This window comes from Suricata suricatta, chromosome X (genome assembly GCF_006229205.1).
Source record: "Suricata suricatta isolate VVHF042 chromosome X, meerkat_22Aug2017_6uvM2_HiC, whole genome shotgun sequence".
NCBI classification, from domain to species: domain Eukaryota; kingdom Metazoa; phylum Chordata; class Mammalia; order Carnivora; family Herpestidae; genus Suricata; species Suricata suricatta.
The window spans coordinates 77,702,483-77,774,571 of NC_043717.1; the positions used below are offsets into that span (position 1 = coordinate 77,702,483).

Here is a 72,089-nt window from a genome sequence, read left to right on the forward strand (position 1 = left end):
ATTATTATTATTATTATTATCTTGTTTTATTTTATGCTTACAGTTTCCATTTACTCAATTAAATTCCCTCTCTGTTGTCTACCTTTTCCACTAGATCCTTTCCTGTAATATTTATTTTAGAGGCACTTTTTGTTTATCTGAACACTTTGGCCATCTTTTGATCTGTTTCTCTTAATGATTGTGGCTTTGTTTCAGTCTCATGTAGATTCAGTTTACCACTGGATTTAATTGTTTTTCAGGAAGGGGTTCTGTTTTCCTCCTCGGAATTGCTTGAAATATGAGCAATATGAGCTGGAAATATGAGCACTGTGATTTTGGGGCTCTTAATGCTTTACAGCTTTGCTGACAGTTTTTGGGTCTGTGCAAAGTTCTCTTTGCTTTGCACATCCACCCCCCCCCCCAACCTTGCATTCACCACTATAGGGTGTCTCAATCTGGTTGATTTGTTGCTGGCCTTCAAAGAGCCACTGCAGCACACTCAGGAAACCAGAGTGCATCAGAAGGGTTGATCTCAGCTCTCTTGTCTTGCCTCTGTTTTTTAATGTTTTTTGATGTTTATTTATTTCTGAGAGGGAGGGAGGACAGAGAGAGGGAGACACAGAATCTGAAGCACACTGTAGGCTCTGAGCTGTCAGCACAGAGCCCAACGCAAGGCTGGAACTCATGGACTATGAGGTCATGATGTGAGCAAAAGTCGAACACATAACTGACTGAGCCACCCAGCCCCGCCCCCACTTTTAACATATTTCCTTGGTGTTATCAGTGAAAGTCCATGGCAAAGAGTTGGTGGTTGTCTAGGGTATGATTACAAATTTACTTAGCGTTTGTTATTTTTTTGCAAGGAATGATGATCTATCATGTGTGCCTATACTTTGTCATCATGGTTTTTTTATTAGGTCTGGCTGGCTTCTCTTTACCAGTCTCTGTGTCTGCTTCCTCTGGCCTACTAAAGGATAAATGTAGCTATAGGTTTCTTCCCTACTTGCGAGTTCTTGTCACTTTCTGGAGATTATTTAATTTAGTTTTATTTTTGTTCTCAGATCTTCAGTGAATTTTGAATGAGATTATTTGACAGGTTACTTGGATTGTTTACATCATTAGTGTAGGAATGATGGCTTTTTGCAATTTTCGATATGGTATGTATAAATCCATTGTATTTTAATAAAGGATTTATCAAACTTAAATTTACTTCAATTTAAAAATATACCAAATGTATTATTTATTGTGTCTCTAATTTGTGAAATCTGTGGCATCAATAAAACCACAAATGATATAAACCCAAGGATCATACTAGGTGGACCTACTCTTTCACTCAACCTTGTAATATTACAATTTGTGTCACAGATTGTGAATAAAGAGCAGTGTGCTATTTGAATTATTCATAATGTTTGCATATCTCCAAAATTATTATTAAATTCAATGAAAAGTTTGTGTTAACTTCTAACTCTCTGAGTTGATGTCAGAGCTTTGCTGTTACAATGAATTTTGAATGAGATCCCAGTCATAAATACTCTCAAGAATTAAATCACAAATGAGTGCTTGAATGGTGTCAGGGCTTGAATGAGACACCCTTTAAAAGGGGAAAACAATAAAGAGAATTACACTTTCTTTTTGACTCAAAGGCTTCTTATAGCTATTAGAAGTGTGTCTCTGAAACAAATCTGTTATCCTTTCCTTTTGAATTTAACATTTATAAATGAGTACATACCTCACTTTCATTTAAGTTCCATTTGATTATTTGCACAACATAGGAAATCAGTAGCTCAGAGATGGTAATGTCTAGTGAATGTACTTATTTCTGTCTCTCTGCTTGTCCACATCTTACCTTTCGCTCAATATCAGTTGATCCTGGCCTATATGAATTTCTTTATCACTAGTGTAGTGCACAGCTAAACAAGTATCACTCTTTTGCATGGGCATATATTCATATTCCAAAAATCTTTCTTTATTGAAAGTGCAGACCTTATGATTTCTTTGATCTGAGTCAGCTACCCCTCTTTGTACACATGTACACACACATGCCCAACTCAAGTGCTTACTTATTTTACATGCCAGAGTTTCATATTTATGGCATAAGAATTTATGGGAGTCTGTGAACATCTAATACATTCATTATGGTTATAATAATGTGAATTTTTTAATAATATGAAATTTTTAAAAATCTACCATTCACATTATCTAGACACAACAATGATAGTAAAACATCAAGCTTATGTTAGAAATTTCATCTAATTTCTTTACAAATTTATCTAAACTACAATTGTTATAGTTAAATACCATCAGATAGATTTTCAGTATACATATTTAAAATGGTTTGTCTTTTATAAACTTGAACACTTAAATGGGGTTCTGTTTTGCATATTTTAGATTTTAAACAAATATGTCAACAAATAAAATGACAAAATATGGTTATAGTTTTCTTTTAATCATTTTCAGAATTAATATTTGCTTTCTCAAGTCCTTTATACATCTTTCCTACTTATCTTAACATTATGATCTTGTGTGGCTGTGTTTTGCTTGGTTTCTATAGAAATAGAGTGTATGCAAAATCTTGTCTTTATTTTTGCATTTGGTTTGATTGGAAAGGTCAGAAAGCAGATCTCTCTGGATGTGTTAGGACAAGATGTTAGGTTTGTTCATCACCTTAACATGCTCATCCCCAGACATTGGTTGTGCCTTTATAAATGAAAAAGTGTTTATGATGGTTGCTACTAATAATGCAACTCAGACTGAATACCAAGAGACCTTTATTTTCCCTGAAGAGCGATAACTCATTTGTAGTATCTGGTTTGGAGGGTAAAGGAAAGGAGAATTGTATCAAACTGGCCAATGTGGTAATAGGTGTTTGAATTGATTCTGGTACTCAGTTAGTAGTGCGTTGTTTTCAAAATGGCCAATTGTTGTACAGAATTTCTCAAGTTATACATGAGCCCAGTTTCAAGATTCATTTGGCTCCTGATATCCACTGTGCTTCTCCAGGCATGCTTTAGGTGAATACAGTCAGATTGTGCTCACAATTTCTTGAGGGCTTCTGTGTTTTCTATAAGTTAGGGGTTATGGTGAGAAGTAGCTTGATGTTCTGTAAAGAGAGATAATTCGACAAGGCTGACCATTTCTAACACAAACATTGCTAGAAGTAATTAGAAAAGGCACCAATCTATTCTTCTCCTTGATGTTTTTATGATAAGAAAACCAATTTAAGACTAATACAATAGTGAGAGAAGGCTTTTGAAATCTTCTCTTGATGTAAAGTAGGCCAATTAAATTAGCTTTCTTTAAGATTCTTTATTTTGGTACTCCATTGGGCTCCTTTAATATGGTCTTATAAAAAGTATAGAACCATCATGGGATGCCTGGGTGACTCAGTCGGTTAAGCATCTGACTTCGGCTCAGGTCATGATCTCGCGATTTGTGAGTTCCAGCTCTGAGTGGGGCTCTGTGCTGACAGCTTAGAAGCCTGAAGCCTGCTTTGGCTTCTGTGTCTCCCTCTCTCTCTGCCCCTCCCTCACTCATGCTCATGTTCTGTCTCTGTCTCTGTTTCTCTTTCTTGACAATAAAATAAACTTTTAAAAAAATTTAAAAGTATAAATCAATCAGGTGATTTTCTAGAATTAACACATAGAGGGGTTACATTATGGGGCAATTCTGAGTTTTGATTTCTAGTCTTTTTTTTTCAGTTTAGAATCAGATAAGTGGTAACTTTTTAAGTTACCAATTTAACTTAAGGTGAATTTTAAGTTACCAATATTTGAGACTGTGGCTTTGAGAATACATATTTTCTCCTACAGGATCCTAAATTTAAGAGATTCTGCATACTTTATTAGTTTCAGGAGCTAAAACTCATAAGTTCTTGAAGTGGCCAGAAGCAGTAATTTTAGGTGCAGTGGCTCTGGCCTTCCTAAAATGGCTGCCTAATGAAAGAGAACCATCTGAAATAATTGTAAAGAACTCTGCAGAACATCAGCAATTTCTTGTGACTGCTGAAAATGACCAAGCCAGGCCAGTGAATGGAGCATCTATGTAAAAGATGTTTACCATGGAAATGAAGAGAAATAGTTTGTTTTATGAAAATAATAGTGGCGTGAGTTTTAACAGAATTAAGAAGACATAGGCCACTGCTTAGTTCTTACACCTGACTTGGTTGGCTTTGGACCTGACAAGCCTGAACCAATTCTGTGAAGACAGTGCTGCTTTGGCTCGATCATGCAATAAGAACAAGTGAAATAAAGTCCAAGAGGGGTGGAACTTCCCTGAGGAAGAAGTGCCCAGTGCATCTCAGTAAGTGTGCTACACGTCTGGGAGGGCATGCGTAGTTTAAACAAGTATGAAAAATTATTTGTTAGAGCAACTGGGTTTTTTTTCTGAATCTTGGGAAAATCTCACATATAGCCTGGAATGTACTGACAGCATTGTTTCATTTTTCTTTTGGTGGAGGAGGAGGCCAACTATTTTCATGTCTTATTTAAAATAATAAAAATAAGATAAAAGCAAAATTTTATTCTAAAGGCTCAAATGAAGTTTATAAGAGGCAAAATAAGTACAAGAATACGTTTTTTTCCAGCCGCTTAAAAATATTCCTAAAAACCCTCTAGCAAAGGCTCACTAGGCAAATTAAGAGAGCATGCTCACCAAATGCAAATCACATGTTTTGTTCTGTAGTCAAGAAAAACCTCTCAAAGGTCTGGTTTTATAGGCTGAGGCAGTCCCACAGAGATCCATAGGCAGAGAGATTTTGTTTCTTAAGCCAGAGATTGACAACCTTTATCTGTGAAAGACCAGAGAGTAAATATTTCAGTCTTTGTAGGACATACAGTCTCTATCCCAACTACTTAACCCTCCCACTGTAGCATGAAAGCAGCCATAGACCATACATAAACAAATGGATGCAGCTATGTTCCAATAAAACTTTATTTACAAAAACAGGCTGTGGTGAGGTCTGGCCCTGTCTGTAGCTAAGTGACTTCTGCCTTAAACCAAAGGCCTGGGGATAATTTACTGTAAATATGCAAGGATACATTCAGCACATAACCCAATTACACCTTTTTTTTTTTTGATGTTTATTTTTGAGAGAGACAGACAGAGCATAAGTAGGGAAGGGGCAGAGAGTGAGGAAGACATAGAATCTGAAGCAAGCTTCAGGCCCTGAACTGTCAGCACAGAACCTGACACAGGGCTCGAACGTATGAGCAGTGAGATCATGACCTGAGCCAAAGTCAGAATCTTAACCAACTGAGCCACCCAGGCAGCCCAACCCAGTTATACCTTCTTACATGAGCAAATAAGCTTTTCTTTGGCTCTCTCTTCCTCTACAGCCCCTTACTTGATTCACAGCTTAAAGGCAGTTTTAGAAAGCTGTGTGTACAGTGCTGAATTGTAATCAGAACTCTTCAGCTCTTAAAAAAGAAGGCGCCATTTTTCAGTTTTCTCTGGATGTGACAAATTACATGAATGATAAAGGGCATACTAGTTGTCTTCATGGGAAAAAAAACCTCATTCCTTTATAAGTGACTCAGAGTAGCAGTCCACTCAACATCAGTTGAACTTCAAAGGTTTCCATGAGCCTCTCCAAAAAACTTTGGATTCAGAGAGGCTTCTGAAGTCCTTTGACCTATCCTCATTTACTTGGTTTAGGCCCAGCTGACCTTGAATTGTGATGCAGTATGTGGAGCATGAGCTCAGATCTCAGCTTTAAAGCATAGTAGCTGTGTGACTTGCTTATTTAGACTTTAACCTGTCTATATTACAGTTTCCTCATCTGTGAAAAGGGAGAACGGTCATGACCATTTGACAGGATTACTATGAAGGTCAAATAATGTGAAATAAGTGAAACACAAAATTCCCAGTGTGTGTGTATATAAAATATTAAATCAGAGGCCTGCTTTATTCAATTCTTGCTAATCTCTGTGACCATGGCAACAACTGTGAGAAATAAACTCCTGGAATATTTACAAAGTTACTAGGTAATATTATCTATACTCATGAAGCAGTGGATCAAGATGAACCAGTTGTCAGCATTCTTAAATTAAACATGAATGTTCAGGATGGGTAACTGGTAGGGTCCACATCATGACTGACCACATGACAGTTATGTGTCTACATGAACAGCTCTTTTTCAGAACTTTGAATTCTACGACTCAAGTGGATTTACTTCAGTAAGGACAATTCCTACACGTCCCTGAAATTTACAGTTGGAGAGGGGGAAAATAAAGCATCGATGTAGTCCCCACGGGGAGAGAACAAGAAGCTTAGTTTTGACCCTCCTTCCACCCTTTGCCTATGGAAGTCTTTTTATGTTGTTACTGTATCCTTTGTTGTAATAAATCTTAGTCATGACTATAACTTTATTTGAGTCATGTGGGTCTAAGTGGGTAATTGTGGAACCCCTCAGATGTGAGATCTGATGGAATATTATCTATCTACCTACCTATCTACGTACACATACATATGGACTTTTCTCTTTTATGCCCTGAAAACCCAGAATGTGGTGATACGGTAACCATTTTGTTTACAGAACATCAATAGATTGAAAATCCAGAAAAAAGAGCTTAAAAGAGTATAAATCTGCTTTGCCAAGTGCATTATAATGATAATAGTAATGGACTGGAGTTTGGAAATATGTATTCTAGTACTGTGTAAGTGTTAGAAACTTGGGACAAAGAGACCAAAATAGAAAACAAAAAAAAAAAACGTAGGTAATGTTCAGACTTTGCCTCTCTATCAAAGCAATATTTAGCAAGTTTTGGAAAAATGTAAGTATGATCTCATGGCCAGAAACTGAAAACAAAAGATGGTTCAAATGGGATATTATATGCTGAAATTTATAAATTTTGTGAAGGAAAGAGAGAGATGAGGAAATCAGAATTGTTAGCTCAGAAAAAATGATATGAAAGGAACAGATATGGTGAAGTTGATGGTGGTAACACATAATCAAGGATGTGTTCAATGAGTGTGTGGATTTTTCATGGGAGTTAACATCCAGAATAGGCTCAAGATTATATAAATAAGCAATTACAAAGTCAAAAACCATGACTTCACCAATGCTTACAGATGTAAGATGGAAAGGGCTAGGTCTTCTGCTTGGGGCAGATGGTATGACTTTAGCAGATAACACAGAAGGTATCTCTTATAGTCAGCTCTCTTGTTCTCATCTTCCTCATTAAGGCAGATATTCTTCCAACTGTAAAATATATGAGAGACATCAGTGAAAAGGACTGATAATAAGTGGAGAAAATGGATACAAGAGAATTTAGAGCTAAAATTGATGGCAACATTATCTGTGCCAGGGAATATACATTAGGGAAAGGTTGTAAACAAGTTATATATTGCTGTTATAAAAAGCAATCGATAAGGTGTCCCTCTTGTCCTTGGAAGACGACCTTGGCCAATCTTCAAAAATAATAAATGTGTCAACCTCCAATTTCTAAACCTCTCTGTATCCTTACTAACTTCTGTTTCTTGTGACTCAGATGATATATTTTTCTTCCTGTTCTCCTGATATGTTCTTGGTGTTCTCAACTAACTTGTTTTACTCCCTTATTCACCTATTCACAGATTCATTCAATAGATATTTATATTTCCTAGAAGGAAATACATTAGCAAACAAGACAGGCAAGAATCTGTCTCTTGTGGAACTTATATCTAATTGAGGGAGAAAGACCATAAAGATAGCAAATAAATATGCAGTATGATTTCAGAGGTGTGGTAAGACTCATAAGGGAAATAGAAAAAGAAGATATACAAGAAAGTGATTTGAATTTGGTGGACTATTTTAGATATGCTGATCCAGAAAAGCCTGTCTGAGGAAATGACATTTGAACTGAGACCCAAGGAGCTAAATATGTGAAGAGCTGGAAGGAGTCACAAATGTACAAGTAAGGGATTGACACGAGTTTAATAGTAATGGAACAGAAAGAAGATCAAGTCTAATGAACACTTGGGAGAGTGGTAGAAGATGAGATTGAAGAGGTGAGTAGAAATCAGAATTTTGCAGAGCAAGAAATATGGGTTCTAGTATAGTGCTTTAGGAAGACATCAAAGTCACTATATTTTAAAAAGGGAATTATAGTACCCATGTGGAGAATGAATGCTAAGAGAATACAAAATCAAAAACAGCTCAATGAGGAAGGTATTACAATTTAGGTGTGAGACGAGGGTAACCTGGGCACAAGTGAGTAGCTATATAGAATGGTTGGATTCGGATTTTACCTTTTGGATGAAGTTGACAAGACTTGCCAGTGACTTGTATGTCTTCTAGATTTTTGACTTGAGAAACTTGGGAGGGGGGCACAGAATCTTATGAGATGGGAAAGATAGAAGCATCAGAGTGGTGTGGGGAAAGAGGCACCATGTGGAAGAATAAAATAAGTGTGAAGTCTTAGACATTATCAATTTCTGTCTCTCTTTTGTACTTTTAGCTTCTCTGACCTCTCCTTTATTAGCCTCTAAGCATGCTAATTCTTTCCCACCCTAACTCTCCTCATCTTTCCTTAGCTTAGCTTCTCTCTTGGAATATTGTTCTACTCTTCTTCTTTTCAACAAGTTTCTTGAAATAAGAATCAACACTTATAACTACTTTCTCTCACATAATTTCCTCATCTATCATTTGCAATCTGAAGTGTGATACAAAAGTATAAAGGATTGACTTTGTTTTCCTACTTCTTTACTGACATAAGGATGACCATGGATCTATAATATGTAGGCACAAGATCAAGATGCTGAGAAGGTCAAGCTCATAGCTGCGTTCCACTCAGTCAGCTTTTTCTTGTGCTACTTCATAGGTAACACTCCAGACTCCAGTCACAGTGGTCTCAGAGACATCTGTGACTGTCCCAGAGGAGGCTGAGGGTTAGTGTACTGGTGGCCCATCACAGACAAACTGCAGAAGAGGCATATATGCTCAAAGTATGAATAAATGATCATCTGTGGGATTTGTGGACATTTGAGCCCCTGTTACTAGTTCAGTTCTGTTCAACATTTTTGATTGATTTGCACTGCTTTTGCTCAAGAACACTCCCCCCTTTTCCTTCTTTAATGTGACAGTTCACCATCCTGCCTATGTAGCAAGGTAATTCTCAAGAATGACATTACAATTGCATGCCATTTGCAAAGTCAGAATATGTGTTTCCTCAAATGTAAGGATAAATTTAAGTAGAGATGTTCATCAAGGTGCAAGAAATTTCATCAAGGAGAATTAGGAAAGTCAGGCTTTTGAAAAGAAACTCCCGTTAACTCAGGTCATTCAGATAATACAACAAAAGTTGTGGAAGGAATAAACTGCAGTATTAAAATGTCCACTCACAAATTTCTCAGATTCAAGTGATTTTTACATCAGCTTTTTTTTACATCAAATTTTAATGTATCTTTTCTCAATGGCAGTATCACAGCTCATGAAGTTTATCTGAGACACAATTATTGCTGACTGAAACTTTTAGAGTAATAATTTTTCTCACATAATGTTAATTATTTCCATAATATAATTATGCATTTTGCTTTAGGAATTTTAATGAACACTGGAAGTAGATATGTGACTTGGAAGTTCATTAGGTATGTAGTTTTCCAGACTTGTTCAGAGGATGCAGAGAGTAAGCTTGCAGTTGAAAGGACACTGGCCTAGGTGACAGGATATGTGGGCTCTATCACCTAGGGTCTTTTTCCTAGGCTTCCTCTCCTAAATCTTTCTAGGCTTCCATTTTCTCATCTTACAAAAGGAGAAAATAGTACCCATCTTATACTTCTCATGATGTTGGATTTTTCACAGACAGTTACAATTTCAAATATTCTAACTTCTTGACAGGACATTTTTCTTAATTTCTGGCTCACAAAGCACAGTTACATCAAATATATGTTGCATAACTAAGGTTGTAGGGAACTAGAAGCTACAATTCAGACTGGCTTTTATGTCTCTAATTTAATGTGCAATTATTGTTCTCTTTGTCTTTAGGGCTTTTAGGCTCAAGATAAAAGTTCCAAAGCACAAGAGTTGAAGAAGAAGCAACCTTCATTTTGTCATTCCGTTTGCAGTTTTCCAGAGAAATATGACAGTTGTCACCTCTCACAGAGACTGACAGTATGGTAGAGAGAATCACAGACTTACAGATCTTAGAGTTGGAAAGACCACGTTGCTTTCAGGTGAGTGAAAAGAAATCCTGACACGATTCACTCACAGCTGCCCTCCCTGTGTCCTTTGCAAAGGAGGAACAATCAATAGAAGAAAATGGAGTAGGGGATTATTGGCAGAGATTTCCAAAGGACAGGAAAAGCTGAGCAGTGTTAGGATTTGCACAGAAACATTACACAGAAAAACAGAATAAATATGTCCTCTGTGTGGGTACACAGAATCTGGAAGCAGGAACCAAAGGATCTAGGGTTCCCATGAAGAATTAAGGGGAGCAATGTAAAGACCTATTTGGAAAGATAATGACGCAGCTACTACCTATTAATTTTAGAAAAAGATGGGGGCACCTGGGTGACTCAATCAGTTAAGCATCTGACATTGGCTCAAGTTGATCTTGCAGTTCATGGGTTTGAGCCTGGTGTTCAGCTCTGTGCTGACAGCTCAGAGCCTGCAGCCTGCTTCGGATTCTGTGTCTCCCTCTCTCTCACTGCCCCTGCCCTGCTCTCTTCTCTCTCCCTCTCTCTCTTTCTCTTTCTCTCTCTCTCTCTCTCTCTCTCTCTCTCTCTCTCACACACACACACACACACACACACACACAAATAAACATCAAAAAAGAAACAGAAAACCTCTTTGAAGTATCAGAGAGACTTCAATATCTAGGAATGCACCTCTGAAAAATAGCCTGACATCAAGATAATGCTTAGTCCAACAAAACTTCATCAGTTTCGGTGGCTGCAAAACTTCACAGGCTCTGATAGTTGCAGCCATGTTAGAATGACATGGAGAGGGGCACCTGGGTGGCTCAGTTGGTTAAGTGTCCGGCTTCAGCTCAGGTCATGGTCTCAAGGTTCGTGGATTCAAGCCCTGCATCCGGCTCTGTGCTGACAGCTAGCTCAGAGCCTGGAGCCTGCTTCAGATTCTGTGTCTCCCTCTCTCTCTGACCCTCCCCTGTTTGCGCTGTTTCTTTCTATCAAAAATAAATAAAAAACAGAAAAAAAAATTAAAAGAATGGCATGGAGAAGGACAATCAAAAGTAGGAGACACGTGGATACAAGTGAGGGCCGAAAGAAATATATTAAGGGTCACTCAGAGGTAATCTTAGAAACTTGAAATTAATTATGAATACAAGGAAACTACACTGGTGATGTACAGAGATAAGTAGAAGTTTCTCATCTGAACAAAGGTATTCTTCTGAGTAGGACAAGTTCTTGGCGGTGGTAACATTATCCAATAATGTTTTGCTATCCCACAGGATACCTAGAGAGGTGAGGACATGGTAGTTCATTAATAGCTGGAGAGAGGTTTTTCTTTAATTTTTTACCAGTTGACGATCATTTATTTATTCAACAGATATATTTATTGACTTGTATGTTTGATATAATATAAAAACAGAGATGAACATGACACAGTCACTTGCCCTTGTACTTTTCAGCCCATAACCACATGTAAAATTGTAATTCATTTTCAAAATTGTAAATCATTCATGTTTGGAGATAGACCAAATAACCTCAAGATGATCGAGTTAAAAATAATCAGAGGTAGTTGGGGGGATGGGTCAAAGAGACAAGAAAAATTAAGAGGCACAAACTTCCAGGTATAAAATAACTAAATAAGTCCCAGAGATGAAAAGTATAGCATAAGGAATATAGTCAGTAATATTGTAATAATGTTGTGTGGTGACAGATGGTGACTACACTCATCGTGGTGAGCATTGAGTAACATATAGAATTTTGAATCACTGTGTTATACACCTGAAACTAATACTATGTTCTATATTAATTATGTTTCAATTAAAAATAATAAGTAAATAAAATGAAAAAATCAGCAACTTGTTTTTTGATACTTTTGCCAGTTAGTTATCTTGGAAACTGTATTTTAAAACATCAAATTATTTTTCTACCTATGTGGAAGATAGAGACAGGACCTCATATGATTTTCCATAAAAATCCAAAGTTTGTCTATGTTTTATTAAATGACTCTCTTGGGTACAAGTACTTTGTTTTTTATAATAATGGTTGTTTATTTTGCTATCAGCAGATCTGCTTGAATGTTTTTTTCACTGATTTTGTTTTTCTACACACCTTCAATTTGACATGAGAAATGAATTATAGTGCTTATGCTGTACCAGAATGGACAGCAATGACAATCTGATTTATATACACCAGACTATTTCCATTGACAAAACAAATAAGACAACAGAACCAAAACACTAGAAGGAAATTTGGAATATTATCAATTCATTCTTGCTACAGTCCATACTTATTCAAAAGATGGATGAATCTTTAACCATTTTAAGGATGTTCAATGAAAAGTTTCTTACTATTTCTTTTTCTTATCTGTGCCTAACATTTGTTACCGAGTTAATAATAAAGCTAAGTAAGACATGCAAACTCAAATGTTTTTCTTTCATTTTTTAAAATATTTTTTTAACATTTATTCATTTTTGAGAGATGGAGTGAGAGAGAGAATGAGTGGAGGAGGGGCCAAGAGAGAGAAGGAGACACAAAATCAGAAGCAGGCTCCAGGCTCTGTGCTGTCAGCAGCCCCCGCAGCCCCCTGCCTCCCACCAGATGCGGGGTTTGAACTCACAGACTGTTAGATCATGACCTGAGCTGAAGTTGGATGCTCAACCGACTGAGCCACCAAGGTGCCCCTCTTTCTTTTAAAAAATTTTTTTATTTTATTTTTGAAGGAGAGAGAGACAGAGCATGAGCAGGGGAGGAGCAGAGAGAAGGGGAGACACAGAATCCAAAGTAGGCTCCAAGCTCTGAGCTGTCAGCACAGAGCCCTATGCAGGGCTTGAACTCAAAAACCATGAGATTATGACCTGAGTCAAAGTCAGACGCTTAACTGACTGAGCCACCCAGGTACCTCTGCTTTTCTTTCATAATACAACCATATGTGTTTAAGTAAATGGATAAAGTGCTAACAGGCAGCAATTCCTTATTGTTGCATATGATTTTACAGTTTGCAACCCTAAAGAGATTCAACCCTCTCCCTGAACAAGCTGGGTGAATGTACTTTTTACTTAATAACCGTCATTTAGCTTCGAGAGGTCATGCTGATAGTGTTGTATGGTGACAGTAGCTATGGTTGTGGTGAGCATACTATGATGTATGGAGTTGTGCAATCATTATGTTGTAGACCTGACACTAATGTAACACTGGGTGTCAGCTCCACTTTAATAAAAGAAAGTTTTAAAAAAATTTAGAAGAGACTATGCTGAAACAGCAGCCACTCATAGTAAGAGAGAGAACAATAGAAGCAAACTGTTAACATAAAAAATGTCTGTGGGGCACCTGGGTGACTCAGTTGGTTAAGCGTTGGACCTCAGCTCAGGTCATGATCTCACAGTCTGTGAATTCGAGTCCAGCATTGCACTCTGTGCTGACAGCTCAGAGCCAGGAGTTAGTTTCAGATTCTGTGTCTCCCTCTCTCTCTTTGCCCCTCCCCCACTCACAGTCTGCCTCTCTCTGTCTCTGAAAAATGAATAAACCTTAAAATAATTTTTTGAATGTCGGTGAAGCTGCTAGTAGTGGTGGTTTGATGGAGGCAGCGCTAAGTGATTTCCTCTGCCTTGATCTTGCCTTTCAGATTAACCTCCTATGTATACTCCAACATACGTAGACAGCCATCTTCTCTGCAGAGTGCAGGCAGCATCCAAAGTGAGAGAAACCTCTTACTTTTGATTCATCAGAGAATTGGAAAAAGTATCCAGGTGACATGTCTACATTTTCTATCAGCTAATTTGGTGAAATATAAGTCTAGTATGATTTGCATGGGCCTCTAGACATAACTAAGGTTTTTTCCAGGCTATGTCAAGCAGAAGGAGAATAATTATTTTAAATGGATTCATCTCTGAGAGGGTTCCTAATTATCCAGATACTTGGTACTCTGTAATCTAGAAAAATGAACTGTATCTTGAGGCCTACAGTCTGATAGATCAAATACAGTTTAGTCTATGGCAATGGAGACAATTGAAAATGTTTCCATCAGGAATCAGAAAGGTGATACCTAGGCCATTTCTAAATTGACATCAGAAATGTAAAAGGGAAAATTCATTTAATCAATGGATTAAAGACTCACCCAAAGGATACATGTTGGGACTTGGACCTTAAAAATACAAAATCATTTTACTAAATATTAAATTTTGTCCTAAAAAGTGATTTAGGGGTGCCTGGATGGCTCAGTCAGTTGAGCATCCAACTTTGACTCAGGTCTTGTTCTCACGATTCATGGGTTGGAGCCCATGTCTGGCCCTCTGCTGACAGCACGGAGTCTGCTTGGGCTTTTCTCTCTCCCTCTCCCTCTGCTCCTCTCCCATCCCTCTAAATAAATAAATAAATAAATAAATAAATAAATAAAAGCAATTTTAGTGGATAACTTTCCAAAGCAAGATTAAGATACTTGTGGGCTTATATTTCTAAAGACTTTAAATAAATGCGTTTTAAAATTTTTTATCATAAGGATTCCAGTATATACAGAAATAACAGTGATGTATTAACCACGGTTAATACAACCAGGGTTAAAGCAATGTTTTATTAGTATAAATTTAAGGGTTAATAGATATATATGAACCTTGTTTTGTAAAAGTTGTGGAAAATGTAGATTGGTTTTGAATGTCTTGATGTGATTGTAATCTGTCATTTTTAGACCTTAATCTTACTTATTCATCTGCAAAATGTTTTGTCTACTGAGCTAGTTTAGTATATAATAAAAGTAAAACTCTAAGTCAGATGGTCTGTATTCTGTTCCTACTTATTACCATTGTGACTCTGGATAAGTCACCTAATTGTTCAGAGCATCAGTTCACTCATTTGTAAAATGAGAATACTAAAAAGAAAAATGTGTGCCATTCGCATGTCAAATGAAGATGAGGAGGAGGAGGAGGATAATAACAATTGAAAGCTTTTTACAAATTGTCAGTGATAGTATTGTTGCTATTTTATTCTTAGGTGTTTAATGTGAATATTTCGCTTCTTTTACTTGTCTGTTGATAATATGGCAATTGTTGATTGAGAGAGGGAAATTAATGACTAGAGACCAGTACCAGATATAATGTTACTTTATGCATCCATATGATTCCACAGACAAAAAGTGAATGGAATATTGCAAGGTATGGGCTGAACTACCTGGATAGCCTTTGGAATAAGAAGGAGATACTGGAACTAAATGAAAATACAAGTGAAGTGGGTCAGTAACTGCCTAAAGACAGAGGTTTCCTTTAAGATGACTCTCTGCACTTTTTATTAATGACTGGGATGGGGATATTCATGACATGATAATCAAGCATTGGAGGGATAGATCAGATTCAGGATATCAAGAGATCATAAGAGTCTGGACTTATGTGTTAAAACTAGGAAAATGAAATTTGATAGGTGGAAAACATAAAAATCTTCAATTTGTTTCTTATTATAACTGTTCAAGGGTAGAATGAGTATGACATAGCTAAAGAGTAGGAGGCATGTAAAAGGTCTGGGAGTTTGAATTGACTACAGATACTGAGTAACGAGGTAGCTAAGGAAATCTAATAAGAAAAACCCAAGAACATTAGAGCTGTTTGAAGCCCAGGAATACTGGGGAAGAGTGTAATTGGGTTAACCTTCTGCTACATCATATTTCAAATGGATGAAGACTAACTCTGCTTCTTTCTGCCCGCCTTTCTTTCTCCCATATTGCAGTTGGAACTGGCATAAGACTCAGGAGAAGTCTGAGGGAATTTTACCCAAGCTTAATGAAAGTCAGAAAATATGGTCATTTTTATTATGTAGGGGATATATAACATACATTAATAAAGGCTGTGTTCTTCAATTTCAGCATTAAACAGTGTATGTGATTTCATTATGTAGGCAACTGATGTCTGTTAAAGAATAAGCACAGGGGCACCAGGGTGGCTCAGTTGTTTGAGCTTCTGGCTTTAGCTCAGGTCATGATCTTGTGTTCATGGGTTTGAGCCCTGCGTCAGGCTCTGTGCTGTCGGCTAGCTTAGAGCCTGGAGCCTGTCTTCATATTCTGTGTCTCCCTCTCTCTCTCTGACCCTCCCCTGATCATGCTGTCTCTCTCTCTCTAAAAAAAAATTTTTTTAAATTAAAAAAAACACAAATAAATGCCAGGCTCATGTAATTCTGTGGGAAAAAGGGTTCCATTGTAGACAATTTATCCTAAAATAGAACTAACTGTTGATTTTACCTTTCCTTCTGTATTAGTTAAGGTTCTCTAGAGAGAAATCATTTTAGGGGATCAGCTCACATGATTGTAGGGGCGAGTCCCAAAATCTGCAGCGTAAGATGGCAGACAAGAGAACCAGAGAGGAGTTGCATTCTGAGGGCAAGGGCAATCTGCTGGCAGAATTCCTTCTCACTGAAGGAAGTCAGTCTTTGTTATATGAAGAAATTTAACTAGTTAGATGAGGCCCACTCACATTATGGAAGATAATCTGCTTTATCAGAGCCTACACATTTAAATGTTCACCTCATCTGCAAAACATCTTCTCAGAAACATCTAGAATAATGTTTGACCAAATATCTGGGCAGTGTGGTGCAGCCACATTGACACATAAAATTAACTATCGCAACCGTTTTGTTTTGAAGTCTTAAAGCTCTTATGTTTAAATCCTTGAGTTTGCTACCTAAATAAGCCACACAAAATCAACTGATGGACAGGACTGGAACTGAAGGCATGACGTGGAAGAAGAATTAATGAAACCTCCTTTAGGACACACTGTAAAACTCTAAATGCAGACAGAAGTTTGTCAGTTCATTCAATAAAATAGTTTTGAGAACCTAAAATGTGCCAGTACAGGGTTATGTTATATGCTGAAGATACTATGAAGAGCAAAGTAGGTGGGGCCCCTGCCCTTAGGGAGTTGGTCTGGTGAACTAAGGCAATTAGATATTGACTGAAGGATCACACAGATAAATGTAGTCCTTTGAAATCGTTTGATGAAACCTCACATAGTCTGAGTGCTTCAGAAATGACATCTAAGCTGAAATATGATGATGATTAAAAGTAAACTTTTTGTGTATGGTGTAAGAAAGTGGTCTAGTTTCATTCTTCTGCATGTTGCTGTCCAGTTCTCCCAGCACCATTTGCTAAAGAGACTGTTTTTTTTTTTTCCATTGGATACTCTTTCCTGCTTTGTCAAAGACTAGTTGGCCATATATTTGTGGGTCCACTTTGGGTTTTCTATTCTATTCCATTGGTCTCTGTGTCTGTTTTTGTGCCAATACCATATTGTCTTGATGATTACTGTCCTGATGTAGTATAGGCTAAAGTCTGGGACTGTGATGCCTTCTGCTTTAGTTTTCTGCTTCAATATTACTTTGGCTATTCAAGGTCTTTTGTGGTTCCATACAAATTTTAGGATTGTTTGTTCTAGCTTTGAGAAGAATGTCAGTGCAATTTTGATTGGGATTGTACTAAATGTGAAGATTGCTTTGGGTAGTAATTGACATTTTAACAATATATATTCTTCCAATCCATGAGCATGGAATTGTTTTCCATTTATTTGTGTTTTCTTCAATTTCCTTCATAAGTTTTCTATAGTTTCCAGCATAGAGATCTTTTACACTTTTGGTTAAGTTTATTGCTAGGTATTTTATAGTTTTTGATGCAATTGTAAATGGGATTATTTCTTGATTTCTCTTTCTGTTGCTTCATTATTGGTGTATAAAAATGCAACCAATTTCTGTACATTGATTTTGTACCTTGTGCCTTTGCTGAATTCATATATCAGTTCTAGCAGACTTTTGGACTTCTAGACTGCTTTCTTACACCATACACAAAAATTAACTCAAAATGGATGGGAGACCTGAATGTGAGACAGAAAACCATCAAAACCCTACAGGAGAAAGCATGCAACAACATCTTTGACCTCCATAGTAGCAATTGCTTACTCCACACATCTCCAAAGTTAAAGGAATTAAAAGCAAAAATGAACTATTGGAACCTCATCAAGATTAAAAGCTTCTGCACTGCAAAGGAAACAATCAACAAAGCTAAAAGGCAACCAACAGAATGGGAAAAGATATTTGCAAATGACATATTGGATAAAGGGCTAATATCGAAAATATATAAAGAACTCACCAAACTCCACACCCGAAAAACAAATAATCCAGTGAATAAATGCACAAAAGACATGAACAGACACTTCTCCAAAGAGGACATCCAGATAGCCAATGGACACATGAAATGATGCTCAACATCACTCATCATCAGAGAAATACAAATCAAAGCCACACTGAGATTCACCTCATGACAGTAAGAGTGGCTAAAATGAACAAATCAGAAGACTATAGATGCTGGTGAGGATGTGGAGAAATGGGAACCCTCTTGCACTGTTGGTGGGAATGCAAACTGGTACAGCTGCTCTGGAAAAAAGTATGGAGGTTCCTCAAAATATTAAAAATAGAACTACCCTATGACCCAACAATAACATTGCTAAAAATTTACCTAAGGGATAAAAGAGTGCTGATGAATGGGGGCACATGCACCCCAATGTTTATAGCAGATTTTCAACAATAGCCAAATTATGGAAGGAGCCTAAATGTCCTTCAACCCAGAATGGATAAAGATGTGGTTTATATATACAATGGAATACTACATGGCAATGAGAAAGAATGAAATCTTGCCATTTGCAAGATTGGATGGAACTGGAGGGTATTATGCTAAGTGAAATAAGTCAGTCAGAGAAAGACAGATACCATATGTTCTCACTCATATATGGATATTGAGAAACTTAACAGAAGACCATGGGAAAGGGAAAGGGAAAAAACTTACAAACAGAGAGGGAGGAAGGCAAACCATAAGAGACTCTTGGATACAGAGAACAAACTGAGAGTTGATGAGGGGTGGAGGAGTGGGGAAAGTGGGTGACGGGCATTGAGGAGGTCACTTGTTGGGATGAGCACTAGGTGTTGTATGGAAACCAATTTGACAATAAATATATCTTTTAAAAAAGAAGTAAACTTGCCTAGTTTACTAGCAGGGGCATCTGGGTGGCTCAGTCGAGCATCCAACTTGGGCTTAGGTCATGATTTCACAGTTCATGATCACGATCTCACATTTTTACTGACAATACAGAGCATGCTTGGGACTATCTCTCTCTCTCTTTCTCAACATAAATGAACTAAAAAAAGAAGTTAACTAGGCAAAAGGAGGACCAGCTTGTGGGATCACTTAGATGAGGAGGGAGCATGGTGACTATGAGTGTCTGAGACATCAGTGTGGTTAGGAAATATTGAATAAGAGAGAACATGATTTAAATGAGAATGTAGATGTGTTTAAGAATGAGGTCATAGGAAATCTTGATGAGCATATTAAGGAATTTTGCCTTTAGTCAACTGTTAAAGGAAGGCACTATAGATTTTTCTAGCAAAGGGAAGACATAATCAGATTTTCTTTCAAAAACCTCATTCTAAGTACGGAGAACAGTCTGGAGGGAGAGCAGAATGGATGAGGAAAAGACCAATTAATAAGTTATTGATTTTTAGAACAGGAGAAGATGAAGGCATAGACTTCAGAAGTAGTGGTAGACATAGAAATAGATGGATTGTAGAGATATTTAAGTGGACTTGGTGATGGATTGGGTATACGGGTTAGAGAGAGAGTGCTGAACTGAATGGATGGTGATATCACCTGGAAGTTTAAGAGGCACATGAATAGGACTAGGTTAGGGAGGCAAAAAAGGAATATAAGGTATTTGTTTACATTTTTGAGGTGCCATTGAGACATCTAAAAAATGGTATGAACTAAACAGTTGAACACAGTGGCTTGGAACACAGAAGAGATTTGTTCTAGAGAAAACATTTTGAGTAATTTCCCTACAGGTGGAAAATATTTTGGCAGTTTTTTTCTCTTAATTTTCTTAATCAGAAAAATCAATAAATAGGTAGATTGACTTCTCCATAGCCACACAGCTTAAACAATCTACATTGAGACTGTATGTCTTTTGAATCCACACATGATAATTAAATGTATATGCATGTATTTTTCTTATTTTAGGAATCTATATCATACTTCAGGTGTAGATAAAGTTTAAAATAATCTTTTAATGATGTATAAAATATGTAGGAGAATGTCTCTTTTTATAATGTAACATATTGAATCGATACTAGGCTATATAATAAATAAGAACCATCTAATAGGGTCTTTTTTATGTCATTAAAATAATCTTGTCACTAGCTTTGGAATTAGGCTCTTTAAATGAAAACACAAATAATTTCACTATGATCTGACATAAATTAACCACAGGAAAAATCTTTTCAAATGGAAATTTTCAGGTTTCTTTGAACTGACTCTTGTAATTTCCCTGGAGAGAAAAAATGAGTAGTGAGATCTACCTATGGAAGAATTATTTAATTATACACCCATCTGCTCAATGTCTTGACTTATGCAATTTGTTTTCAGAAGAGAATGCTTGTTTTTCTCCTTAGCCTGAAAATATAATCACATTATAAATTCCACCCTTTTAATATCAATAAACTTATTAGCTATTTGCTGAGTACCCAACATATGTTAGTTATGAATAATTACAAAATCAAATTAAGACAAAACAAAAACTTATGACATAGCTCTTGTGCTTAATGTCTATTTAAATTATGGGTTATGTGAGGCTAGACTTTGATTAAAAATTATGAATAATTGGGGTGCCTGGGTGCCTCAGTTGATTAAGTGTCTGATTCTTGGTTTTGGCTCTGGTCATGATCTCACGGTCGTGAGATGAAGCCCCTGTGTTAATCTCTGTGCTGGTTGTGGAGCCTGCTTAAGATTCTCTCTTTCCCTTTCCCTCTTCCCTTCCCACTCGCTCTAAAAAATAATAAAAATAATTTAAGAAGAATAATCCGTAAGTATAGATTCTAACACTTAATAAGTGGTATTGGCTATCCATTGTATTGAAATTCTCAGAAGCGAGATTACCCACTCATTTCTACAAATTCTTGATGGCTTCATAGAAGAAGGGGGACTTGAGCTAGGTAGTCAAGCAAGGACAGTTGGCAGTTTTAGGCTCATTGTCTGTTTGCCATCATATCCTGTAAGAGAAACTAGCCCATCCATATTTTGTTTTATATGTCCCCTCTGTCCCTCACCCTACCCAGCCACTTGGTTGGCTATCTGATCCATGTTGAATACATAGACTATTTAGTGACCTATTATCTTGTAGACTGATGCAAAAAGATCAACTGGGTCAACCAGATTCCTGGACTCTAAATTTTCACTTAGAAATATTGAGAGATTGATATGACTAGTAGTAAAGGTCTTAATATATAGGATAGTAAAGGAAGCCATAATGGCCATTTCCAGGGCAAACATATAAGGAGCAGAAAATGTCAGGGGGCAGAAATTTTGAGGAAGAATAAAAGCCTATTTGATAGGAAAAAAAAGAATAAATGTGCAGAGTGACATTGAAAGTAGAAGATAAGAAGTAGAAAGTCCATTATAACCATGAGAGATAAATGGAGAGAACGGCCAATTTCTAGAGCTTTCTCAGTTACTGGAGGCTTCCAAGTTACAATTTTAATTTTAGTTTGTATATTTCCTTACAGTTAATTCCCCACTGCTTTATTTGTATTAATTGGATAAGCTACATTTCTTGCAACATAAAGAATCTAATTAGAATAGAAAATTTGCATTAAGATGAACAGAGAAGAGGGGCATTTCTAGTGGAGTGATTAGCACTTGCCAAAGGAGGGAATAGTGACTATAGTATGCTAGAAAGCCTGATACTAGTTGGGAGAGTGAAAAATATAAGATTAAATACATTGGATGGGCTTAAATTTTGGTGGCATCACAAAATCAGTTGAATAATTTTGTTGAGAGCTTATACGGTGTATAATAGCCAGTTTGAGTGATGGGATAATGCAGTCTAGAAGATGGCTCATTTAGAAGATTAATTGAGTTGAGCAATGGTGCTGGCTCAGAAACTATTGCAGCAATTCAGGCACAAGGTAACATACGGCCCACAATGGCAAATATGTGACAGGCATCCCACTGTTCTCTATTTTTAGGCCCATGATGCATTGCTAATTGAGTATGGCATTCTTCACCTGTTGAGAGTGGATGGTACTTTACCATTTTCTGAATGATACTCCAAGTAGTGAATGCCTTTGGTTAGAGTTACCAAGGAAGATGAAATTTATATGTGGCCACTGCACTGGCATATTCTACTGTTTCAGCAAAGATAATTTTGATGGGTTTTAACACTTATTATTATAAGTGTTAAATCTATGCCTACAGAATATCTATGGATATCCTGGGTACTTTGTTTCTCTGCATATGGAGCTCAAGTCTTCCTACATCAAACAATAAACAATGGTTTGATGGTTTGTACTGGAGTTTATTTTTTTTAAATACTCTTCTAGTGAGTAGAGCATTACTGGAGTGTGGTAAATTTTAGTTGTTAGGTTTTAGTTGTGATGACAGAACTTAGTTAAAATAGGCAACCCCAACCCCTACTGTTTTCCACTTCTGAGGATACCTTTTGCTATAAACATTCATAAACTCCTAATAGTAATTGTGCTTTTGGTATATGTTAAATGGAAAAATACATAAGGTTAAATAACTATAGTGACTTTAGTAAGTCTTTTATAGGAATTTATATTTTATTCATTACAAAAGCATGTGTTTTTCAACTTATAGTTAACACACAGAAATGGCTTACATATTTATTCAGCTTACTAACACTGCTGACTGCATGTGGTCTCAGAGCCACAGCAGAGACACATTGAATAAAAGTATGTTTCTCAGAACCTTAGAGATCAAATCTGAGTCATGAACAAATGAGGAGGCACAGCCACATGAACTCTGGGTTGTGGAGAAGAAGCCAACAGAAAGACCATGAAGATGAGTATAATATAGCTGCCTTTAAGTGATACCCTAACTTTCCCCTGCTTCTCCTGGAAAATCTTGTCACATCTCCTCTACTTCTGGCTAATTAAAATGTATGGGCATGATTATTATCAAATAGACAGCTGAATCCTCTAGAACTTCTCACACAAATCCCAATTTTTCATGAATTAGCAGTAGTAGGTTTGGGGGAAGTCCTGGCAGACATGAGATGGGGAGAGAGAATGAGGAAACCAGCCATGTCGTCATGCATTCCATTATAGACAATGCTCAGTCTTCTTAGGCATTTGCAAGCTCTGTTTAAAACGGTATACTTTTGAGGTGCCTGGGTGGCATAGTCGATTGAGTGTCTGACTTCAGCTCAGGTCATGATCTCACAGTCTGTGGGTTTGAGTCCTTCATCGGGCTCTGTGCTGACAGCTCAGAGCCCGGAGCCTGCTTCGGATTCTGTGTCTCCCTCTCTTTCTGACCCTCCCTTGCTTGTGCTCTGTCTCTCTCTGTTTCTCAAAAATAAATAAATATTTTAAAAAGTTTAAAAACAACGTATACTCTTTCCATCTCCTTCATCCACTACACTTCTGCTGATAAATCTACAACTCACATTCAGAACTATTGCTCTAAAGTGTCTTAAAAATGTCTGGGGCTTTTTTATTTTCTGATTCTGCTATGCAAATATTTGAATTAAGTAAAAATTGACGATAATTTAAAGGTAGCAAAGTTCACTACTACATGTTATAGTGGATGTTCTATTTAAAAAACAAACAAACAAACATTTTATGACATGCTATAACTAAGAAGGTCAAGGATCAGGGGTATAATTCAGCAAAGTCCAGAGCCCAACCAGACAAATAATAAAAACAAATTGTGACTTAGGCATCTTAGGCAAGAAAACAACATGTAACTGGAAAAAAAGACAAAGTGGGAATGGGTATAGCTGAAAAATAAGTTGGAATAGTATAAATGTGAATTCAAAGTATTACCAAAATATTATCAAAGTATTATTAAAAGTCAGAGATTCACATAAACCTGGGATTAGAGCCCTCATAGAACCAGAATGTTTTTGTGTAAACTGAGGCAAAGAACAAACAAACAAAACCATATATTTTGGATGAAGGTATTTATTACTTTAGAGACCAAATAAATGTAAAGTTCTAGCATATAAGACTGCACATAAAAACAGAATGGGATTCGGTATGACAGACATTTTAGATAGCTAATTAGAACTTGACCTGGGATAGATACAAGGAATATGTGATTAAAATCTATTTGTTCATTGATCGGGCAAAAATAAGCATGTGCCAGACACTTTGGAGGGGTTCTGAGACTACAGACATTATCTTTGGATTCAAGGAGTCTAGAAAGAAAAATGAACATGTCAAGAAAATAATTAATATATCTCAGTTTCCTCATTAATAAATATTTATCAAACACCTACTATATGCCAGATATTATGTTTTTCCATAGTGTTAAGTTATAGTGATGAGAAAAGTATAATTCTCTGTCTTATAGAGCTTGGAATATAGCATGCTATCATAGAAAGCTCTTGTGTATTGATGAAGGTTCTAGAATCAAGGTGATATACATAAAACTTAACTACTAAGCAGTAAGTGCTTTGCTTATTCAGCTCTTATGTTTGTGCCACTTCTCCCTTACCACCAAAAATAAAAATCAGTTTACACATGCATCCATTCTTTCCTCCTTACTTCCTGTCAAAATAGAAATGTATCTGAAAATATCTTGCCATTTACTTTAATCTATTCTTTGGAGAAAAATTAGACTCTCTTGCCATCAATGCCTTATTGCCAAGAAATAGAAGATACAAGTGAGAAACGGTCTGTGTTCATTAGGCTGTCATCACCTTGTAAAGAAACTCTAGTCCTGAGTTTTTAGGGGTGGTTGTTGATGTGCTTAAGAGAGTAGGCAACTTAAGAACTGTCAGTAAAAGGAGGCAATAGTATCTACTAAGCTAAAACCATGAATATTATTAGTATGTATGGAGTTAGCTCCTCTTGGGCTTTTGGCTCTATTTAGAGTATGATTATTTGTGTATTGCAAAACATAATGATCAAAACAGTAGAGTGGGGTTTCTTAAACAATCTGCTAATGTATGTTTGAGTTCTTATCTTTGGAATAAAAAGAATTCCATATGAGATATAGATGTATTGTATTGAAGGCAAAAGGACAGGTTTAGTAGACCTATGGTATTAGTTAAAATGGCACTTTGTAAAGATGAGATTGTGGTTGAGCCCACTCATCTTTTATTCATTTGGTGAAGCTACAGACCTATTTGAAGACCAAAGAAAGCCCAAGGTTTGAAGCTGTGACAGCTCAAAAATAATGAGACTTAAATGGATAGATGCTATAAATTAATTCTTAATTTTATTATCAAGGCTTTGATCATAGCATTTGTGATGCAATATGATTTGAATTTGGGTCACCACCAATAAGTTCCCCATATACTTTTGAGTTCCCCAAATCCTGCAAGGTCAGCTTCTAAAATGACCTGACACAATGGAATATTTTCCTCTTCATTATTGGATGGGCTCCAAACCTGGAAACATGAGGAATTAAATGGGATGGGATGGAAGAATGAGAAGGAATTTTTTAGTGAGCAGCATTGTCAAGGAAGATAAAATAGTTTACAGAGCTACAGTGGAGCTTCTTTGAACAACATTGTCAAATAGTGGAGTACTAAATTGGGGTCATTAAAAGGCATCAAAAACGGACATCGGTGGCTTGGCAATAAGTACATGATTCAAAATTTATTTTTCTCTCTGTGTTTGAAGGGAAATGTCCTGGCCAAATGGTATCAAATGTATGTAATTTTACCAAAGGTATATACACAGCATTTTCTCTCCTGACCTTGGGATATGAGAAAATAAATTGTTGATGATTGCTGCATATTAGGATAAAGGGGAAATATATATCTTCCTGAACAACCCCTTGAAAGAATCTTTCAAGAATATCATTGGGCAGCCACCAAGTGGCCTCTTCTCCCTGGACTTTGGGGCAGAACTTAGAGAGTCAAATATTTTATTCAGAATGTTGTTTGGGCATCATACCTGACTTTTTCTTGTAAGAATATAAGAACATAGAAAATGATCACCATTTTAAGCCATGGAATACACAAAAATATACTCCTATAATACTTGTATCAAATTGCTTTGGCTGCCAAATATACTTAACATTTGGTGAAATTTCATTTGTATATCCCTTTCTCGGAATATGTAGTGCATTTTTCAAGAATGCCTGGGTTGAAAGTTCACTCATTGATAAGATATGATGAACAGTATATTATAGGGTGCAACAATCTTATAATGTGCTCACTGTGGCGAATGTAATACAAAAGGACTTTACAGAACTATTGCTATCTAATTATGTTTCATCAGAGCCTACAAAGTGTCTGCACAGCTCTGGCACTTATCCTGAAAAGGCAGCTAAACAGTAACAAGTGCCAAGAAAATTAAAGCCTTCTGTCTTAGGAACACACACGTGGAGCCCATATGTTAGAAAACTGGAGTGAGTTTTGTTTACCATAATCAATTACTTTGCAACACTTAAACTTGGGATTTAGGAAGGATTCTGAAGCAACTAAACCAAGTGTCTCTCATAGAATTGATTAGTTAATATCTTTATGGAATTTTGCAGAAAAAAACAAATTTTACTTACAAGTTTACAAGGATAATGCTGACATCAGTGTCTCTTTTTTTGTGGGTATTAACAAGTTATTTTTTCTTAAGAACATTTTTTCCTTGCATAACTGAGACCTACTGAACAACAATTTTCCATTTCTCTGTTACCACAGCCCCTGGAAATCATCAACCTACTTTCTGTGTCTAGGAGTTTCATTATTAGCTATCTCATGTAAGTAAAATCATGCTGTATTTGTGTTTTTGTATTTAGCTTTTTTTTACTTAGCAATAAGGTCTTCCAGTTTCATCGATGTTGTTGTATATGACAGAATTTCCTTTTTTTAAGGTTGAATAACATTCTGTTGTATGTATATACCATATTTTCTTTGTAGATCCATCCATTGTTGAACATTTATATTTTTCCCACATATTGACTGTTGTGAATAATGATTATGGCTGTGCAGAAAAAGCCTGTTTGAGATTCTGATTTCAAGTCCTTTGGATACATACCTAGAAGTGGATCTTAAGGTAGTTCTATTTTTAATTTTATGAGGAAACACCATACTGTGTTCCATAGAGGCTGGAGTATTTTAAAGTCCAACAAACAGTGTGCAAAGTTTCAAAATACTAAATGTATTCCCAACATTTATTCTTTCTTCCGTTTTTTAAAGAAAGTGGTCATCCTATGAGGGAAAAAATGAGAGTCTTTCCCCTATGGTTAGGAACAAGACAGCGGCATCCACTATCACCACTTTTATTCAGCATAGTACTGGAAGTCCTAGCCACAGCAATTAGACAAGAAAAAGAAATAAAAGGCATCCAAATTGGCAAGAAAGAAGTCAAAACTTCCACTATTATGCAGACAACATGATGCTATATATACCAAAAAACTTCTAGAACTGATGTGTAAATTTAGTAAAGTCATAGAATACAAAATCAATGTACAGAAATCTGTTGCATTTCTATACACCAATAATGAAGCAGCAGTAAGATAAATTAAGAAAACAATACAACTTACAATTGCACCAAAACAGTAAGATACTTAGGAGTAAACCTGACCAAAGTGGCAAAAGACCTATACTCTGAAAATTATAAGACAGTGAGGAAAGAAATTGAGCAGGACACAAAAATAGACAAGTCATTCAATGCTCATGGATTGGAAGAACAAACGTTGTTAAAATGTCTATAAATCACAAAGAAATCTACACATTTATTGCATTCCCTATGAAATTACCACCAGCATTTTTCACAAAACTAGAGCTAATAATCCAAAAATTTGTATGGAACCACAAAAGCCTCTGATTAGCCAAATCAATCTTTAAAGAGCAAAGCAAAGTTGGAGGCATCACAATTCTGAATTTCAAGTTATATTACAAACTTGTAGTGATCAAGACACTATTTTTGTGGCACAAAAATAGACACATAGATCATGGAACAGAATAGGAAATTCAGATATGATATCACAACTATATGGTCAATTAATCTTCAACAAAACAGGACATAACATGCAATAGGAAAAAGACAGTCTCTTTAACAAATGGTATTGAGAAAACAGGACAGCAGCATGCAAAATAATTGAACTAAACCACCTTCTTACACGCTACACAAAAATAAATTAAAGATGGATGAAAGACCTAAATTTGACACAGGAAGCCATCAAAGTCCTAGAAGATAACATAGGCAGTAACATCTTTAACATCAGCCATAGCAACTTTTTTTTTAATAGTTTATTGTCAAATTGGTTTCCATATAACACCCAGTGCTTCTCCCCACAAGTGCCCCCCACCATGACCATCACCTCCTTTCCTCCCTCCCCCTCCCCCTTCTGTCCATGGTTCCTTTTCAGTATTCAGTAGTCTCCCTTGATATGTGTCCCTCACTCTCCCCAGCTCTCTATCCCCCTTCCCCTCCCCATGGTCCCCTGCCAGGTATCTCCTGTTAGACCTATGAATGCAAACATATGGTATCTATCCTTCTCAGCCTGACTTATTTTTCTTAGCATGACACCCTCAAGGTCCATCCACTTTCCTACAAATGGTCATATTTCATTCTTTCTCATCGCCATGTAGTACTCCATTGTGTATATATACCACATCTTCTTGATCCATTCGTCAGGTGATGGACATTTAGGCTCTTTCCATGATTTGGCTATTGTAGAAAGTGCCGCTATGAACATTGGGGTACATGTGCCCCTATGCATCAGCACTTCTGTATCCCCTGGGTAAATCCCTAGCAGTGCTATTGCTGGGTCATAAGGGAATTCTATGGATAGCTTTTTGAGGAACTTCCATCCTATTTTCCAGAGCGGCTGCATTACATTACATTCCTACCAACAGTGGAAGAGGGTGCCTGTCTCTTTCCATTTGTTTGTATCTTCTTAATCTTTCAGCAGTAGCTTGATTTTTCGGTGTACAAGTCTTTTGGCTTGTTGGTTAAGTTTATTTAAAGGAGGTTTATTCTTTTTAATACCACTATACATGAGATTATCTTCTTAGTTTACTTTTTGGATTGTTCCTTTTTAATGTATAGAAATGCAACGGATTTATGTGTGTTGATTTTTGCTGAATTCATTTGTTAGTTCTAACAGAGATTTTGGGAAATCTTTAGGTTTTCTACATATAAAATTATGTTATCTGCAAAAACAAATAATTTACATCCTTTGCAGTTTGGATGCTTTTATTTCTTTTTCTTGCTCTGGCTAAGACTTCCAGTACTAAATTGAATAGAAGTGGCAAGAGTGAGCATCTTTGTTTATTCCTGACCTTAGTGGAAATGATTTAATTCTTTAACTATTAAATATGATGTAAGGTATGGGCTTTATATGCATGGTCTTTATTATGTTGAATTTCCTATTATTCTTAGTTTGGTAAGTGTTTTATTATGAAAGGATATTAAGTGTTGTCAGTTGTATATTTTTTATCAATTGAAATGATCATGAGATTTTTATCCTTCATTACACTGATGTGGTGTACTACTTTGCTTGAGTTTCATACATTGAAGTATTCTGTTTCCTAAGATAAATCGCACATGGTCGTGTTGGAGAATCCTTTTAATGTGCTATTAGATTTGGTTTGTTACTATTCTCTTTAGAATTTTGCATTGATATTCACAAGAGGTATGGATTTCTAGTTTTCCTTTCTTGTAATATATTTGTCTGGCTTTGATATCAGAGTAATTTTGGCCTTATAAAATGAGTTTGGGGGGAAGCCTGGGTGGCTCAGCCGGTTGAGTTCCCAGCTCAGGTCATGATGCCAGGGTTGTGGGATTGAGCCTTGCATTGGGCTCCACAGTGAGTGTAGAACCCACTTAAGATTCTTCCTCTCTCCCCTGCTCACACTCTCTCTTTCTCTAAAAAAAATGAGTTTGGAAGTATCCTCTTCTCTTATATATCTCAGAAAAGTTTGAGAAGGTTTGGTGTTAATTTTTTTTTTAATGTTTGGTAGAATTCTCCAGTGAACCACCAGATTCTGAGTTTTCTTTGATGGGAAATTTCTGAATACTGATTTAATCTCTTTACCAGTTTTAGGTCTATTCTGAGTTACTATTTCTTGAGATTCAGTCTTGGTAACTTTTATAACGCCAGGAATTTACCCATTACTCTAGGTTATCCAATTTGTTGGCATATGATTGTTCATCATAGTCTTTGATAGTCCTTTTTATTTCTATGACATACATTGTAATGTCTTCTCTTTCATTTCTTGTCCTATTTTTGAGTCTTCTCTCCTTTTTTTTTAAGTTAGTCTAAGTACATGTTTGTCAATTCTATTTATCTTTTCAAAAAGCCAACTCTTAGTTTTATTGACTTTTTTCTATTTTGTTTCTATTCTAACATGTAATCTATTTTGGAGAATGTTTCATGTTCACATTAGAAAATTGGTATTCTGCTAATCTTAGGGGCACTAATCAGTATATGTCTATTGAGTTCAATTGGTTCATAGTGTTTTTTAAGTTCCTTGTTTTCCTATTGATCTTTTCAGTTGTGCTGTCCATTATTGAAAGTGAGGTATTGAAGTCTCCTACTATTATTGTGTTTTAATCCATTTCTCCCTTCTGTTCTGTCAATGTTTGTTCTATCTATTTGGGTGCTCTGCTTTTAGGTGCACATATAATTATTATGCCTTCCTTGTGAATTGACCCTTTATTATTATGTAATGTCCTTCTTTGTCTCTTGTGACAATTTCTGACTGAACATCTATTTTGTCCAGTGTAAGTATGGCTACTCCTGCTCTCTTTTAGTTACTATTTGCATGGAATACCTTTTTACATAACTTCACTTTCAGCCTGTGTATATCTGCACATCTGTGTATGAATTTCTTGTAGACAGAATATTGTTCCATCTTTTCTTTAAATCTATTCAGCCATTCTCCATCTTTAGATTGGGGAGTTTTATCCATTTATATTTAGTGATTCTTGATAGGGAAGGGGTTACTATTAATCTTTTGCTTATTTTTTTCCATTTGTCTTATAGCAATTTTGTCTCTCTGTTCTTTTGTTGCTGCTTTCCTTTGTGTTTTGTTGAAGTTTTTGTATTGACATGCATTGATTCTTTCTCATTTTTTATGTATGTTTGATAGGTATTGTTTTTGCAGTTATTGTGGAGCTTACATAAAGCTACCTTGTGTTATAATGATCTCTTTTAAGCTGATAACAAATTAACTTCCATTGTATTAAAAACTGTATTCTTGGGTGCCTGGGTGGCTCAGTTGGTTGAGCATCCAAATCTAGATTTTGGCTCAGGTCATGATCCTAGGTTCGTGGGACCAAACCTTGTGTTAGGCTTTGTGCTAAACCGACTTAGGATTCTCTCTCTCTCTCTCTCTCTCTCTCTCTGTCTTTTTCCCTATGCTCCTTTCTCCCTTTATGTGCAGTCTCTTTCCTTAAAACAAACAAAAACAAAACAAATAAAAATATGCTCTATTCCTTTTAAATCTCCATTCTCCTTTATTATCAATGTCATAAGCTAATATTTCATATATTCCACATCCATTAACATAATTATATTTTTATGCTTTGTTTTATGCTATATTTTTATGCTTTTAACTTGTATGTCATAATTACTTTTATGCCTTGTTATATTGTATGCTTTTAACTTCTATACCAGAATAAAAAGTTCTTTATACTCCACTATTACAGCATTCTATACTTGATTATATATTTACCTTTACCATTGAGCTTTAGATTTTCATAGGCTTTCATGTACCTGTGAAGTGTCCTTTCAATTCGATTCATAGGACTCCCTTTAGCATTTCTTATAAAGCAAGTCTAGTGGTAATGAACACATTCAACTTTTGTTTATCTGGGAAATATTTATTTTCTCTTGTAAAGGACAGTTTTGTGGATATAATATTCTTGGTTAGTTTTTGTTGTTGTTGTTGTTTGCTTTTAGTACTGTGTATATATATATCATCCCACTTTCTTTTGACTTGCAAGGTTTCTTTCTGTTGAAAAATTCACTGGAAATCTAATGGGAGCTCCCCTGAATGTGAGGAGTTTCTTTTGTCTTGCTACTTTCAAGATTATGTCATATTCTTTGATTTTTGAAGTTTGAATATAATATGTCTTGGTGGGGACCTCTTTGAAAACGTTCTGGTTGGAATCCTTTGAGCTTCCTATATTGGGAATTTCATTTCATTCCTCAGATTTGAAAAGTTTGCAATCATTATTTCTTCAAATAAACACATGCTTTCTTGCTTTCATTCTTCTTCTAGAACTTCTGTTATGTGTATATTTTCCTCCTTGACAGTTTCCCATGATTCTCTTAGTTTTATTTACTTTCTTTTATTCTTTCTTTTCCTTTTGCTTCTCTGACTTAATGATTTCAAATGATCTATCTTCAGGTTGATCATATCTGCTATTGAATCTCCCTAGTTAATTTTTCAATTTAGTTATTGCATCCTTTAGCCCTAGAGGTTTTTTAAATTACTTTCTCCTTGTTGATATTCCTTTGTTCTCACATTAGTTTTTTGGTTTGTTCTGTATTCTCTTAAAAGTCATTGTGCTTCCTTAAGACAATTATTTTTAATTATTTGCCAGATAATTCATAGATTTCCTTTACTTTATTTTTAAAAAATTTTAATGTTCATTTATTTTTGAGAGAGAGTGTGTGTGAGCAGGGGAGGAGCAGAGAGAGAGGGGGACACAGAATCTGAAGCAGGCTCCAGACTCTGAGCTGTTAGCACAGAGCTTGATGCAGGGCTCGAACCCATAAACTGGGAAATCATAACCTGAGCTGAAGTTGGACACTTTACTGACTGAGCCACCCAGGTGCCCCAAGATTTCTTTTTCTTTAAAGTTGGTGTGTGGAGATTTGTTTTGTTCTTTTGAATGGACCGTGTTTGTTTTCCTGTTTCTTCACGTGCCTTTTGTTTGTTTGTTTGCTTTTGTTTTTGTTTTACCAAGTTTTATATATTTGAAACAAGCATCCACCTCTTCCAGCATTTATAGACTGGCTTCATACAGAGGAAGACTTTTACCCCAATCAGTCCTGCAAGAGATTTTGGGACCTCTCAAAATTGTTTACAGGGATGCAGCTTTTCTGGGTTTATGTGTGTAATTTCACAATTGGAAAGGTTTGCTGGTTTTGTTTGTTTTGTTTGTTAGGAATTCATAATCCCTTGCTCTTTCTTGTCTGTCTGTGGTACTGAAGGCTTTTTGGTACTACAGCATCAAGATACCTGGTTCTCCTTTGTTCTTAGTGGCCTCCAGGAATCCAAAGTATGCTGACTTCCTATTAATTCCCTAAATTAGGAAAAACCGATATCACTCCTTTTGGTAGCTCCCTGAAAAGCTGGAATGCCAGACTCAAGCTCTGCTTTTCTCTCTCCCTCATAAAGGAGACGCTATGAGTTGGATATATCTCCTGATTGTGTCAAATTGTGTGTGTCACCGTCTGTCTGGGTTTTACAGCAATCTACCTCGCCTCTACTTTGTTTTCAGTGGTCCTTAGGCATTCAAATTGTACTGATCTTCTTAGCACCCTGAGTCATTTAAGAAAGAAATCAATCTCTTAAGCAGCCCTCTGAAAAACAGGAACAATGGATACACAGACCATTCTTCTCTTTCCCCCACCCTTCAGGGAAGAAGCTCTATGCTAAGATCAGCTGTGCGAGCTTGGAGGTGGGGCTATCGTGGATAAAGTAAAACACATTTTTTTCTACTTTAATATGGCTATTCTCAGTTTTATACTTGCTGGGGATTCTGCAACTTAACTCATTTCTGGAGTTGTCTTAAAGCATTTTATTGTACATATTTTGAATTCAGTATGTCTGAGGGAGAATGAGAGATGGGGCTTCCTAGTCTCCCATTTTGTTCTATTGAAACTGCTCTAGGATTGTTTTTCAAAAAAAATCTCTCTGAGAAAGGTTTATTATGAAATTTTTAAATCAGATTAAACCTGCTTCTTCATTTTGCCAAAGCCATTCTGTAAAAAGTAAACATCTCAAACCATCAACCAGCTGGTTTTCTCAGAATACCAACATTCTTATGTTAGGCTATGTCAGATTTATTTGTTTATTATTATTATTAATTATTATTATTATTATTATTGGAACAGGAAACTGGACCTTTCCCTCATGCTATTTACTCCATGATTCTTCCCATTGCCACAAAATTTTTTTTCTCCAAAGAGCTCTTGGTCCTTTGTATGATTATGTAAACCACCTTCCCACACAAATACACACCTGTGTTCCTCATTATATATATCTCACATAATCCCATTGCTCTCCAAGTTAAGCTCAAGAAAAAAAGATAGCAAAGTTAAATTCTAGCTAGTCAGACCTCTCAACGTCCAATTTATTGCCTCCCTCACCACCACACATCTGGTGCCTACTTCTGCTGTTCACTCAATATTTGCTTCTAACCTTATATAGGTGTCATGGTGTTCAGAATGAGTAATGACAGTGAAAACACTTGCCCTCTGAAAAATAGGTTAATTTTCCTCGGTCTTCTGGATCCCTCCAAATTTCCCTATTTGTCCTACTAGGAAAACTTATGAAAAGCTTATAATTATGAAATGCTTACTATATGCCAAGTTCTCTTTCCAGTATTGCACATGTATTATGTTATTCAAGTATGAAAGCTAACTGCTTTCAGTATTCTTATTTTACTGATTAAAAAACAAAAATTAGAAAAGATTGTAATACACTACTAGTATGGGGCCCAATCAGATTTAGAAAAAAGAGATTCATCCATGAACCAATAAACCAAGGATTGCTAAGCTATGAAATGTGGATTCTTATTAATCTTATTCTTGCATCTAAAGGTGAAAAATAAAAAGCCTACAGAAAACCACTTCTCCAGGGAGTCCTGGTTCATTTGTTTAGAATAGGATTAGGAACAAATACCTAGACGTACTCACTGCCACTGGAGTTTCAGTGCTTTTAGGCCATTTTAACTGAGAGAAAATGCACATGTAGAAACTAATCTATGTGTATACACGTATTTATAAACTTTTATATGTAACCAGTTGTATCTATATTAAGCTAAACATGAGTTCGTAGTCATATCTTCTACTCTAATCTATTACCACGATTAATTATTCTAACCTCCTCCCTTTGCTTATCTATAACCTCCTGTGTCAACAGTGCGAACTGTAATGCCAGCTAACTTCCACCCACCTATTTAATTTCTCAACCCCAGTACACATGTATAGCAATATCAGAATTGCTACCCCATGCCCTCATATGGAGAAAAAACTTTATCAATTATAGTTCAGTGTTTACAGACAGTTTCTTTTGCCATTAGTTTCACAGTCTCCACTCATTTTCAAACTTCCTTTAGTCAGCAACTTTACCCCCAGCTCCCTTTAATGAGATTATATCACGCACTTATAATACAGTTGGTATGTCACATTCTAAACTTTATCCTAGAATCCTCTGATATTTTAGATAATGTTTAAAAATAATGTTTTAAATTTCGCATATATTAAGTTTTACTCCTTGTGTTATAAAGATCTGTCGGTTTTGACAAAGGCATAGTGTCATGAATCTGCCATTACTTTTCATACAGATGAGTTTCACTACCTTAATGAAACCCCCTGTGCTTCACCTATTCCATACTTGCTTTCGCCCACTGAACCCCTGACAACTATTGATATTTATACCATCACTATAGTTTTGTTTGTTTCAGAATGCCATATAATTCTGATCATATAGTATGTAGCTTTTTTAGACTGGTTTTGTTTACCTAACAATATGCACTTAAGATTCATTCATGCCATTTCATAGCGTGATATCTCATTTCTTTTACTGATGGATAATATTCCATTATAGGGATTGCAACTATTTATCTATATGCCTATTGAAGAGCTTCTTGGCTACTTCCATTTTTTTAAATTAAGAATAATGTTGCTATAAAGTTTTGCATGCAGGTTTTGTGTGGACATAGTTTTCAAATAAGTTAGGCAAACACAGAGGACTGAAGCAGGAAGAATACAAAATGGGTCTGGAGCATCTTGTAATATGAGAAAATAGGGACTTGCTCAAAGGATAAACCAAACCTCACAGTGATGGAAGTATGTCAGAGGGGCCCATGAGCCAACTGAAAGAGCTCTGGGTGACCAAAGCTAGAATGATTTGAGTAAGAAAATAAATTAAATACTAACAGATTACATATCAAAGTAAATAAATTTCATAAGTCAATATTGACATAAAGAATTTATTGCATACATAACCAAACATGGAAGAGATCAATCTTCCATGCAGAAAAATTTCAAATATTTATGTAGATATTCCTTCATCAAGGAGATGAAATATGATTCTCCACTCCTTAAGTGGGACCTGCGCATAATGAATGCCTTCCAAAGAGTATAATTGGAAAGAGAGAAAGAGTAAATTCACAGTGGAGAAGCCTGACAAACACTACTTTAGCCATGTGATCAAGTTGACATCAATAGTAGCAAATCATGTTGGTAATATGGACCTTTTGTATGATGTGACAAAAATAGCACTTTTACTTTTGTGTTTGTTATTCTTCCCATTCTTACAATCACAGACTGATAATCAGAAAATTATCATATATGGCCTAATTAAAAGATATCCTTATAAAATGCCTTACTCATAATCTTCAAATCTTTCAAGGTCATCAAAACAAGAACCATGTAAGAAAAGTCTGTTTTTGTTACAGCCAGGAGGAGCTTTAGGAGACATGATGAGTAAATATAACACTTTAACCTGGATGGTATCCTGAAATAGGGAGAATACATTGGGAAAAGAGTCAGGGAATCTGAGGAAAGTGTAGACTGGAGTTAATAAAATTCATCAATATTGGTCCATTAATTGTAGCAAATGTACCATACTAACATGTTAACAATAAGAGAACTGGATGTAGGTTCTAAAGGAATTATTTGTACTGCTTCCACCATTTTTCTGTAAATCTGAAACTGTTCTAAAATTTTAAATGTTATTTTTTTTAATTGCCTTAGCTTTGAGATACTATATGCTGATCATTGAAAGGAATTGGTTAGGTATCTCAGAATGACAGAAAAAAAGTAACTGGGTAACTGACCTGGCATTAATTTTATTGGAAGACACCGGCAATCTATAATCTTCAAATTTGGGCTCCTAGGTATGCCTTTTTCCTTTTCTTTACTCACAATGTATACTTTAGCCTGAGATCCCTAAAAAGGAGCTGCCTATGACTAGGAAATAGATAAGCTTCTTTATTTCTTGCCTAGATTATAGATTTAATTGTGCACTGGGACCACTTTCTAATCTCATTGCCAACACCTCAGAGCTTAATCCCAATTTGGGGAGAGGTCTGGTGTTTATGTGGTTTGAATAGTGGAATATAGCTTCCAATTTTTTCTGCCATTGCCAAGTGGATCGTCATTAATTTTGTAATTGTTTTTAGCCATCTTCAATCTCTGTTCTGTTAGTAAAATATTAGCAAAGATTGGCAATTGCATTTTATTCATCCAATATAATGTCAGGAATAAAAGAGAATCGACATTTACTGAGCCTTGTGTTAAGGCTTTACATAGATTGTATCATTTAATCCTCATAACAACACTATAAGATGAGTACTGTTAATATCTCTATAGATGAGGAGTCCCTGGGTGGCTCAGTTGGTTAAGCATCTGACTCTTAATTTTGGCTCAGGTCATGATCTCGTGATTTGTGAGTTTGAGCCCTGTGTTGGGTTCTGTACTGACAGTGCAGAGCTTGCTTGGGATTCTCTCTCCTTCTCTCTGTGCCTCTTCCTCTCTCTCTCTTTCTCAAAATAAATAAATACACTTAAAAATATCTCAATAGATGAGGTAAATAAGTCTTAATGTAGTTGTCCTTTGTCATTCATATAGAAAGAAATATGATTCAGATCCACTTCTGATGCCCAAACTGATTTTCTGTTGACTATAGCATGCTGCAAGATGAAAGCTCTCTGTGTCTGTTTTATGTACATATAGATCTGAAGGTCTGTTAAATTGAAGAGCCATTTGTTGACAATAGGTGTATTAGACTTAATTTTTTTTGTAATTTCCAGCTCTAGATTAGCCTACATAAGTATAGAAACTATTGATTTTGAAAACCATACTTGATCTTCACTGGCATGCTCTAGGCAGTGACATGAACCATAATATTGTAAAAGTATTTGATGGTTGTATGGGGGACATTTCATTACCCTTCTGGTACATGGAGTAGCATAAGGGGTGTTAGGATAATAATCTTTTGTCACCTTTTATCTAGTCCATTGGTTTGAGGATACATGGGGAGGATAGGTGCATCTATCTTTAAGGTTATTGAAAAAAGTTGAACTCTAGAGTCCTATATGCAGCTGCTTTATTGATCTCTTCATTAAGATGCTGAATAAGCACCTTAAACTTAACACAATCAAAAATATTTCCATCACCTCACTGCTTCTCCTACCACCTCCCAAACTGCCATCTCTTCCTCTATCTTCCTCATATAAGTAAATGGAAAAAGAATTTCCTCAACTTCTCAAACTCCAAATTTAAGAATCTTGTTTCATCTTTTTATCTCATTCACTATATCAAATCTATCAACAACTTTTTATTAACACTACTTTGAAAATATTTTCCAAATCCAACTAGACTTGACCAGTTGTAGTTATTTATACTACTCCAGGCCATCATCACCTCTAATCTATATAATTGTCTTCCAACTAGTTTTCCTGCTTCCACAGCTGCCCTCTTTCAGTCTATTCTCCACATGAAATCCAGAATAATTTTAACTTTTTATTTTATTTATTTATTTATTTTAACATTTATTTATTTTTAAAATACAGGGAGAAACAGAGCATGAGCAGGGGAAGAGCAGAGAGAGAGACGGATACACAGAATCCAAAGCAGGCTCCAGGCTCTGAGTTGTCAGCACAGAGCCCAATGCGGGGCTCAAACCCACAAACTGAAAGATCATGACCCCAGCTGAAGTCAGCACTCAACCAACTAAGCCACCTAGGCGCCCGTAATTTTAACTCTTTAATGTGAATTAAATCATAACACTTTCATTCGTAAAGTCCTCCTGTGATTTCACATCACAGTGTAAAATTCAAATTCCTTCTACAACCCTCTATAATATGTCCTTATCTCTTATCACTCTCTTCCAAATTCATTTACTATCCAAACAGTGACATTGTTGCTAGTTCTCAGAAGTGGCAATAGTATCCTTTCTCAGGATAGTTGTCTTTGATTTCCCCTCGATCTTCCCTTTGCTGACTGGTTTGTTTTTGTTCAAAGGTGTCTTCCTCAGAGAGGTTGTCTTGATTTGATATCACTCATGTCCATCCTGCAGTCACTATCACAGTATTCTATTTCATTTTCTTCACAGAACTTGTTATTATCTAAAATTATAGTATATATTTATAACACCCCTAATGAGAATAGGAGTTGGCAACAGCTGGTACCAAACATCATTGCAAACTTCCACAGTGGGAGCATAGCTTAATGGAAAGGTCACAAGATTTAGGATGAAATAGGTAATTTTAAATACATTTTGTCACCATCTGTCTTTCTGACTTTGGATCTGTTACTTATTTTGTTGGCTTTCAGTTTCCTCATCAGTAAAAGAAAAATCAAAATGATACTTCAAAATGTCAATATGAGGATTAAATCAGATAAGGCTAGTGTCTCAGTATAGGTGATAATCCATAGTAGAGTGATCTTCCCTGTGGTTCTGATAACCTTACATCTCTACACATCTACTCTTTGTTCTCATGTGTTGGCCTAATCTCATTTCTTCATGCTAGATTTAAGTCCCCTGAAAAATGTTGTAGTGGTGGTGATGTCCCTTGGAATGTCCTCCATTTTTCCTTTTACATATTCAATTCTTATACTGTGTTTGAAATATAACTGAAGCCACAGACATAGCATAGACTCTCTTGTGAGCTAGTTTTCACTGAAGTCTTATTTTTCATAATTTCTATAAAAATAACTTTTGCAGAGATAAGAGATGGATTATAAAACCTTTAATTAAGGTTCCTGAAATTCTTAATTTTTTAAATATTTATTTACTTTTGAGAGAGATAGAGAGGCAGGGGAGGGGTAGAGAGAGATGGGGACACAGAATCCAAGGCAAGCTCCAGGCTCCAAAGTATTAGCACAGAGTCCGATGCAGGGCTCCAACTCAGGAACCATGAGATCATGACCTGAACTGAAGTTGGATGCTTAACCTATTGAGCCCCCCAGGTGCCCCAGGTTCCTTAAATTCCTGAATGTTTCTAAATGTGATGTGGCTTCCTGGCTGTTGGTTAAATTCAGTCACCACCTAGGTGATTTGCTCCCATATGCCTGTCTCCCAGTAAATCATACTTTATATACATTATTATTTAATATTCACAACCCTATGAGAATTTTTCATGATCCTCATTACAAATTAATACATGCCATGGACCTGCTTACCTATAAAGAAACAAAAATGCACATGTTAAATCCATGTGTATGACGAGTCTACTGTGCTTTACTTGGCACCTGTCAGTCCTCTCAGCAAAATCTTGAGTACATTTTTTTCTAAGATAAGTATATTTTTATTAGTGCAGATGAACTGGATGTCATTTCCTTATCTCCTGTACCCCTAGCTACTGAATGGGATTCTGTCCCAGGTCACATGGAGCATCTAAGCATTACAACTTACTTGATACTGCCTTTGAACATTTTAAACTTATTGGAATATCTTCATGTCCTGGAGATTCTCACATTCATGTCTCCTTCAAATATTTGGATATATGGAAACAAATAAATTGTGATGCAGAGTATTGAGCTCAATCAGCCAGCTATGTCCAAATGCTATTTCCACCTCTTACCAGAACTGTGATGTTGCGAAATTTACTTAAATCCCTGGATCCTCAGTTTCATCACTGAACAGTGAGGTTAACATGAGTCCTTAATGTTGTTTTGAGGATAAATGAAGTAATTCATATAGAGATCATAAAACAGTGTTTGGCATTAGGAAGTATTCAGTAAGTTGTATGTAATTCTATTTACCACTGAACATATTCTTGTTGAGAGTTGGGGTAGGAAGAAAACTGGTTTTCTACATCACATCGTGGTTTCCTCAAAAGCTTTCATGTTTTAATTCTCAAACTTTAACGCATGAGATTCTTCTAGGAAAGCTTTGTAAAAATACGGACCCCATGGCTTCACCCATAGACTGATTCCAAAGGTCTGGGATATGGCCTATTTATCAAGCACGTGACTTGATTCTACTGTTTATAGTCCATAAGTCACGTTTTTGTCAATAAAAAATTGACATTCCTGATTTTAGTCATCCTTCAGAATTAAAAAGAATTTAAGTGTTTTGTCACCACAGAAAAGAGGTATTCGAATTCTTTTGGATACTCCAAAAAGGTCATACATAGAGTCTGATTTTATTTTCTGCTCTACAAATTTGAAACAGCCAATGCTACTGTTATTATATATCATCAGTGATGAAAAAGCTGCTGATGTAGAATTGAAAAGCTAAAAGGGACCTGTGAAAATGGTACCTGTCTTATATTTTCCAGTACCATACTGAGGGGTTTATATGAAAGAATTTCAGCAAAATGGGTGATGACATGGTTTATCTCTGTGTATTTATATCTGATGTCTCATTGGCAAATAAAAAGCAACAGTGACTCCTAATGCATCATATATATTTTAGGCCTAACAATTGATTTTGAGGTACCTCTTTACAGACAAAAGCATTCAAACATTTGGAAGTAAAAAGAGACCAGTTGAAAAGTGAAACAATTAGTAAAATTGGTAGCAGAGCAGTTGTGTTCTAAATTGCCTTTATGATTTCTGTGGCTTTAAAATTGATCCATTTCACATTCTTCATCTTCAAACAGACTTAGAAGGTGAAAATATCAATTTCAGCTTTATGGCATTTTATCCCACCACAGGCTCCCAGATATACTATCTGATTGGCTCCCTGGTGGACCACTTTATTGACACAGATTTTCTATTTGGAAGTTTCCTTCCATAGTTTCTTAACCTGACTTTTGCTTCTTCTTTTGCTGGGGCAGTTCGCGTTAGGCTAGGCAGGAAGTAATCACAGTCTTCTCTTTCTTTAGAATAATCTTGTCTTGTGGCTGCTCCTGTTATTGAGAACATATGAAATGGGCCAACTGTGTGTGTGCATGTATATGTGTGCATGGGTGTGTGTGTGTTGGTGTGTAACTTCCCACTGCAAACAAATTGTGGAGTATTTTGACAATCTTGTGGCCATTCCTTAGGATAGAAAGCAAATGAAGTAAGGAAGGAGATTAACTAGCATCCCATCAATGTATATTAAATATCTGTAGTGGTTAAGATCAGGGATTTTGTCAACTCTGATAGACCCCGATTCAAGTCTTGGCTCCAAACTCTTTGTTATCTTGGGCAATTATGCATATTATTTAAAGCCCAGTTTTCCTCGATATGTTGAAAGTGATAATAAGAGAGCCTACCTCATGTACTGGGAGTGTACAACAAATAGGATATGCATATACATAATCATATTATAAGTATGCATATACATAAACATGTTAAAATCCAATAAATATGAACTATCATTACCTTGTATATGCATGTGTACTAAGGTATTTCTATTTCTGTTTTATACATGAGAAACCTAAGTTTCAGACATAGACAATGATGACAACAAGATGGCAGATTATAAGGTCTGCCTCACGTCAAGTGAACAACTGCAGACTGACTAAGACAGTTTTATTGGAGCTCAGAAACACAGCCAAGGATCTGCAATAACCAAGCAGATGATCAGTCAAGAAAAAGCACATGTAAAATAGTAGGAAAATTTGTGGCAGTTTTGCTTGCCCTTTTCTTGCTTCTTCCCCAGATGGCATGACCAGAAGGAAGTGGTTTGGTTTGGATTCTCTCTCTTAGGATAGAAGGAAAAAAGCCAAACTTGTTTGTACCATTCTGGCCTATCTACAGACTGCTTATGGCAATGGTTTCTTTTTGTTAATAGTTTATTGTCAAGTTGGTTTCCATATAACATGCAGTGCTCTTCCCCACAAGTGCCCACCTCCATGACCATCATCCCCTTTCCCCTTCCCCCCTCCCTCTTCAGCCCTCAGTTTGTTTCCAGTATTTAAGAACCTCTCATGATTTGCCTCTCTCCCTCTCCCTAACTCATCCCTGCCTTTCCCCTTCCCATGGTCCTGTTAGGTTTCTCCTGTTAGACCTATGAGTGCAAACATATGGTATCTGTCCTTCTCTGCCTGACTTATTTCCCTTAGCATGACACCCTAGAGGTCCATCCACTTTGCTACAAATGGCCATATTTCATTCTTTCTCATTGCCATGTAGCATTCCATTGTGTATATAAACCACATCTTCTTGATCCATTCATCAATTGATGGGCATTTAGGCTCTTTTCATGATTTGGCAATTGTTGAAAGTGCCACTGTGAACATTGGGGTACATATGCCCCTATGCATCCCTTGGGTAAAGCCTCAGCAGACAGCAGTGGTTTCTGAAACACCTGACTGAAGTTCCAGACAGGAATGATGGTGGCATGATTTGGATCTCAAGTTAGAAGCTGCAGAAGGCAGTGGTATGCGCTGTGCCACATGAACATTGCCCGAAGACTGGACACCTGTGGATACCTGGGGGTAAGTGATTAAGAACATAGTATAACATTCTAGATGCCAAGAAGAAACAGAGGTGAGACTCTTAGAGAATTTAAATCATTTAGAAGCAGCTTTTTACATGGGAGAAATGGAAAAACACACCCTCATACTCCCTGCACTAGAGAAGTAAGAGGGCCATAAAAGGCCTAAGAAGGCTTTATGTCTTTATTCTAGGCCAGTTAGTGAAGTTCTTCCCCAACGCGGAGCCAATCTGCACTCTTTTTTCAAATGCCAAATTTTCTTAAGTTTATTTATTTTGAGACACAGAGAGAGAAAGAGAGAAAGAGAATCCTAAGCAGGCTCCATGTTACCAGCACAGAGTCCAACATGGGGCTCGATCTCATGACTGTGAGGTCATGACCTGAGCTGAAATCAAAAGTTGGACACTTAGGGGCGCCTGGATGGTTCACTCAGTTAAGCGTCTGGCTTTGGCTCAGGTCATGATCTCACGATTGTGGGTTCGAGCCCCACGTCGGCTCTGTGCTGACAGCTCACAGCCTGGAGCCTGCTTTGGATTCTGTATCTCCCTCCCTCTGACCCTCCCCTGCTCACACTGTCTCTCTCTGTCTCTCAAAAATAAATAAAAAGCAGAAAAAATTATTAAATAAAAAAAAGTTGGAGACTTAACCAACCGAGCCACTCAGGCACCGCTCAAATTGCTGGTTTCAACCAAAGACCACACTGCATACAAAATAAATAGGGAAATGTGAGAATCAGGAAAATTATACTTGAAAAAAATGATGTCAACAAAAGAATAGAAATTCAGAAAAAGAGCCAAACAGACATTTTGGAGCTGAAAAATGCAATAATTGAATTGAAATGTTTCATTAGAGAGATTCAACAGTTGATTAAAAAGGTAGAGGAAAGTTGATGATAATTCATTTGAAATTATAAAGGTTGAAGACCAAAAAGAAAAAAAAGAATGAAGCGAGGTGAACAGAGGCTCAAGAGGTTTATGTGATATCATCAAATGGACCATTATCTACATTATAGAAATCCCAGGACGAAAAGGGAGAAAGGGAACAATGAGCTTATTTGAAGAAATTATGGACAAATATGTTCCAAATTTGAGGGGAGAGATAGATATGCAAATCCAAGATGCTCCACAGATCCCAGTTCAATAAATAGAAAAAGACCTACAATAAGACACATTGTTTAAGAGTTTGTTTTTAAGTAATCTCTATACCCAGGGTCAGGATTGATTTACAACCCCAAGATCAAGAGTTGCATGTTCTACCCAACTGAGCCAGCCAGGTGCCCCAGTAAGACACATTGTAATAAAACTGTCTAAAGCAAAGAAACAAAGAATCATGAAAGCAGTAAGAGTTGTCACATACAGAGGATTCTCAATAAGATATAAACTGATTTCTCAGAAGATACTTTGGAGGGTGGAAGGCAGTGGAATGATATATTTAAAATGCTGAAACAACAACAACAACAAAAAAACCTGTCCAGTGAGAATTTTAAATATTTTAAATTTTGTTAATGTTTTATTCATTTTTGAGTGAAAACAAGAGAGAGTGCAAGTGGAGGAGGGGCAGAGAAAGACAGAGACACAGAATCTGAAGCAGGCTCCAGGCTCTGAGCTGTCCACATAGAGCCTGAAATGGAGCTCAAACTCATGAACTATGAGATCATGACCTGAGCTGAAGTTAGACACTCAACCTACTGAGCCACTCAGGTGCCCCTAGAGAATTGTATATCCTGCAAAACAGTCCTTTCAAAATAAGGGGAAAATTAAGACATTCCAAACAAAGTAAAAACTCAAGGAGTTCATTACCACTAGACCGGCCCTACAAAAAAAAGTGCTAAAGGGAGTCCTACAAGACAGTAACTTGAAGCCATATGAGAAGTTCTTTAGGAAAGGTACATACATGGTAAATAGAAAAACTTTATTGTAATTTTGGTTTGCAAGCCTACTTTTTATTCCTCTATATAAATTAAAGTAAGAAGCATAAAATAGGTATAAATCTATGGTAACGAGTCCAGAAGGTACACAAGTGTAATCAGTGACATCAATTACAAAAGAGGGGAGGTCATGAAGGAGTAGAGATGTTGTATGCAACGGAAGTTAAGTTGACATCAATTTAAAATATTTTTTATAACTTTCAGATGTTATATATAATCCCCATGGTAACCACAAAATACCACAATGGGTTTAAAAAGAAATCACAAGAGAAACTAGAAAAAACTGAAATGAAATAAAAATGAAAACAAAATATGTCAACACATATGGGATATAGGTAAAGCATGTTTAGAAGGAAATTTATAGCTGTAATTGTCTACATTAATAAAAGAGAAAGCACTCGAATCAACAACCTAACTTTAAATTCTAAAGAACTAGAAAAAGATGAGCAAAGTAAACCCAAAGGAAGCAAAATGAAAGAAATAGTAGAGTGGAATAAACTAGAAAATAGAAAAACAATAGAGAGAATCAATAATACCCAAAACTGGTTATTTGAAAAGATCAACAAAATTGACAAATCTTTAGCTAGACTGACCAAGAGAAATGAGGGAATACTGAAATTATTAAATTGGCAATTTAGAGGAGATCATGATTATTGATCTTAAAGAAATATAAAGCATTAAAAAGGTCTACTATGAATAATTGTATGAAAATAAATTAACATAAATGAAATGCTCAAAACCTAGACAGACACAAACTGTCATAAGTGACACAAGAAGAAATAAAATCTGAATATATTTCTAAAAGTAAAGAGATTGAATTAGTATTTTAAAACTTCTCACAAAAAGAGGCATAGGACAAGATGACCATTTTAGTGAATTCCATCAAGTGTTTTTTTTTTTTTAACGTTTATTCATTTTCAAGAGACAGAACAGAGCGTCAGGCTCCAGGTTCTGAGCTGTCAGCACAGAGCCCTACATGGGGCTTAAAGTCACTAACTGTGAGACCATGACCTGAGCCAAACAATGAACCAACTGAGCCACCCAGGCGCCCCTATCAAATGTTTAACGAAGAATTTATGCCAGTCCTTCACTAAATGGATAGATGAATGAGTGAGTGAATGTATAGAACACTCCCAAACTTATTTTATTGCCTGATTTCCAAGCCAGACAAAGACATAAGAAAGGAAGACAAAAAACCAATATTCCTCATATATATGAGGAATATATATATATATATATATATATATATATATATATATATATATTTCTGAATATATATGAAAAAGCTCTAAACAAAATACTGGCAAACTGAATTTAAAACATATAAAAGTTTTGTATTATTGTATAAGGGGATCAAGTGGCATTTATTCAAGAAAGGCAAGATTTGTTTACCCTATGAAGTTAATCAGTGTAATACAACATGTTCATAGAATAAAAAACTATAACTAACTATTCATTTCAATAAACACAGAAAAAGCAGCTGGAAAAATCCAACAAGCTCTTGTGATGCACTCAATAAACTGAGATGAAAAGATCAGTTCCAGAGCTGCCTGGTTGGCTCAGTTAGTAGAGCATGTGACTCTTGATCTTGGGGTTGTGAGATCAAGCTCCATGTTGGGTGTGGAAGCCTACTTTTAAGAATTAAAAAAAAATGAAGATAACTTCCATTGAACTGATACAGACCATTTGTGGAAAACCCACAGTTAATATCATACTTGAGGTTGAGAGAGTTAGTGTTTTCCTCATAAGATCGGGAAAGCAGGAGCAAGACAAGGATGTCCACTCTCACCATTTCTATTGTACTGTAGGTTTTGGCAAGGGCAATTAGGTAATAAACAGAAATAAAAGGAATTCAGATTGGAAAATAAGAAACAAAACTATACTTTTAAAGGACATGGCCATGTAATTAAAAAATACCAAAGAATGCACCACAAATCTACTAGACCTAATAAATGAGTTCAACAAGGTTATTGAGAGCAAGGTCACTATATAAAAATATATTGGAATTTTATATACTAGCCATACAAAAATCCAAATATGAAACCAAGAAAAATTTCATTTAAAATAATATCAAGGGGCACTTGGGTTTAAGTGTCCAGCTTCAGCTCAGGTCATGATCTAGCAGTTGGTGAATTTGAGCCCTGCATTAGGCTCTGTGCTGACAGCTCAGAGCCTGGAGCCTGCTTCAGATTCTGTGTCTCCCTCTCTCTCTGCCGCTCCCCTGCTTGCAATCTGACTTTTTCCTCTCAGAAATGAGTAAGCATTAAAAAAATAAACGAAATAAAATATTTTTAGAATACCTCAAAATAAACTTAACAAGGTAAGTGCAAAGCTTGTACTTTGAGAATCCCAAATATTGTTGAAAGAATTTAAAGAAGAATAACAACAAGGTGGCTTATGTTCACGGATCAGAAAATTTAATATTTTTAAGAGGGCATTACTTCTCAAATCTATGGATTCAACGCAATTTATTTCCAAATTCCAACTTACATTTTTCAGAAAGTAACAGCTTGTTCATAAAATTTTTATGAAAATGTCAGGGATTCAGACTAGACAAAACAATCTTAAAAAACAACAAAGTTGGGTGACTCACTCTTCCTAATTTTGAAATGTACTACAAAGTTACAGTAATAAAAACAGTGGTATTGGCACAAGGATAGAGCAATGGAAAGAGAGTCCAGAAATAAACCCAAGTTGTTATGCGCAATTGATTTTTGACAACAGTTCAATGCAGGAAAATATAGTTAAATCAGTCCAGCTTTAACTCTTTTGCATATGGATATTGAACACTATTTTTAGAAAAAAACTATTTTTAGAATGAATTATGCTAGTAAATTTTTGTGACCTTTGGTTATTAAATATTAAATACATTATTTACTATATTAAATATATGCTTATATCAATATTTGTGGGAAACTCTCTTCATTGTGCCCTTTGTGAAAAGATAATGTTCTGAATGGGAGAAATTATTTGCCAATCATCAATAAGAAACTTTCATCCAAAATATAGAAAGAGCTCTTACAGTGCACCAATAAAAACACACATGACATAATTAACAAAAGGGTAAAGGATTTCTTTTTTTAATGTTTTTTAAAATTTATTTTTGACAGACAGTGCGAGCAGGGGAGGGTCAGAGAGAGAGGGAGGTACAGAATCAGAAGCAAGTTTCCAGGCTCTGAGCTACCTGACAGCACAGAGCCTGACGACGGGCAAGCCCACGAACCATGAGATCATGACTTGAGCCGAAGTTGGATGCTCAGCTGACTGAGCCACCCAGGCGCCCCAAAAGGGTAAAGGATTTCAATAGACATTTCTCCAAACAGATATACAAATTTCCGCAAAGCATATGAAAAGATGCTCAACATCACTAATCATTATGGAAATGCAAACCAAAACCACAATGAATATCCTTTTATACCCACTAGGGTAGCTATAATAAAAGGTACAGATAATACAAAGTGTGGGTGAGGATCTAGACACACTGAAAGTCTGTACACTGTTACTGGGAATATAAAATGTGGTGGTGCTCTGGAAAAAAATCTGGCAGTTCTTTAAAAGGTTAAATATATAGTTACATTGTGACTCAGAAATTTCACTCCTAGATATATACCAAAGGGTAAAAAAAAAAAACCTATATCCACAAAAATACTGATACACAAACATTCATAGCAGCATTATTCATAATGGCCAAAATGTGGCAACAACCTAAAATTTCATAAATTAATGAATGAGTAAATAAAATGTTATATATCCATAGGATGAAATATTATTTGGTTGTAAAAAATGAAGTATTGATACATGTTATGGCACAGATGAACCTTGAAAGTATGATGCTAAAAGAAAGAAGCCAGACACAGATAGACACATATTTTATGATTTCAATTATATGGAATGTCCAGGAACACCAACGCTAGATGGAAATTTGATTAGTGGTTGCCTGGGTCTGTGGGAGTTGGAGGAAGATGAGTGACAGTTCATAAATATAGGATTCCTTTTTAGGTGATGAAACTGTGCTAAAATCACATTGATAGTTACAAAATTCTGAATATACTTAAAAATATTAAATTATACACTTTACATGGATGATTTTAGAGTACATGAATTAGAACTCAATAAACTGTTTTTAAAATAGTGGCTTAGCTGGATGCCATGGCTCTAATAAAACTAAAACCTTGGACAAGAGTACTTTATTTTGTATCACAGGTAGAGGTACAATCTCTAAGTAGATACCAAGGGAGAAGAAATTAAAGAATTTTAAAAAATCTATCTCCATGATCAAAAAGCAACTCCAAATATATAATGTAATGACATTTCGGTTGACACTTCCTCCATGTAAAGTTGTTTTGCTAGCTTTTTATTTTGCTTTAGTTGTAACAATTCCATTTTTTGTGCAAAGGGATCTTCCAGAACTGAATATCTCTATTAATGAAAAGACACTGATGTGTAAAATAAGGAAGAGGAGGAAAGGAAAAGGCGACCAAGAAAATGTATCTTTGTCATCCGGGAGCTTATATTGTATTAGAACTTGAGCACATGTTCAAATATAAAGGTTGTCATACGTTTTTCTCTGTTATATCATTTATAAAACATGAAGCGTGTGCCAAAGTGCTGATGGAGATGAATTTTGACTTTGGAGATACCTTTTAATTAGGTTGATTTTGAGTAAGGTCTTTCAAGGCAAGACAATGTGTGAGGGGGAAAGATGGTAAAGCATTGTGGGTCAGAAGAGATAACCATAAGCAACAACAAAGTTAAGAGGGCAATTGGTATGTTTGGACAATAGCTCCTTGGGTTGAGTGGCTGGAATTTATAGGGCAGGTCAGTATTAGATAAAACTGAGTGTGTATTGGGATCATTTTATAGAAGACTGAGAACCATGGGTTTTATGAGTGTTGGAGAGCACATTGAGCATTTCTGAGGAAAGCTGTGATATGAGCGGGTTTATGTTTTAGAAATATAATTGTGAGGCACACGTGGGTAACTCAGTTGGTTAAGTATCCAACTCTTGAGTTCGACTCAGGTCATGATTTCATGGTTTGTGGGTTTGAGCCCCACATCGGGCTCTGTGATGACAATGCAGAGCCTGCTTGGCATTCTCTCTCTCCCTCTCTCTCTGCCCCTACCCTGCTCTTTCTGTCTCTGTCTCAAAAATAAAGGAATAAACTTTAAAAAAAGAAATATAAGTGTGATAATATGTAGGAAGGAACTAGTGGCAGGAAGCCAGATAGTAATCTAATGCAATATTATAGATGTGAGATATAGATGGGCTTGACCTTTATTAGTGAATAAAGGACAAGGCTATGGAAATTTACACAAAAAATGTGTGGAGAAGGAGAATCCCTGTGGTGAGGTTGCAGGAATACTGAGCAGTTGAGATTAGATGGATAGGAGTAAAACAAGAAGAGAATTATGGGAAGACAAGGAAAGAGAATTTCAAGAATGAGAATGTTCCACAATGCCAACATAAGGACCAAGGCAGTATTATTAAATTGGTGGACTTGAGGATCAGAAATGATTTTTGAGAGCTATTCAATGAAGGACTAGGGGCAAACAAAACAGAATTTTAATGAGTATCTGTGGAAAACATTTTTAAAGCTCATTTATGTATCCTGCTCATTGTGTTCATAGAGCCTTCATACTGATACAGATTATTGTCAAACTCTTATGAGAGGGATAATTGCAATGTAAATTACCTGTCTTCAAAAAGCATTTTAATTAGATATGATGAGGCATTTATTGTCTTTTAATTAAATAGTAGCTGATTTACAGAGAAGCACTGCTGAAGCATATTCAGCTTAGAAGAGTTAAACATTATTGAGTTTTAATTATGTCCAAGTTACCTAAGCAGTGAATGCTAATGTGGACAGAAAGCTCAGAGGAGGGTCTGGAGTGCTAAGGGGCATAACATCAACACTTTTAGCAACATCAACACTAGTTGGTTGACTCTGGGCAGCGTATTCAGAGCAAGTGAAAACATGTGGATAGCAGATGGGCTAATATCTACAATGTCAAGTCAAAACATTAAATGGGCCCTGACTCTCTTCCAACCCAGGCTTCTATTTTCTCTATATAACACTTGTGACTTGGCTGGGCAATGAAGAAGCAGGCAGTACTGTCCTTAAGCACACTAACACTGCCTCATTTTCTGTCTTGCTTTCATTGCTAAGCATTTAGCCATAGCTCCCAAAACACTCAAAAAGGGACTGTTAAGTACTTAGAGGATTGGATATATTGTCAGTATGATCCTAGGACTCCCCCTGTTCAAGAAAATGGAGTGCTTGAGAATGGCATCTCAGGCTGTTGCTTAAAGACATGCTGCTACCTGCTTAGTAATGGCATTATAACTATTTTTCATAAAGAGCATTTGTGAGTAACTTTTCCTAGTCTGCATGATAGAAATAAAAAGAAGTATATATACTTCTTCACTGGGTCCTGCTATAGACACTAGAATACATTTGTGGGCTCTTTGGGGGAGGAAGGTTAAGCCACAGCTGTGATCCAAGAACAGAGTAGACATAATTGACTTTTACAAAAGATTTTTAACTCACAAGTTTGCCATCATTAAAACCAGTTCAGCTCAGACAGTAATTGACAAATTCATTTCAGAATGGTTAGCAGGGCATGAAATGATTTTGGCTACAGTTTATCCTTGGTCTATCAAGAAAGTCAATGCAAACTTCCAGTTAAACATGGCAGAGTGAACCTGCATTAATTTCTGCTCCCTTCTAAACTCCACTAGTAGACTAGAAAGATTTAAATCCTCAGGGGAAAAGGGAGTAGCAGAGTAGATGAACTATTAACACAATTTTGGAAGCTGGAAAGCAGGTAAATGAACAATAAGTCATGGCAGAGGGGAGAAAATAAAAAGTTGCAAAGAAAAAAAGGTAATTATAGCACTCTGCATCCCTAACCTTTTAAGAGTAATTACATAGTCCTAATAGTTATGTAATGCAAGCACAGAATACTGACTTAACCGAAATTAATTGTATCAATCTATGGTGCGGATAGTACAAGGAGGAATGTGTGCATGTCTGTGTCCATGAGAGCGAGTGTGTGTGTGTAAGAGTGATGAGTCCTTGTCTTCCACAGCAGGAAGATGACAGAAAGTGTATAAAACTGAAAATCAAAAGGAGTGTTACAAGCATGTTATTTGTAATCATGGGGGTAAATACCAAAAGAAACAGCTAGAATATGTAAACGGTCCTATGGGGAGAAGAATCTGGGATGTAAAGGGGAAGGGCAGGGACTACTGTTTTTGGTTGTAAGATCTATAGCACTACTGGGAGTTTTAAATGATGTAAATATACTAATGTAATTTAGAACACAATATTGAAAAAGGTAAAAATACAGAAAAAAGTGAATGTCATGTTTCTTTTCCTTCTCAGGTAGGTGGGTAGGCAGTAGATAATTAATAGATACAGGCTTATATTTTTCCCCTTTTGCATTGTCTTTTCTCCTTTACTGCATGGAATTTTTCTTTGTGTGAAGGCGACTTTGAAACCAGTGGGAGATTTGTACTTAAAAGTTCTGTATGAGAGTGTTGCCTGACCTCCAGGATCTGGCTCATGAATACAAAGCAATAAGGTGCCAAGCATGCATGCCGTTTCTTCAGAAAGCAAGCACTCCTTTGAAATTGTTGTAGCAAGTAATGGACCGTTAGCCAGAAATTTCATTTATAGGACATCTTAATGTTCAACTGGTCATGTTCACAAATGCTTCTTGATCATGTTGATGGTACTGTTATATTTTTTTGATATTGACATTAAGAACCCAATATAAACTTATTTTCTGACATAAAATAAGCTTGCTCTATTCAAGGAAAACTACCTTTTTTTCTTTGTTTAGGAAAATTAAAGTTGTTTGTAACTAAAATCAAACCTAGTCCTTATTGGTGTATACCTCCGTCTCTAAAAACTTACTCTTAAATAAATATAGTTTTCAATATTTTGAAGAATCGCTTTTAGATATAAAAGTTTTCTTCTTGGATCCATTGAATTAGTTTTTTCCTGACCCTTTAGTCTACCCTGTGTCTAATCACATTTAATAAGACTCAGGAAAATCTTTGTTTTTCTTTTTATGAACAGTATTAAATGTACTAAAACAAATATAACTTAAATTAGAATTACTATAAGTATTATGAAATACTACCATACCTGAGGACTTTTCATAAATACAAGGACTATAGATTTTTAAATACTTTTTGTTTGTTTTCCATTTAAAATGGGAGATATCAAAATCAGTGTTTCAACACTGTGCTGTATTTCTTTCACTTATTGAAATTCACATATATTATTCACATGTTGATGAATATTGGGCCAGTTTCAATGTGTGGCCAACACAGTGCTAAATGGTGGAGATGTGATGGGAAATGAGAACTACCTGGTTCCTTCTTCATTAAGTTTGCATCCAAGTCAAGGAGACTGAAAAGAAAAAAAAATAAAATGAAAATACAATTTTAAAAATTGTGCATTGTATTGAATGTAATGAAGGAGAGAGGGATCTAAGACAAAAAAAAATAACAAACAGACCTCTTTTAGAGCAGGTCATTAGAGGAGATCTCTTTCAAGGGGTAATATTTCAACTTAATAATTAAGGAGTTGCTGGGGTGCTTAGGTGGCTCAGTCAGTTGAGCATCCTCTTCTTGATTTTGGCTCAGGTCATGATCTCATAGTTCATAGGTTTGAGCCCCACATGGCACTCTGCACTGATGGAACTGAGCCTGCTTGGGATTTTCTCCCTCTCTCTCTCTGCCCTCCCCTGCTTTCACTCTCCCCCCTCTCTCAAAATGAAGAAATAAACTTTAAAAAATGTAAGGAGTTGCCTGTGTGAAGACTGACATGGAAGTAGTGGAAGGAGCATTCCTAACAGAGGAAACAGAACCTATAAAAGACAAGAGACAGGAAAATGCTTGGTGCTTTACAGGAACTGACAGGAGTGTAAAAGAACTGTGCTGTATTTTATAAGAGGAAGTTGATAGATAATATTTACATGTGAATCATCAGTGAATGGTAGTATAAGCATGTTTATTTATAAAAATGTGGGTAAATATTAGAGAAAGTGTCAAAAAGTGATGGGATGGAGTGAGCAAGGGGAAAGGGGCAGGATATGAGGTTGGAAAGTTGCTAGGGGCAACATGCTACAGAGAATTCTAAGCCTTAGTAGAGAGTTCACCTTTTATTGTAAGTTCAATGGGGACCCGCTGAAGGATTTAAATCAAGGAAGTGACTTGAATGAATTTATATTTTGAAATAGTTTTTGTTTCCATAAGTAGAATGGATATGGGGAAAAGTAAGACCAGAAAACAGGGCGACAAGGATGCTGTGGCAGAGAAATGAGAGTGGTCTGGATGAGAGCAGTATCAATGGAGAAGGAGAGAAATCCATGGCTCAGGATACATTTAGGGGCGCCTGGATGGCTTAGTTGGTTAAGTGTCTGACTTCAATAATGGTCATGATCTCACTGCTCATGACCTGTTCGAGCCCTGCATCAGGCTCTGGGCCAATAGCTCAGAGCCTGGAGTCCACATCAGATTCTGTGTCTCCCTCTCTCTCTGCCCCTACCCCACTCAGACCTGTCTCTCTCTCTCTTTCAAGAATAAATAAACATTAAAAAAAGACACATTTTGATGGTAGAACCACAGGTCTTATTAACGGATTGGATTTAGAGGGAGGAGACATGGTGGAATTGATAATAATGGTTAAATTTCTAGCTTGAAGGAATCTGATACCATTTACTTAGATGAAGAAGGCCAGTATGAGATAGAGAACAATCAAGAGATCCATACAGAGGGTATTAAATATTTGATGTCTGTGAAACATCCAAGTGAAAATGTCAAACAGGCTTTGATTTTGAAAGATTCAGGCTATTACTGATGGTTTATTTCTAGAGAAAAATGAACCACTTGACTGTTTAAACTGTGCTCCATACAAGGGCGAATAATGTACAAATACCATTTGTTTGCCTTTTTAAGATCTAATTATTCAACCATCTGCCCCCACCTCTATGGTAGACCTCAGAAGTCTCTGCTTCTCTCTCTCTCTCTCTCTCTCTCTCTCTCTCTCTCTCTCTCTCTCTCTCTCTCTAATCTATATATCTTAGTTCTTTCTAGCTATTTAGTTATCTAATAATTATACCCACCTGCTAATAAAATTAATTGGAGGTAGCTTATGTGAAAAGATACAGATACAATAGAGTTGCTAAACTAAACCATCAGAGTTCTATGGAGGAGAGGGGAGAAGTTGACAGGGTAACAATTAAGTATGATCCCTATAATGACTGTATCTTCTGAACCAAAAATCATTACCTGACACAGAATCCAGCAAAGGCATTTCTTCTTCCTAATTTTGTGAAAGTATTTACATTCAAGGTTTTAGAAACATAGAAATCAAAGTGTATACTTTATGAAGTCATGACTGTCTTTGTATAGCAGCAGATCATTTCTATATTATGTGGTCTTCACTGAAGAAACAGAATATGAAGTTGGGAGGATGCCTAAAGAGAACAAGTAGGTAGGCCTGACACATGGTAGCTACACTTGTGGTGAGCACAGCACAGTGTATAGAGAACTTGACTCATACGCTATACTCCTGAAACTAATGTAGCATTGTATGTCAACTATACTTAAAAAATTTTTTTAAAGTAAAGTGCAGTAGAATATCAGAGAAGGGAGAGCCTGGAACAGTGAATAAAATTCTTAATTGGGTCTTGGATATACATAAGATTTGAAGGTGAGTAAAGCATTTCCTTTAAAGTATATTTGAATAGTTATAGGGTACAGGAATTAGCATATCTGTTTCATAACAGAAAAAAAGTAAAGGGGCATGATAAACATCTTAGGACAATTTTAATTCACACTGCTTCCTGAAGCATAAAAAGTTCCCAGAACTGGCTGTCTAACCATAAAGTATGATATTTTATGGCCAAACAGAAGCAAAGGAGTGGTGTTTTCTCAGATGAATCTACCTAAATATTCATCACCTGTATCATCAAGGTGATGGGCGCTCTACCAACAAGACTTCCACCCGTCTGAAGCAGGACTTGGTGTCCTTTAGTTCATTCATTTCTTTATTCATTCATACATTTAGTCGACATTAATTTGTCATTTATCATGTACCCAGTATTCAGCTAAGAAGTGGGAATACAGAGATAAATTTACAGTCCTTGCCTTCCTTCAAGGACTTCACAGTCTGGTAAAGATGTAATAAAATAAAATGGTTAACATTTATTGAACTCATAATCTGCATCAAGTACTTTCCATATATCATATCATTTCACTGACACCACAAGTCCATTAGGCAGTAACTAAATATATTTTTTAAATAGCAGGAAACAAGGACACAGAGTGTGCCCCATTCAAGATCACCGTCAGTGATGGAATTGGGCTTCACATCCAGGCAGTGGGTGCCCAAAGCCATGTTCTTCATTATTGTGCTCTTCCTCCTCTTGGATCACCATGCTAAGCTTGTGATATGGAGCCTTTCAGGAAAATGTCTGATCGTACCCAAAGGTTTTGAAGAAAGAGAAAACTGTTATTATATTTTCTTGAGAGAAACTCCACAAACTGTTTTGTTTTTTGCCTTTCATGTCACCAAATCTCACCCCCAACTGAAAAAAAACGTGCAAATGTGTAAACAAACATACAAACATAAAACATGATTAGTCTCAGGGACTACATACAAACAGAAAATATGATAAGTCTCAGGGACTAGAATCTCATTGATAAAACTGGAACAGAATAATCCTTTGGGACCCAGGTTGTATCTTTTATGCTATGATCAAAGACAAAACCCAAACAAATTCCCATAACAAAAGGAAATTTCGACCACTAAAGATTAGAACAATCTTCTGTAATTAGGTAGCGTGTGCTTTTGTGTAGATGTGATTAGAAAGATGGCAGGAAATATTTGAAGCATCATGGATGGAACTGGAAGGTATTATGCTGAGTGAAATAAGTCAGTCAGAGAAGGACAGATATCATATGTTTTCACACATATGTGGATCTTGAGAAAACGAACAGAAGACCATGGGGGTAGGGAAGGGGAGAAAATAGACATAAACAGAGAGGGAGGGAAGCAAACCACAGGAGACTATTTAATACAGAGAACAAATTAAGACCGAGTAGGGGCATGGGGGAGAGAGAGAGAAAACGGGTAATGGGCATTGAGTAGGGCACTTGTTGGGATGATCACTGGGAGTTGTATGTAAGCAAGCCAATTTGACAATAAATTATATTCATTAAAAAAATGAAAAAAATGATGGCCAGAAAGTTCTGTATTTGCCTCCAGATCACATTCCTCACCTTTTATCAACTCGCTTGAGATCACATTTTTAGTACCATCCCTTTGAAAAAAGGTATTGCCACTTCCACACATTAAACAATAATCATTTCAACATCTTAAAGTATGTGAAGCTATTAGATGATTCTCCCCTGGAACAAGGCTCAGGGGCTATGGCCACTGTGATGGTGGCAAGTAGAGGGTGGTTGGATAACATAGAGCTTGTACATTTTGTGTGTCTTCAAATGTATTCTAGGGTTCATGAATATAGGAGAACTTTGAGGGGTCATCAAACAGTAACCCGTATTTCTTTCATCAAGGTATGTATAGGGTTTCTTTATGCAGTCGTATAATTAATAACCCTTTGCAGCATTATTTGTAATAATACCAGAAGATGGGAACAACCCATGTCCTTCACAAAGGGATGGGTGGTGTAAGTTACAGTGCATCCACAGGGCAGCTCAAAGGAGAGAATGACAGAGCACTCTGTGTACCAATACTGAAACATCTTCGACATACAATGGGGAAAAGGGCAAGAGTCACTATAGTGTTTATTGTATTCCATCTTTTTTGTAATGAAGTGGAAGGAGAATATGTACTCATATTTTCTTATATTTGCACAAAGAAACACTCCACAGATAAATAAGTAATTGATTGGGCAGTGGTGGTGGGTAAGAAATAAATAGACTGAGATGGGGTGGGAGAAAGACTTTTCAAATTTATTTTGAATCTCATGAAAGAATCACCCTTCAAAATGTAAAAATATCCAAATATTAATTGCTTCACGAAAATACTCCCTAAGAATTGGATTCCTTTAAACAAAGTAGTGTGTCTGGGGGTTAAGGGACCTCAACTTAGAATAAGAATATCCATGAGGAGATAAATTACTAAGAGGTGCTATCATGGAGTGATATTGAGCATAGACTCTGAAAACGGACTACATGGAATCAAATCCTAGCTCTCCCATTGTTAACCATCAATTAAATTATATATTTAAATGAGAAAACACCTGGCACGAGTAAATGCACGTTATAGAATAAAAATCTAAGGAGCCCTAACATTACAAAAATAATGGGGATATTTTAGATCCTATGGTAGACTCAACCAGAACAAACATTTTAGGAAGTTCAAACTTACATTCATGCAATATAATATAAAATTCAAAAAGTGATTCACATACATGGGACTAATACCGGAGTCAGAAGCTATATACAGCTGGCTTATGTTCATCTGCTGTCTGAGTTCCTACCTAAAATCCACTTGTCTCTTTTCCTATAACCATACACGTTGCCGAATTGTTATCTGCAATGTGGCAGGAAGAACCATTTCCATGGGATCACTTTGCCAGCTACGTATAGTGCTACCCTCTTCCTGCCAGAATAAATCTGCTCTGGTGTTTCATGGTGACTAACTTCTCTGTAGCACCTGTGCTGACAACAGCTGATGAGATGAGTATTCATTTTTGATGTTGAATAAAAACATGAAGAGTATATGAGAACTCTGTACCTTTTTTGCAACTTTTCTATAAATCTGAAATTATTTTGAAATAAGATGTAAAATATGCTCAGCTTCACAAAGCAGGGATATACAAATGCTACAAATGCTATACAACATAATGAACAGTGCCCAAGCTCATTTATAATCATAGGAATGCAATTTAAACAAAAATGAGATGCTACTTATTACTCATAAAGACAATACCAAGAGTTAGTAAGGATGTGGAGAAGTAGGAACTCATGTAATGATGTTGAAGAATAATTTAGTATATTCCCTTTGGAAAAAATGGTTGGGCATAATTTGGAAAAGTTGAAGTTATGCAGATGCTATGATTTAGCAATTATACCCTTAGGTGTATAACCTATAGAAATTTCACACGGAAAAAGGTTTATAGCAGCATTGTTTATGATAGCCACAAAGAAGAAACAATCCAAATCCATTCACCGTAGAGTAAATAGGTGTTTTCAGGGATGGCATTATAATGAAGATATTATGGGTGGATATTACTTCCCATCTTATTTCTCTCAGATTTGGCTATGTGATTGGCCAAAGAAATATGAATGGAAGTGGTATTTGCCACTTCCAAGCAGAAATTTTAGAGTTGTGTAGACTTCTATCTTCCTCTTTTTCTTTTCTATGAAACCAATAATGGTTTACATAGGACTCTGTTTTTTCAGCATGAGTCCTAAAAGGAGGAAGGCATAAAGCAGACAGGCCACCAAACTGCAAAGAACGTATAATGTGAGTGACAAACAGAACTTTGGTTTGAGGTTCCATTGAATGAATGGTACCAACCAATAATTTGGGTAAGTTTGACAAATAAAACATTGAGGGAAATAAGTAAGCTCAGAAGAAAACATAGAGAGTATTTCAACTATAACGTTAAAACCCAGGCAAAAAATAAGTATACTGTTTGGGAATGGATGGATACACAGATTGTAAAAGTAAAAAGACAAAGAAATAATTATAAAAGTAAGAATCATGGTTATGTCCAGAGGAAACACAGAGTTTGTGAAGAGTAACAAAAGGAGTTTCTGGCAATGTTCTGTTTCATCATCTGACTTACTCAGATGTCAGTTTTGTAATTATCCTTGAAATTTACATAGATGCTTTATGCACTTTTATGTATGCATATATCTCACAATTTAAAAAGTGAAGAAAAATATGTATATACTTGTACAAACACTTGAGGGGCACATTCTGCTTTTATTCAGCATGCATATAAGAAATTTTCTGGTATTTTTGAGGCTGATACAACAGATACAATATTTCAAATCTGCAAAATTACACTGAGACTCTGGTCTTACTGTGCTACTCTAGAAGGAAATGTGATCAAATTAGCCTATCAGTTTCTTGCTTTTCAGACAGTGAAGAAATTAAGGTCTCTCTCTCTCTCTCTTAAAGAATGTTTCAATAAACAAGTATCTTCTTCCATAATAGTAGAATGACTTCTGTCTAAAAGCACATTTGCTAATTTGACACATGTTAAAAATTAATTTTGCTTTATTTTCTAAAAAGCCATAATGATGTAAATGAGATCAGTTAATTAGTGGTGAGAAAGATAATTGCTATAGTTCTCCAATAATGATTTCCCTTTGCAAGTGAAGTTTAATTTCAGGTGTACCAAAAGTAATCTAAATATTGTCATTTACATTATTAGATATGGACAAAAGCATGATTTAAATAAATGCAAATCACTGTTATGGAAAAAAAAACTCATTACAATAAAACAGTGTCTACCAATTGTGTGCACCTTTCCACTTGCCCCCAAAGAGTTTCTTTCAGAAGGTCTTTTCAAGTTAATAGCTGTTAAAACACCAATAAAATAGCCCTCATTTGGGAGTAATATTCCTGGGTTTAAGTTCAACTTGAAAGTAAATCTTGAATAAGGAACTTCATCTTTCCAAACTCCAGGACCTCATCATCTGTAAAGAAAACTGCTCTTTCTTTGATGGGGAAAAAATACAGTGTGGGGGCACTTGGGCAGCTCAATTGGTTGAGCGTGTGACTTCTGCTTAGGTCATGATCTCAATGGTTCATGAGTTCAAGACCCTCATTGGGCTCACTGCTGTCAGCAAGGAACTTGCTCTGGATCCTCTGTCCCCCTCCCTTTTTGCCCCTCCCTGCTGATTCATTCTTTCTCTCAAAAAATGAATAAACATTTAAAAAGAAAGTGTATAAGGAAGGCTGTGATGAGAAGGGCCTACCACCTTGTGATGTCTGATTGGTTGTTGATTTCCTTCCACCCAATAGATATCCTCCCAGAGCCTTCCCATTAACCTTTCTGCAGTTTCCTGGTCCTTATGGACAGGCAGTTCTGTATGTCCTTAATTGACATCCCAGATACCTTGTGAGTCTTCAGTTGATACATGGCCCTTATGACATGCTATGATAAATTGGGTAATACATTTTCCTTTTCCTTTGGTAGCATTTGCAAATGGTAGTTAGGATGCAAATCCAACCAATTGACTTATGACTCCTTGGAAACGTTGTCCCTCCCTAATTAAGGCATAAATACTTTCCTTTCATAAGTCTGCCTCTTCTGTGCTTACCCTGTCACTTATCAACCTCTGGCTTTTGAAGCCCTTATTCTCTGTTTGGTGTTGGTTTCTTAGCCATCTGGTAAGTTCCTGACATGAGGGTTATAGGGCAAAGAAGCACTTTGGAGATGTCCTCCTAGGGTTTATCAAAGGAAGGACTCTGTTCTTCCCTTCCTAACGTCAAGAGTTCTCCTTTATTCTAGAGTAGCAATGGTGGTTAATGGACAATGACAGCAAACTGCCAACCTTCCAATCCTGCCTTTGCCATTTCCTAGCATCTTATTAACCTTGTGGTTTGTTCCTCATCAGTATAAGGATGCTGATATAGAATTTCTGTGAAGATTGCATGAGTGAGTACATGTGCAGAATTTAGAACAGTTCCCTGCAAACAGCGAATGCTATTCAGGTGTTAGCTATTATAGTCCTTACCATTAACATCTATTTTACATTTATGCCTTACATTTTAAGTAATGTTTGAGGAAAGAATTTCTCTTGTCAAAGTCTTTGGAAGCCTTTGGACTAGGTGATGGGCAAAAGCTTTTCTTGGACTAATATTCTTGGACTCAGCTTACCTTAGGTCACACTTCACTTTCATAGAGAACTGGTAATTATGTTAGGACCAGCTGATTTGGTGTGGGCAGCTTTCAAGCACAAGAATGTGAGTATAAGAGGATGAGTACTAAAGGTTTGTTGCCTTTTAATTAAATTATATAAACCAAATCACTCCTGACTTGCTCTGATAGCACATTTTAAGCTATTTTCTTTTTAAAAAATTTTTTTAAGTTCATTTATTTTTGAGAGAGAGAGACAGAGACAGAGTGTGAGCAAGGGAGGGGCAGAAAGAGAAGGAGACACAGATTCTGAAGCAGGCTCCAAGCTCCCAGCTGTCAGCACAGAGCCTCAAGATCATGACCTGAGCCGAAGTCAGACGCTTTTAGCCAACTGCACCACCCAGATGCCCCTAAGCCACTTTCAATTGGAGAGTATATCCCAAAGGATATCTGCAGCTTCCCAAATTAAATTTATATGATTCTTACTTAAACTTGTTACTCAAAAACACTTTGCATCATATTGAAAGCAAAGTGATACCAAGGCTAAAAAGTTAATGAAAAACCTAATTAACTTGGCTGGGTAGCTTTATGTTGTCAATCCAGGGTAAAGGACTTACTGAGTATCAGATAATGAAAGTGTTGATTTGGAGGGCAACAGACACTTAGCCAGTGGAGCATTAAAAATGTCATAAAGGGAGCCTGGGTGGCTCGGTCGAGTGTCTGACTTCAGCTTAGGTCATGATCTCACAGTCTGTGGGTTTGGACCCGGCATCGGGCTCTGTGCTGACAGCTCCTCAGAGCCTGGAGTCTGCTTTGGATTCTCTGTCTCCATCTCTCTCTCTGCCCCTCCTCTGTTCATTCTCTCTCTCTCTCTCTCTCTCTCTCTCTCTCTCTCACTCTCTCTCTGTCTCAAGAAATAAATAAACATTAAAAAATTTTTTAAATGTCATAAAATGGGTGCTCTCAAAATCTCCTCTAAAACTCGTCTAGGCCAGGCTCCTACTTCCTGGGCCCTAAATGCCACAGTTAAGCATGGTATCTGTCTAAAGTGTACTTTATATACTTCTAGTGACTGAGATGTGATTGTAAAACATTAAGATAATTCTAATTTTTTTTGAATATAACACAATTTATTTTTTTAACATATGCAATTATTTTCCATCATTTACAATACAGTAGTCAAAACACCAACTTCTATTTCATGTAATTAGACTTATACAGAAATTAGAAGGTTAAGTAACAACTAGTTAATCACCTAATTTCACAGCTATCTGAAGTGGCAATCATTATATAGCAGCTTATCTGTGATACACTCAAGATACATGACACAATTTATTACTTGCCCATAAGCTACAACACAGCCTGCTTAATACCTTTATTTAAATTCCACCTCTATACTACAATATGCTTGAGGTCCATGCAAAAAAGTAGCTACCTGTTATGTAGGAAATGGATGATTAAGTCTTTGGTGTTGTAAAATCAACTTCATTTAAACATAACCACCCCCACCACCAAAAAAGAAGAGGAAAAAAAAAGTAAAGAAAATAATAAGGGAAAAACCCAAGACACACTTCCTACGGGGGAAAAAAAACCAGCATGTAATTTCTGTCCTTGATGGAATGTATTAAATAAGCAAACACCCCCAGCAAGCAAAACAAGTACTGCAATGTAAAAATATTGAAAAACAGAAAACCCTCTCGCATGCATAAATGAAAGATTGCACACAAAGAACTCACATCTTTTCAAGCTTCAATAGTAAATGTTCTGCAGCTATGTATTAAATCCTGCATGGTTTGCCTAAGCTAAGATGAAACCACATCATGAATGCAAAATGCTTATTGATTCTAATTTTTTTAATAAAATGTGGCTGTGGATACAAATACAAACGTGTGTATGTGTGCATGCATGTTTGAATTAAAATGAAGGGTTAACTCAGAGAAAGTACTGGTTAATGAAAAAAATTAAACATAAAAAGCAATTTAACAGATGATGCAAGGTGACGAGGCCATCACAGCATTGATCATTTTTAAGAGTCTCACTGGAAATGACCCCCCCCCATTTTGATTGGAATATTTACAAGACACACATGCTAAAAGAGTAAAAACATTTATGCAGATAGCTCACCCAGAAGCCCTCACAAAAATTTTTTGTGATGTTCTTATGAGGTTATAAAATGGTCATGGTCTATGTGGAAATTAAAATATTTGAGCCATACCCTCTAACTGAAATGAGAATGTGGGTTCAGCATCAGCTAATTATTTTATGTGTGGAAATCAGTATGCATAATTAACTGTATTCATGAAACACATAGTTATTAATATGTATCACATTGTTACTTCTTCCTTACTGAATCATTTAACAAATATTTATTGAATGTCTCCTATGCATCAGGCACCATGGTAGTGTAAAGATATGGTGGTGAATAAAGCAGTTATGATTCCAGTTCTCATAGAGAGTACAATGTGGTTTAAGAAACTAGAAAGAAACAAGTACATAAATCATTGTACAGGTGCTAATATGAAGAACCTACTTCAGATTATAGGGTTGTAGTAGGCTGTTCTGAGGAAATGACATTTAAGCTGACACCTGATGAGGTAAAAATGTTTCAGGCAGAGCCCTAGTATGTGCAAAGGCCCTAAGGTGACAAAGGGCTTGGCATGTCTAAGGAATGTAGCCCAGTGTGGCTGGTGCAAATCAAGTACTGGAACAGAAGCCCAAGGTGAGGCTGAATTGTAGGCAAAGACTAGGTCTTACAGGAGCATGCAGAGCTACCTTAAGAAGCCTGGGTTTTATTCACAATGACTTAGAAACCATTGAAGAGCTTAAAACAGGCTGACATAATCAAATCTATATAATGAGGGTCACTCTGGTTATTCTATGTAGAAATGATGAGTCTAGAGAGGAAGTAGGGAGACCAATTCAGAGACTTTTGCTGCAGTCCAGGTGGTGAAAGTGTCATTGGGAATGAATGGAATGCAGAAGTGAAATATATTTTGGAAGTAGACTAGACTGGATTTGGTAGTGGGGTGAATATAGGGTGGACAGGAGGAGGAGGACAGAAACATCTTTGGGTTGGGCATCTGGGCAAATAGTGGTGTGCTCTACTGTCTATGTAGACGATTTGGGAGGAGGAGTGTGTTTAGGAGGAATGTTAAAGAATTTGTTTAGGGCATGTTAACATTAAGATGCCTATGAGACATCAGAATCACTTGGAATTTTCGTTTTTGTTTTAAATGTTTATTTATTTTGAAAGAGAGAAAGAGAATATGTGAGCAGGGGATGGGCAGAGAGAAAGGGAGACAGAGAGAATCCCAAGCAGGCTCAGTGCTGTCAGCACAGAGCCCAGTGTGGGGCTCCAACTCCTGAAACATGAGATCATGACCTGAGCTGAAATCAACAGTTGGATGCTTAACTGACTGAGCGACACCGGCACCCTTCAACATCACTTGGAATTCTGATTTCATGCATGAGACTTGATGATTTCAGCAATCCCTTGGGCGAGGCTCTCCTTGCAGTTATACCACAAAAATCCCTCCGCCAGACGACTTGTTGCCACAGTCATCACAGGAATGCCACTTTCATTAGTAATAGCAACACTACATTGGTACCACATGTTCATTGTAAAATATAAAAAGATAAGTACTGACTGCAAACTGTATACTGGTAGGCATCAGACACTTTAGATTGCAATTGAACTTCAAATCAACCCTGGGGGGTTGGCAGAGTAACATGATCCCCATTTTACAGACAATGACAGTGACATGAATGTGACATGTTTGAAATGGATAAAAGTATTAAAGTATTATTATCCACAGTCATTCTGCCTATCTTTTTTTAAAGTTTTTATTGTGGAAAAATATTTGTAATATACAGTTTTGACTTTAACCACTTTTAACTATACAATTCTGTGGCATTTACACATGCAACTATCACCACTACGCATTTTCAGAACTTTTTGATCATCACAAACAAAAACTTTGTACCCAGCAAGCAAGAACTTTTATTCGTTTCCCTTGCTTAGCCCTTAAACTAGTAACCTTTAATCTATTTTATGTCTCCTAGAATTTAGATACTTTGCATAAATGGAATCACACATTTGTCCCTTTATGTCTGGCTTATTGTGCCCTACTATAACGGTTTCAAAGTTTACCCATGTTGTAGCATGTTTCAGAATTTCCTTTTAATGGGTGAATTAATATTCCATTATGAGTGTGTGTATCGCGTTTTGTGTTCATTCATCTGTTGACAGACACTTGGGTTGTTGCTGTCATTTTGCTATGGCAAATAATTCTGCATGAACATTGGTGTACAAGTATCTGATTACCTGCATTTGGTTCTTTTACGTACATATGCAGCGGTAGAATTGTTGGATCACATAGTAATTCTGTACTAAAGTCTATATTTAATTTTTTGAGGTACCACCAAACTGTTTTCCACAGCAGATCCACCATTTTACATTCTCACCTGCAAAACACAAGGGTTTAAGTTTCTCCATATCCTTGCCAACACTGGTTAAATGCCTCTTGTAAACATGACTCAGTTATTTAAAATGTTTTTCTAGCTTTATTGAGATATAATTGCTGTATGACATTGTATTAAGGTGTACAACATAAAGATTTGATATATGTGCATATTGCAAAATGATCACCACAATAAGTTAACATCCATCACTTTTTAAGAAAATAATAGCCATCCTTATGGGTAGGGAGCAATATCTTGTTGCATTTCTATAATGACTAATGATACTGAGCATTTTGCCATATGGTCTTCGGTCCTTTTTATATCTCTTTGGGGAAATGTCTGTTCTATATCTGCAGTTGTCATTGGAGAACTGTCTGCTCATTTTTGAATGGATTGTTTTCTTATTGTTGTTGAATGGTAGGAGTTGTTTATATTTTCTGTATTTTAATGCCTTATCAATATATGATTTACAGATATTTTCTTCCATCCTTTACGTATTTTTAAAAGAGGAATCTTCTGTAATTTATAGCCATTAGGCCTTTAGGCATGGATCCAGGCAATGGATGGAGAGGGAAATTAAGAAAATCAGAAGATGATTAATTGCCTTATTAAAAAGAAAAGGGAAATAAGGAAAAAGACAAGAGATCCAGAAGGTGACAGTTTAGGGGGGGGAATAAACCAAAGGAGGGGGAAGAGAGTGACAAATGATGAGAGTAATTTATGTGAGGACAGAGAAGAGTGATTGAGCATGCAGTTTTGAGGAGACTTATGTATAAAGCAATTTTTAAAAAGTATACTTTATTTATTGAAAAGGCAGAACCATGTAAATTACACTCAGAAAATCTTATTCTTTCTCCTTGTTAGGATTATGATACCCCCATTTGCTGCACCTGAGTTTAGAAGCCACTAAAATATCTACAGATACAAACAGGAAAGAGGTTAAAAAAGTCATCTCTATAACTGGTAAATTTATATTGGATAATGGCAAGAAGTCTTTCTTATACCACACTGCAGATTTAGACAGAATTAGCCTCCTAGCCACAGGTGCTGGTGGAAAATCTCAGGCCACCCTACATGGGGGACCTGGCTTTATATGAAGTTTGCTGCATAAGATTAGGTGACCAGAATATGTACCGCCCATGGACAGCAGAATCCCAAGTGAAAAAGGAGAGGCAGATCTGAGTGATACATCTAGTTCCTTATCCCAAATTTACCACTCCCATAAATCACAGCCCTGATCTCCAGAAGTAGAGTGTGTGAGGAGAGTGGAAAGACTGTAGGAGTGGTTTATAAAATCAGTGCTCCATTACATGGAAAAAATATTAGATGGGGAAGTAAGCATTTCTCTTTTATTACATAGCCCTCCCTACAAGCCAAAGCCACTGAAGAGTTTTTTCCTGCTCCTTGTGTAAAATTCCAGGAAGATTTCACATGTTTCTGGTCATTCTTGAATAAGAAAATCAAGTTTAGTTGATATAATACTCCTGTTGAGCTTAATATTTCCCCTGTGACTTTGGATGTTGTGAATCCAGAAGGTTACTTGGAATTGAAGAAACTGAATATACTGAAGGAATTACAAGCAAGCCAACATTAGCACAGACTGGATTTCTGGTATAATCTGTATAATGTCAGTGAGGACTTCAAGTCATCTATATGAGCACATGTATTTCTACAAAGACTGATGGCAGCAAGTACAAAATTTTTAGGCATGGAGGGGCACCTGGGTGGCTCAGTCTGTTGAGGGTCTGTCTCTTGGTTTTGGCTCAGGTCATGATCCCAGGGTCCTGAGATTGAGCCTCTGCATGGGGCCCCAAGCTGAGTGTGGAACCTGCTTAAGATTCTCTTTTTCTTGGGGTGCCTAGGTGGCTCAGTAGGTTAAGCAGCTGACTTCAGCTCAGGTCATGATTTTGCGGTTCACGAGTGTGAGCCCCATGTCATGCTCTGTGGTGACAACTCAGAGCCTGGAGCCTGCTTTGGATTCTGTGTCTCCCTCTTTCTTTGCCCTTACCTCACTTGTGCTGTGTCTCTCTCTGTCTCTCAAAAACAAATAAAAATTTAAAAAATTAAAAAGATACCACATTTAGTAGAATGAAATATTCACAAATATTTTAATGTTACTTGTGAATTTTAAATGTATATGGAAGAGCAAAGGTCAATGACAGACAAGACACTGCTAAAGAAAAAACGAGATATGGTGTATTGCCTTACCAGATACTAATAATTATTATGAAACTATGTTGATTAAGATAGTGTGACATTTGTGGGTGGCTGGGTGCCTCAGTTGGTTTAGTAGCTGAATATTGATTTTGGCCCAGATCATGACCTCATAGTTCGTGGGATTGAGCTCTGCATCGGGTTCTGCCCTGTCAGTGGGGAATCTACTAGGGATTCTCTCTGTCCTCTCTCTGCTCCTCCTCCCACACTCTCTCTCTCTTTCAAAATAAATAAATAAATAAATAAATAAATAAATAAATAAATACTTACAAAGTGTATTTTTTTCACAGGGATAGATAACCTGGCCAGAGGAATAGAAATAGCCAGGAAAAAATGTTCACATATGCTTAAGTAAACTGTATTTTTATTTCCCAAACTTGCTCTTCTTTCTGTAAGAGGATTTTAGATGTACCCACTCTTTGCCTTTGCAAGTTTCAGTGCTTCTCCAGGAGATGAGTGTAGCCTCTGTGTGATGTCAGACTTGGCCATATGACTTGTTTTACTCAATAAAATGGGAGCAGACATATGTCACACCTGACAGAAGCTTTAACCATAGTAAGTATATATAAGCTGTATAATGACAGAAATTTCATCCCATGTTTTAACAGTTCTTTCCCTTCTGCCAAAAAATAAAACAACAACAACAACAAAAGCCATATTCCAACTAAGGACCGCTCTTTCAGTTTGAATCCTGAAATTAAAAATAGAAATGTAGGGGTGCCTGGGTGGCTCAGTCAGTTAGGCGTCTGACTTTGGCTCAGGTCATGATCTCACGGCTTGTGAGTTCGAGCCCCATGTTGGGCCTGTGCTGACAGCTCAGAGCCTGGAACCTGCTCCCGATTCTGTGTCTCCCTCTCTCTCTGCCCCTTCCCTGCTCATTCTCTCTCTCTGTCTCTCTCTCTCAAAAAAAATGAACATTAATTTTTTTTAAAAAAAAGAAAGAAATGTTGATGAGATCCGGTGCTGACATGCTGTCACTAATGTCAGCAAGAAATAAACCACATAAGCCACCGAGATATGGGGGCTGTTTGTTATTGAAGCATTAATTGTATGAGAATCTCACGTACAACAGAATCGGTATTACAGTTCAAAGAGGAAAGAGGAGAATGTGCAATATTAAGGTATGAAATCATGCTCCCACATAGCATCATGCATGAAAATAGACTCTGAGTGGACTAAAGACTTCCTGCTAATATTATAAATACTTTTAGAAGACAATAAAAGGGACAAGAAGTACACAAAATAAAAAAGGTAGATAGATTAAGTTACGTTTGAAAGTTTATGTTCAGCAAATAAGCCACAGACTGAGAAAATATGTGCAAGGTGTATTACTCAGGAGGGACTAATATTCAGGCCATAAGAAAAAGTAATCTACTTGAAAAATGAGCAAAATACTTGAATAGTCATTGCACAGAAGAGGAAACCCAGGTGGCCAATAAACATATGAAGTGATGTTCATTCAGTCTTATTAAATTAAAATGACAACAAGATACAATTTCGCATTCCTCATGTTGGCAAAAAAATAAAAGTTTGACAGTTATTTCATTCCTGGCTATTTACTCTTTAGGGATTGGTAAACTCTGGGTCATGGACATGTGTCTCCTATAGCCTGTTTTGGTAAGGCCCTGGAAACTGAGCATTTTTTTATGTTTTTAAAGAGTTGTAGGGAAAAGAAAGAATATGCAACTAAGACACAAAGCCTAAAATAGTTACTATCTGGCCGTTTACAGAGAGTTTTATCATCCCTGAGACAAAGTCTAATGTATGCATACCAACAAATATTTATGAAATTGTTCCTAACTGTACTATTAGTGGCCACAATGCAGAAACAATATAATTGTCTATCTGTTGTGCAATAGATGAACTTTCATATATTCACACAATGGTCTATTATAAAGTAATGCAAATGAATGAACTAAACTAAGCAATAACACAAAGAAATTTTAGTCATTATGTTGAGTAATAGAAGGAACTTACAAAAGAATATAATTTCATGTATCTAACATTAAAAGTATACAAAATTATGTATTATTTTAGGATTGAAATATATTTAAATAAGTTAAAACAAAAATTGAGGATTGAGACTACATGGGGGAAGAGAGGGGAAGGATGGGTAAGGCTTCTTTTGATAGAATTTAAAGCATAAAGCATTAAGAGGGTTAAGAAGAGATAGCACATCATAACAGGATCACCCTACGAAGATGTAACTAGTAGGAGAGAGAAAAAGTGTGAGTTGGAGAGGGGCCACAGGGGAAAGAGAGACAGAATCCCAAGCAGTCTCCATACTCGGTGCAGAGCCCACTGTGGGGCCCAATCCCATGATGCTGGGATCATGACCTGAGCCAAAATCAAGAGTTGGATGCTCAACAAACTGAGCCAGCCACTCAAGCATCCCCTTTTCTTTTTCTTTTTCTTTTTTTAAGTTTTTGGTGTGAGCTTTCATGCACTGAAAAATCTTCAAAGATAGAGTATTTGCTGACAGATTTACAAAAAGAAATAGACAAAACTGTATTACATTGGGAGACTTTTACATATATCTATCTGAAACTGACAGAGTAAGCGGACACAAAACTACTAATTAAGTAAAAAAACTCAAAAACGTAATAACAAGTTTGATTTTACACATACACACATATTCCTTCAGAGAAGATGTATGGAATATGTGTGGCTTTCAAGCTTACATACAACATTTATAAAAATTCATTATGCAAGCCCCAAAAAAGATTTTAAAGAACCGTTATCATGCAGGAAACTTACTCTGACTACATTGTGGTTAAAGGCTCAATTAAAAAAATATACGTAAGGGGCACCTGGGTGGCTCAGTTGGTTAAGCATCTGACTTCTGCTCAGGTCATGATCTCAGGGTTCATGGTTTTGAGCCCCAAGTCAGGCTCTGTGCTCAGAGCCTGGAGCCTGCTTTGGATTCTGTGTCTCCTTCTCTCTCTCTCTGTGTCCCTCTCCCTCCCTCTCTCTGTCTGTCTCTCAAAAATAAT

At 36.4% G+C, this 72,089-nt stretch overlaps 1 long non-coding RNA gene across 1 annotated transcript; it reads left to right on the top strand.

The window, feature by feature from the left end:
- The first annotated feature begins 9,956 nt into the window (after positions 1-9,956).
- On the top strand, positions 9,957-26,785 carry LOC115283661. The gene is made up of 3 exons (XR_003905045.1): positions 9,957-10,128; positions 13,709-13,832; positions 26,763-26,785. It is a non-coding gene; the product is annotated as an uncharacterized LOC115283661 (long non-coding RNA).
- Positions 26,786-72,089: the final 45,304 nt, after the last annotated feature.